Source organism: Coenobita brevimanus, chromosome 68 (assembly GCF_032717465.1).
Source record: "Coenobita brevimanus isolate Jiangsu-jjx chromosome 68, ASM3271746v2, whole genome shotgun sequence".
In the NCBI taxonomy this organism is placed as follows: domain Eukaryota; kingdom Metazoa; phylum Arthropoda; class Malacostraca; order Decapoda; family Coenobitidae; genus Coenobita; species Coenobita brevimanus.
In genome coordinates this window covers 28,658,562-28,730,650 of record NC_137021.1, presented here as the reverse complement: position 1 = coordinate 28,730,650, position 72,089 = coordinate 28,658,562, and the positions used below count along the sequence as shown (strand labels likewise).

The following is a 72,089-nucleotide window of genomic DNA, read 5'->3' as shown; positions in this document are numbered from 1 at the left end:
TTCTAATACAAGTTCCTCTTACTATCAGCACCAAACTACATGCAATTACACACTACAACTACACTTCCCATTCAAAATTAATAAAATGACATCTCAAGATCAGGCCTCTCCTAGTGACGACCAAGCGAGATGCCTGGAACCACTGACTCACTTCTTCAATTCTGCAACATTCGCAGCCTTTCCTCACATTTTCTCTGTTGAGCACAACCTCCCGAGCTATAAACCACACCCTCTCATCCTAAAAGGGACTCAGCTGTCTGAGGCGACTGATAGCAAACCATTCTCTGTATCCTCCTGCTTTCTCTATACTCGTTTCAAAGCCAAAGGTGGCTGTTATGTACATGTACGCAATGACATATCTTGCTCTCATGTTCCTGAACTTCAATTTTCCTGTCATTCTCTGACTAAATATACCTGTGCTGTTTACTTAATCCCTAATTCTATTATGAAAAATTCTTCGAATATCTTACTTCTAAGATGGAACACATTCCATCCATTTTTCCTTTCCCCGAAATCTACATTCCAGGAGATTTCAATGTTCACCACCACCTTTGGCTCTCCTCTTCTTTTACTGATCCATCTGGTGAACAAACATACATCTTTTCTATCCTTAATGAGGCACTTTGGAACTGCTGATTGGAAGGTCCTCAGGCAGCATTTTGATTTTCCCTGGAATGATTATTGCTTCCATAGCCAGGAGCCATCTGAGTGTGCCTTGCATATTAAGGAGGTTATTCTCTCTGGCATGGAATCATACATTCCTTTCTTTATTCCTTTGACTAATGCAAAAAATCCTTTGTTTAATCACGCTTGTTCTAATGCTATCCAGAACAAGAAAAAGGCCTACAAAAGGTACCAAAGCTCATTCCTGAATCTCATCTCTGGTATGTTTCTGCCCAGAATCGTGCTAAGTCTGTTCTTTACTCTGCTAAAAATAATTTCATGTGTACTAAGTGCTCTGAACTCTCCAATTAGAATTCTTCCCACTACTTCTGGCACCTTGCAAAAAACCTTTCTTATAACTTTACCTCATCATCCTTCCCCCCTGTTTTCCACTCTAATGGCTCTGTAGCTATTTCTTAAACTGTTAAAGCAGAACTTTTTGCCCAGACTTTCTCATCCAATTCCACCTTAAACAATTCCGGTGCTGTTCCTCCATCAGTTCCCCCCTCTGACTTCCTTGCTGAGATTGTCTTCAACTGATGTATTTCTGTCATCACTGGCCTCAATAGTAACAAAGCATATGGGCCTGACTGGGTCCCTCCTGTTGTCCTCAAGAACTGTGCTTCTGTGTTTACACCCTGCCAAGGTAAGCTCTTTTACCTTTGTCTCTCAACTTGTACCTTTCCTTCTTGCTGTAAGTTTCCTCTCTCTCAGACAGTCCCAGAGAAGGGTAACCGTTCCCAAACCTCTATCACCCAATTGCTTTAACATATTGTACAAGTATTTAAAAAATTTTTGACTATTTTCAACCAAAAAATTTTATAGCATTTTCCCTCTCACAACCTTCTATCCAATACTCGGTATGGCTTCTGCCATATTACCTACAGCACCTTTAAGAATTCTGGTCATCCTCCTTTCAGGATTCCATTGCACTTGACATATCAGAGGTTTTCGATTGGGTCTGGCAAAAATCTTTAATATCCGAACTGCCCTCTTACAGTTTCTATCTTTCTATCTGTGCCTTCATCTCTACCTTCCTTTCTGGTTGTTCTATAGCTGATGTTGTAGATGGCCATCGTTCTTCTCCTAGATCTGTGAACAGTGGAGTTCCTCAGGGTTCTGTCCTATCACCAACTCTCATTTGTTCATCAATGACCTTCTATGCTGTACACCTAACCTATCCACTCATACACTGATGACTCCACCCTTCACCTTTCCATTCAGGTTTCTCAGTGTCCATTTCAGCAGTTACTTCAACAAACAAAGGATGAGGTTATGACACACCTAATGTCTGAATAGGCTCGTCTCTCTAACTTGGGTAAAAGTATTTTTTTTTTTACGTGTGAAAAACCAAGTTCCTACACCTATCAATCCGACAAAATCTTCTACTGTAGTACACACTAATGTTTAATAATATCCAGCTCAATCCTGCATCATCTCTAAACATACTTGGGGTTTTGTTCTCATGGGATTTGTCTTTGAGAGATCATATAAACCCTCTGTGGGCCAGAGGTTACCAAGTTACACGGAAGGCTGATGGGGTCCCGGCGGACCCCAAACCTTAATGGTGTATTTCTGCCATATTCATAAAGTTATATATACTAAACTTTATACATATTTTGCCCAGGACATGGCACGTGGAACCAACTCACCACGTGTCCCTGTTTCTTTGTTTTTTTTATTATTTTAACAAAAAAAATTCATTTTATCACAATTATATTAAAGTTTGAGTGTGGAAGTACTGATTCTACACTTATTTGAATGTCTGATTGTCAGAATTCTTGGAATAGGTTCTCAAAATAATAACAAGTTCATGTGTAAAGTAAATTAGCATGATCATAAAATAAAACTATCCCTATAGTGTTCAAATTTGGTATAACAATTTTTTGTTTTATCCTCTTGATGAGCATCTTCTGTATTACTACCACCACTTGTCTTTTCAGAATTATCATCAGCACTCTGGAGACTCAGTACTATTCACACTAATTTCACTGTCCGATCGTTCAAGCACTTCATAATCATCAGCGTTGGATACAGATAAATCACCATCTGAGTAATTTTCTTTTTCTTGGTCACCCCCATTGAGGCATAAAACTTTGCTACTGGTATTGACATTGTCCTAATGTTTATAATATGAAATATCTGAAAAAAATATATAAAAACAAAAATTAGTCACACGAAAGGCCAGATGGGGTCAAGGCAGACCCCACTGACATTGCAATGTCACTCCTTAATCTTGTGAGATTTTTGCTCAAATTTTATGAGGTTATAAAATAACCATCTATAATAAAAGTAATGAGAGGCCAGGCCGTGAAAGTACAAAAACGGCTTTATGGCAATATTTTAAAAACATGCTGGGGTCCGCAGGGATCCCATTTGCCCACGAAGAGTTAAATCTTTTGTAAAATCTGCTTCCAAGAAATTAGGTTTGCTAAGCCGACTCAGTTCCTTCTTTACCCCTGCACAATTGTTGATTTTATGCACAGGTTAATATTCGCTCCTGTGTAGAGTACAACTCTCATGAGTGTGGAGGCTCCTCACATACAGCTGTTCTCATCAAAGTGGAGTCAAAGGCTTTTCACCTTATTAACTCTTTACATCTTACTGGCTCCCTGCGACCTTTGTTTCTTTGCAGCTCTGTTGCATTTTTATCTCTTTTCTATTGGTACTTCAATGGTCATTGCTCCTCTGAATTGTCCACCAATATGACTGGCACATAGCACCAATGTAGCAACAAACTCTCATCTCATTTCTGTCTAGCTTTCTAATGAAAACATTAATCGTTCCTCCAAGTCCTTCATGAATGCAACAAGTCAACTCTTGAGCTGTCTCCCTCTGTATTTTCTCCTTGCTCTGATCTCCAGTCTTTCGAACGCAGTGTGTCCAGGCGTACTGAAATGAACGGATCTTAAATTTGGCCTTTTTTTTTTTTTTTTCTTTCTTTCTTGGAAGGAATAGTTTGTGGACTCCAGCCCTTTGGGTCCTTCTTTCTTGAAAGGAATGGATTGTGGGCTGCAGGCCATTGGTCACTTCTCTCTTGCATTATATTGTATATATATATATATATATATATATATATATATATATATATATATATATATATATATATATATATATATAAAAGGTAACACAATTGTACAGTATGTGCTATAAGCTATTTTCTTTCTTGTCTGTGAATTTACATTCCATGCTATTACTACATTTCATGACGTATAATAAGAGTCACCTTGAAGTATAACAATTAAAGAGGGCTCTCTGAACAATGCATGTGACGATAGTACGAGTATACGGGGACGCTACACCCTTATCCCACAATAAATGCTTCATAAGCCCAGTAATTCCACAATAATATGTTATATATTCAGCATCATATGTACTGTACATTAACACTGTCAATCCTCAACATTCATCCATTAAGATCAGAAATGTTACGCCTTGTTTAACCTCACAGCAGCCGTCGGTATCAAATGACGTTGTATCGTAGCGTGGCCGCCTGCATCATTCGAGCGCCGCTTATAAAAAACGGCGAGAATATGGGGGAAGTGAACGAACGTTTTGAACTTCTTGAAAATGACCTACTCTATACATCACCATATACCTCATCAATCAGTTCAGAGCCTGGTGCAGTGATGAGTAGATGATTTTCGATTTTTTGCTCGTGGTCATGACTAAACACGTACAACTACACCCATTATATCGATCCAGAGGAAAAGTCATCTTTCTCCTCCCCCGTCGGAACACACAACCACCCTGTTTACGATTATGAATAAATACAGGCAAAACAAAAAAGACATGATAATAGGAGAAAAATACATTTTTGTTTTGGTATCTTTACCTATCTGCTCAGGTTTGTTGTACTGATTTGGATCAATCGATGCAGTGCTACTTGTAAAAAAACTGTGAAAACTTTTGGGATGTTAACAAACATCTCGGACATGAGACTGACCTTCACTTCACGCTCTCAGTGTTGCCAACCATAGGGCAATCGCTCTACGCATAGGGCAATTAAGCATCATATCATGGCTTGTAGGGCAGTAGGGTGGTTATACAGAAACCGAGCAAATCGTAGGGCGATTTTGAATTTTTGGTATGAGTTATATTTACTTTGCAGCAAAAGTATTTATATAAGCGGAAAGGAAATATGTTCATAAAAGGTAGTAGTTTTTAATATTCTATATTACCCTCTAGCAAATCTGATTCAATGATAACTAATGAGTGAATCTGGCAGCTGACAGCTAATCAGCTGCTGCACCGCTGGTGTGACTGTAAAGTGAACAGGAATAGGTTAGGATTATATACATATACATATAAACAGCTGACTTCCCCAAGACGTGGGTAGCCACAACAAGGCGCTCACACTATGCACACACTCATTACATATTAAAATTATTTTTACAGGTAGATAAGGTGTAGGTCTAGTCCTGCACTAAACAGAAACCATAATGGCTATATGCCATTATACTATATATATATATATAAACTACTAACGAGAAATATTTTCATCCTGAGCCTAGGGCGATGAAGGAAAATATAGGGAGTTTGCAGTGTCTGTGTAAGGCGAAGAATTTTTAGAGGTCAACACTTCACACCTCATTGGTCGGTTCACCACCTGCTGCCAGGAAGAGTGGCCGTATGATTTTTTCGCTCGTGGCCATGCCTAAACACACATAGTTGCATCCATTTTCTCGATCCAGACAGAAAATATCATCTTTTTCCTCCCTTGCGAAAAACACTTGTGATGTATCAGATACCAAATTTTACAGCTCCGCGGGGGCGGAGGCGGAGCCGGATGTCTATTTCCCATAAAATGCGGTTGCGGATAAAACTGCGGAGGATAAGATACTAATTTTTGTGAACGCGGACACAACTGCGGATTATTTTTACCTCCATGTCCGCGGTTGCGGATGCAGTCGCGGACATGGATTTTTTTTACACATTATGAAATAGTATTGGCTTTAGTCCAGACATGCCTATATATTAACATAACATGTGTAACTTTTGTAACAGAGAGAGAGAGAGAGAGAGAGAGAAAGAAGAGAAACAATGAGAGATGGAGGGAGGAAGGGAGCTAATAGAGAACAAAGCAGAAAAAGGAAGAGGGACTGGTAGGTGAAAGGAATGGAGAGGAGAGTTGTGGATGAAAAGGAGAGGGAAAAAGAATTATGGCAAAAAGAGAAAGGACAAATATTGGATGGGTGAAGATCAGCAACCTTTGCGGTTCTTTGACGCGGAGGTGGATTATTACGCGGAGCTTTTATTATCTGAAAACGCGGTGGCGGATCATGATGCTGGAGCTTTCCTTGTCTGAAGACGTGGACGCAGATAGTAATGCGGACATTATTTTCACTGCGGAGGCTCTGTAGAGGCGGAGGCGGGAATCCGATACATCACTAAAACACACAGCCACTCTGTTTATGATTATAAAATTATACAGGCACAGATAAAAAAGGCAAGTAAATAAAAGAAAATTACGTTTTTTCGTATCTTTACTATTGATCAGGTTTGTTGTACTATTTTGGATCATTTTACATATTCTTTGCCTTCCACACAAATAACAAGAATGTTTTCCGTGTTGACGTGATGCACTCGTGGGTGAAAAAGCCTCGCTTCCCTTCACGCTAATCAGCTAGTGTGAGGTGCATTTTAACCCTCACTGTCCAGTTTGTACACTCAAGGGATGACGTTTATCTCACTTAGGTCTGAAATAAGAAACTCTCGCCACCCTTTTCCAACAAACTTCACCACTCAGACTTCAATAATAAGTTGATACTACCATAAACAAAATAAACACCGAAAAAATTAGTTTGTATATTTTTTTTAGTCGAACCTCGCGTATTATGCACTGAAAAACTTAAAAATACACACATGTAGTTATTTCACCATTTCAGCACGATTGACTTTTTTGGTAAAAAAAAAAAAAACTGCAAAATTGCGTCACTGCAAAACCTATGTGTGACTGTTATCATCTGCCTAACTTTAGGCAACGTTCACCTGATTGCAGCCCACTGGATGGGTCTAAGAAGCTGAAATTTGCACTGTCAGTTACGTTGGAGCTTCTCTTCAATATGTCGAGAAAAAAAATCGTTTTTCATAACCTCAATGGCTGAGGGGCTGGCCTGTGTGGCCCCAAAATTCCACGTGGTCGGCCACGGAGTTTAATTCAACAATGGCAACTTTGTTCAGAATTTTGCCATATTATAATTTCCCATTCCCTGGATTGTTTTGTGTTACCACGCCATCGATATTACCACAGGACATACAAATGTTATTTCGAAATCATTAATATATTAAATTTGCATTCCATTTGTGAGAGCAATTTTAGCATCTGGTCTTGTAATAAACCGTTCTTAAGTGTCGTCTGTTTTGGTAATAATATCCATTAGATTATAATGCTATCTATCTATATACCTAGGCTGCTTCCCCCAAGGAAAGGGAGGTAGCCGAGACAGGACGACACTCTCTCCATTTACTCATCCATTCAAACACATTCATTCGCATCTTAGCCCCAAAGGGGAGAACGGACAGATCCTCACCGCACCACACCGCACAAGGATCAACTGCGCAATGCAATCAGTGACATCCACAGCAGGGCCCGACAGCAGAACTGGTTTACCCCGCCACATCATAACAGACCCATCCCCTTACCCGCACCTGACCTGACTAGCTGATCAGACCAAATGCGGGAGAATATCCCCTTAGGGCTGTGTCATCACTTATTCATTTACAATTTCTCTCCATTTATTTCTGTTACGCGCAGCCACTCTTCCTTGCTCAACAGACATCCCTCTCGCATCCAGCGCTCTCTTCACACTGTCCATCCAACCTATTCGTGGTCTTTCTCTCAGCCTTACACCTCTCATATCAGATCTAGTTATCTTTTTCACCAATCGCTCATTATCCATTCTTTTCATATGCCCAAACCATCGCAACACCCTCTGCACCTAAAGGAAATAATTTGATTTGCACATGATATGCTGGTCTAGGGCGACTGATGGATATATCCAGATGCACACGTCCCAGTGGGTTGAACAACATCTGACTCCGGCAGGCAATAACATATGAAACTGAAAATGTTATATCCATCTCTGTGGACCATGATGCTGGCGTGTGTAGCTGTCTGGCATGGTTAATGAGCCACAACCCTCCCTTAACCTGTGCAATGTGGGCCTGTCATCACTACATCTGCATCTCTTCACTGCACTGGTGTTCAGTGTTTAAACATTACCTTCAGTGCAACGAAGTAACACGAACACCTGTGGATGATTTATACCTACATTTTGAAAATGTGTATATTATAGAGATAATTGGGTGTAATTCCTCCACAGAGAAATACGCGGCACCGTGAAATCATGTTGCATAAGAACACACTTTGTCTTGTAAACATTATATGATTGATTAATCACGCATTACTGAACGGGCATAAGCCAAAATACAAACCTTACATATTACGGTTGTAATTTGGAATCAAAGTATGCTTTTTCATCCTACATTTTCCACCACGACAGATGCGTATTCCAGAGAGAGAGAGAGAGAGATTACAAAATGAGACTGTTTTGCTAAGTAGGGCAGTGCTCCTCAGCCACTGTGCAGTGACACACCGGTGTGCCACCAAAAGCTTTCTGTTGTACGGCGGTAAAACAATTGCAACAATTTTGAGAAATGATTATTATAACTTAATATAATACTCGTAGATATGTTATAATGAAATATAAATTAACGGATGTATTAGAGTTCACTTTTCATTTTCACGTAGGTTATTGTAATACGAGTAGGCTCCTTTGGAAACCATCACCAGGAACTCTCTCATTCGGAAATGGGTAAAACGTTTTGAACGGGTAGGACGTGTGATGTGCCGTGGATCTTGAAACTATGGAATGTATAGGAGCAGTAGCTGTTGATGTGTTTTAGTGCTTTTATTAAAAGAATTTGCCCTGATAATGAGTTGGTGACTTGGAAGGAATATTACAGTAGAAACTCTTGTGTTATACAGAACAATGATTCCGTTCATGATCCTTCTGCTTCATCTGCTGAAGCTCAGTCTGTTATAGTCCAGCAGATGAACCTTCAAATGCTGTCTATAGTTTTGATCTTGATGTCATTCGAGAGCTAAGAATGTGTTAATTCATAATCTGCCAGGTGCCCCGTTGTCACCCCTGACCACATTATAAGTTGCATTCACAAAGTAATACACATTTGATTTGTGTAAGTTTGCACATTTTTGTGGTAATGGTATACGAAAACCTTGTGAGAAACATTTGCAACCAAAAGTTGCACGAGAATGCAGATAATTAACCCTGCGTTAGTCCTCTGGTGTGTTGGGACACCGTTAGTACCGGGTACCCTGGGGTGTTTGAACACCCCACCCCTCAAAATTCATGTATTGCTGCGAATTGTTTTTAATATATTCATATAGCTTCTTGAATATACTCCTCCATTTACTCATGAACAGGTTAATTTCATTGTAGCTGTTATTTAAGAATAAATGTGTAAAAGAATTGGCCGAACAAAAACTAAATCTAAATTTGGTTCCAATACTGATTTATTAGATAGAGGTATACAGTATAATATATGGTTTTTATTTCCTCAAATTTATCAAACACAATATTCAAACTCCTAAATAAGTTTCATTTTCAGATTCTTTCCCAAAATCATAGCTAGAGAAATATGCCAGTGCTGTCATGTAAATCTAATTCTGTTGTTGATTAGCTATTAAAAAAAAAAAAACGTTGTTTATACTTCCAAAAACACACCAAGACGATACTAGAAAAATGTGTAAGTCACCAAAATAAGTGCAAATTGTTCCAATACATATAAAATTGCAAGAAAAACAGTGAGGTAATTGCAGAACCACAGAGAGGCTAGTACCGTGAGGTGATTACACACCTGAAAGGACAAAAATGCGTCTATACCTCACACGACGAGGGGCAGGAGTGTGAAACTCTCAGTGGTCCCTCCCCTCACGTATTCAGGAAAGTACTGGAGAGGAGAGGAATGTCAATGTTGCCAGCTCAAAATTGTTAGCATACATTTTTTTTTTTTGGGGGGGGAGGGGTTGAAACACCCCAGGGTACTAACGTAGGGTTAAGATGGGATCATGACTTTTGAAAAAGAAAAAAGTCTATCATATCAAATCTAAATTCTGATGAAGAATTGAAGCTAAATAAAGTTTCTAGCATTCCAAAACAGGAAAAAAAAAATATTGGTATGCACTACAAAATGGACATTAAGCTTCTACATATCTTAAATTGAATATTAATCAACACTTAACAAATATCGAAACACCATGGAAATACACAGCAGTGTAATTCTGCCAATATATGACTGAATTGTACATCCATAAAACTGTACCAAGCCTAAATCACCTGTCTTAATTAGGCATAGATATTGAGGGGGGGGGGGAAGTTCTCTTGGGAAATATGAAACTGACTATTTACATTATGATGAACATTCATGTTATGAGAAATATACTAAAGGATACACTTTACCTTCCAAATCATGAGTGGAACCAAAATACCGTATTAATATTTTAACCTAGATAGAATTATTCAAAGAAGTCGTTCAAGTATCCAAAATCTCAAAAATTTATTAGACTCAAAGAGCAGCTTTCAGAAACATAGAAGCAACCAAATTGGACACGTCAAGAAATGTAACGTTTATATATACAGTTTTACATGAATGAAGCAAACAGTGACATTAGTGCACCTTGGTCAACCTCATTAGTGAGCATGTGTGTTAAAACATACATGTCCCCTGCAATTCGAGAAAATTGTGCACGACAAATTGGCTGCTCTGCAACCACAGCAGACTGTCCGGCATGGTGCATCTTCACTTTTGCAGCTGCACTGTGTTAACTTTACCCTGTCTGGTGTCAGAGGGACATTTGGAGGCATTGTTAAAGGATCCAAGGACTTGTTTGCATAATGATTTATAAACCCAAAATTTTCTTTGTCCATGCTTGGGGGATGTAGGTCCTTCACTGATTTCCAAATGCATGCTGGTAGTGGGCATGCCTAACATTCTCTGCAAAGGATTCATTCGTATGTGAGAGAGAGTTAAAATTTGGTGTCGTTGTACTTCCCTTGGCAAGTTTTGGTGACCAAAGAGTCACATGAGCCTCTGACATGTTGTCACACCGTGGAATTCCGTGCAACAATGAATTTCATGGCTCGTTTCACGACATTGTGCATGAGTGACACCAAGAAGTGAATATGGCAACCGAGAATGCAATGCCTTTAGGGTAGCTCCTTTCCCAATACCATAACTAGAAGCCACAGTGTTACATCTAGATAACACATGAGTAATGAGATTTCTGAACATCTACACCTTTTATATCTGACTTGATACATTTAACTTCTTTGGACAATGCATCATCTATCTCATCTTCCTGGTCATCAACTAGTGTCATGAATTTTGATGCTTTACACTGAAAGATGAATATGCATGATAAACCCGAATATGTCAACATGAGCAGGTCTTCACCGAAGTATTCCTTGTCTTCATGAACTACAAACCATCTTGACATTATTTGTGCCACCATGTGCTCTGTATGAATTAAATAATTCAATAAAATTCCAAACACGTGTTTTGTCTTCTGTGAAGGCATGAAAAAGCGATAACAATGCGCCATCTTTATCACAGTTATCAGCACTGAACTTTCCAGCTGATCCTACTGAATTTGGCAACATGAATTTCGACCTGCAGTCTACTCATACATGATATCTTGCATTAGCTGCATGGAGGTCACTGACATCGCCCTCCAGACGAAGTCCAACATCAGCAGCCCACTCATCATTTCCTTCTGTACAGATGTTTAAGATGGATTCTTTGATTTTTTTTTTTTTTTTTTGGCCTTGTCCCAATAATTTAACGACATAAATAAACTGCCCTCCATCTTGCAGGAGTTTTCAGAATCTTTAATTAACGGACAATCGTCACCACAAAAGATCCAATGCTCACAGAATGAAAATTGCTTATCGACCAAAAGTCTTGTTCTTTTTGATGGACCTGGTTCACAAAACGGCTGCTTTTCATTTCTCTTTGGGTGTTTTTGTATCCATGTGTTTGACGTTTAAAGGAAACATCTGACTTGTGGCACATTATTTTAAAGTTCGCATCTGCGACCATATTTTCTTTAAGGTGATCTGCTATCCCATCATTGTAAATTTTACTGCACCTAATAATATTGCTAATCCTACTGGAATGACATTCAAGCAGTTGGTCTTGTTTATCACAGCAGTTATATTTCACTTTGAAATAACAGAAGTGATCAGTGATATTTCATCCCTGCGATATTAAGCATTCACCCTGCACCACATACTACATACTGTTCCAACAAAGCCACCACCATGCACTGCACAATTTTTCTACCTGAAAGTTAAATTCAATTAGTTGATAATTCATGGATTAATTAAACACGACGTTATTGGACAATCACATTCATATAATGCTTGTACCTTTTCCTTTTCGTCTGCAGAAATTAATATGACCATGAAAGCATAATTGAATACTGTCACCACCAGTCAATACCAGTCAATATACAAGATGCCTGAAAAAAAAAAAAAAAAAAACGTGTTAGGAACACTAAAGTAAGATAAATATACAGGAATAATGAGTACAGCAAAGCAAGCATGCAAAAATGGAGTGATGCAGTGTTGTGAAACCATTATTTTGCCGTGTGATTGATCAGAAAAGCATTTCTATAAACTAAACATTATCATTGTCAAGTTATTCATGGAAATCATGGAAATTGTACCATTTCTGTACATTTTGTTAGGTTTATCAATCATCACATCAGCCCACTTCTTAATTGGCAGCCATGTTGGACGCCATCTTAAAATACTCAGAATGCTCAAGGGTGACAAGAGGACACTCGGCTGATTCTTAATCTACAGATTCTTAGCTTCAGAAGGATGCCAAGAACAAAACTATAGACAACATTTCAAGATATCCCTTAAAATCTTGAGTTGACTGCCAGACTATTAGGTCTCCGTGAAGGCTGGAAATGAACTAGTTGATATCAACAGTGATTGTAACCTCAAACTAAAATTTAGTTAAGTATCATCACATATACTCGTATTTGGATAGAGCTGAAGAAAAACTACCAGTACCTGACTATCTCTTTGTGCTGCCGAAGTGCTGCGGTTGTCATTTGCGATAAATCAATTGTGTTAACTAAAGTACAGTATGTCTGTCGAAGTTAAGACTTGCATTATCAAGAACAAAAAGAGATATCACACACACACACACACACACACACACACACACACACACGCACACCGCATATATATATATATATATATATATATATACCTGTTTACCTATCTGTCTGTCTATCTATCTATATACCTATGTATCTATCTATCTATCTATCTATACACCTATTTATCTCTATCTATCTATCTTTATATATATATATATATATATATATATATATATATATAGCTAGGCCTCTTCCCCCAAGGAAAGGGAGGTAGCCGAGACAGGACGACACTCTCTCCATTTACTCATCCATTCAAACACATTCATTCGCATCTTAGCCCCAAAGGGGAGAACGGACAGATCCTCACCGCACCACGCCGCACAAGGGTCAACTGCGCAATGCAATCAGTGACATCCACAGCAGGGCCCGACAGCAGAACTGGTTTACCCCTGCCACATCATAACAGACCCATCCCCTTACCCGCACCTGACCTGACTAGCTGATTAGACCAAATGCGGGAGAATATCCCCTCAGGGCTGCGTCATCACTTATTCATTCACAATTTCTCTCCATTTATTTCTGTTACGCGCAGCCACTTTTCCTTACTCAACAGACATCCCTCTCGCATCCAGCGCTCTCTTCACATTGTCCATCCATCCTATTCGTGGTCTTCCTCTCAGCCTTACACCTCTCACATCAGATCTAGTTATCTTTTTCACCAATCGCTCATTATCCATTCTTTCCATATGCCCAAACCATCGCAACACCCTCTGCTCAACTCTACCAGCCATATCCCGAACAACGCCAGTTCTCCTTCGCACTTCATCATTTTGCACCCGATCCATACGCGTCACTCCACACATACTCCTCAGACACCTCATCTCCATTACATTCAAACTTTTCCTCTCTGCTACACCCATATTCCATGTTTCAGCCCCATATAATGCAGTCGGTACCACAACACCCTCATACAGCCTTCTCTTTACATCCATTCTAATCGAACGACATTTAAACACTTTTTTCATTCCTCCCAGCACCTTTCCTACTTCATTTATTCTAAACTTCACCTCTGCATCTATTCTTCCATCCACAGCAACATGTGACCCTAGATATTTAAAACAATCTACCTCCTCAAGCAACTCACCATTCAAAACTATATTCATCCCCCTACCATCTATCAACCTCGTACACTTCATCACTTTACTCTTATTCTCATTTACTTTCAATTTCCTCCTTTCACACACCCTTCCAAACTCCTCTACCAACTGTCTCAATCTCTCCTCTGAATCAGTCACCAGTGCAGTATCATCTGCAAACAGCAGCTGCTTCAGATTCCACTCTCCTCCATCAACATTTACCAGACTCAGACCACCTAAAACTCTGGCATTCACCTCCCTTACAACACCATCCATGTAAATATTAAACAACCAAGGCGACATCACACATCCCTGTCGCAGCCCCACTCTCACGGGAAACCAATCACTCACAGCATTTCCCACTGTTACACACGCCCTACTATTTACATAAAAACTTTTCATCCCTTTTAGTAACCTACCATCAAGTCCATACAATCTTAAAACAGTCCACAAAGCCTCCCTATCAATTTTATCATACGCTTTCTCTAAATCCATAAATGCCCAAAACACATCCTTGCCTTTCGCTAGATACTTTTCACACACTTGTCTCACAGCAAACACCTAATAAATGCATCCCCTCCCTCTCCTAAAGCCACATTGCTCATCACTAATCACTCCCTCTGTACCCTCTCTAACTCTCATAATTAACACTCTACCATACACCTTACCTACAACACTCAACAGACTTATACCCCTAAAGCTAGTACATTCATACTTATCACTCTTGCCTTTATACAACGGGACCACACAAGAACTTGCCCAGTCAACTGGCACCATACCTTTCTCGAAGCACACATTCAACAATCTTACTAACCAGTCAACAATAGTCACTCCACCACGCTTTAGGCATTCCACAGCACACCCATCCATACATGCAGCTTTCCCTGTTTTCATCTCCTTTACTACCTTCTCCACTTCCTCCTTCGTGATCAAAGAATCATTCAACTCTCCCAACACATTTATTCCTTGCACCCTTCCATCCGCCACAATCTCAGCCACCCTTTCCTCCTCTACATTTAACAATCTTTGAAAATACTCTGCCCATCTCTTCCTTACTGCATCCATCTCAGTTAACATCCTTCCATCCTCTGCTTTTACTCGTTCTTCCTTCCCAGACTCTCCCTTTCGCACCCTTTTCACCTCCTTCCAAAACATTTTCTTATTCTGTTGAAAATTCTCTGTCAGCCGCCTACCCCACCTCTCATCTGCTGCCACTTTAGCATCACGCACAGCCCTTCTCGCTCTATTCCTCTTTTCTTTATACCTTTCATATGACATCTCATCCTTCCTCTGCAGCCACACTTCATATGCACGTCTCTTCTCAGCCACAGCCATACTTACTTCCTCGCACCACCATTCACTTCCTTTTCTTACACCACCACCCACACGTCTCACACCACACACCTCTTCTGCATGCCCCACCACAGCACTCTTAAACAACTGCCATTCCTCCTCCACGCTTCCATTTTCCCGATCTTTCACTGCGTTTCACTCATCTTTCAATTTCTCCTGATACTCTATCTTTTTCTCTCTTTTATTCAACTCACTCACTTTCAAAACCTCCCTGCCACACCTAACCCTCCTAGCTCTCACCCATCTCTTACCTACTCTTAACTTTCCCTCCACCAGGTAGTGGTCAGACATACCTCCACCCTCCCCTCTCAGAACTCTCACATCCAACAATCTTCCTATTACATTCCTAGACACAACCACATAGTCCATCAAGGCTCTATCAAGAACCCTTCCACCCTCCTGTCTCACCCATGTATACTTATAAATATCTTTCTTCTCAAACAGCGTATTCCCAATCACCATCTCTCGCTCAACACACATCGCTATCATTCGTTCCCCATTTTCATTTCTTCTAGGCACACCATGCATACCAACTACGCCTTCAACTGCTACATTTCCCACTCTAGTATTCAGATCTCCCATCATTACCACATTCACATTCGCTCCAAAACTCTGCAGACACTCATCAACATCATTCCAGAAAGACTCCCTCTCTTGTTCATCCCTTTCACTACCAGGCCCATATGCACTTACAAACACCCACAACTCATGTTCAAATTTCGCTTTCACCCACATCAGTCTCGATGACACCTCCTTCCATTCAATCACACATTGCTATACTTCCGACAAGGTCACACCTTCTCTTGCCCTTCCTCTATCAACACCTGACAATCTTCCATTCACACTTCCAAACATAGATTCCCCCTTCCCTTTCATCTTCGTTTCACTCAAAGCTAACACATCCAACTTTCTTCTCACAAACATTCTCCCAATCTCCTCCCTTTTAGCCTCAATCGTACTACATCCACGCACATTCATAGACCCAATCTTCAGGGTACGGGGATAACTCCATCCCCCATCCCTTTCTCTGGCCTGTCTCTTTTTAGGAACTAAAAAACAGAGGAGGGGGTCCCTAGTCCCCTCACCCCGCCCCTTTTAGTCTCCTTTTACGACACGCAGGGAATACGGTGGCAGTATTCTTTCTAACACAACCTGGCCGCAGAGTAGTAGTACCACCCCATAGTGCGGCCAGGTTATTAGGGTGTGGTGTAATACGGATATTTTGACAATTTATAGCAATATGTTTTGAGCACAGGATTTTCCTGTGTAAAGTTGAATTCTAAAAATATTTTGTGTCTCATTTATATAATAAAATTGGCTTTGGTCATGCATTTTTTACCTTTGTTTGTTCACTGTATGTGTAATGACGTGTTTGTTGTATTTAGCGGAATGTTGCCCGTCATGTGTTGAGTGTGGCATATCGGTGACATGACTTGTGTATTTTGGTTGGCATTCGTGGATACATAATGTTTGGAAGAATACATCCTTATTGATTTGCAAGTACATAAATTTGCACAGAATGTTCTCTATATGCAAATTGCAATATACTTAGCTCAGCGAGCTACACTTGGCATATTATTTGTAATAGTTAATCACTGTTGCTCATTTACTTCCTTTTGTTTCAGATGGCTAGTAGCTCAGTGTCTAAGACAAGAAAATGTTTTTGGATGGCTATTTCACAGTATGTAGGAGGACCAAACCAGTTCCTCTGTAGCGAGGTTCCTATTTTCCAAGCAGTGGTGAGAGGTTTGCTCTTACAGGAAGAAAAGAGCAGAGAAGTCATTGACATACAGCATCACCTGGTGAAGGTTTTGACCAGCGATTTACCTGAGCTGGTGCTGGCACGATGGCATAAATCGAATGCAAAATTCACTCTGCCAGTAATCATCAGTCTGAGGTCTGTGGAGAGAAAAATCAAACAGTTTTGGCTGAGTGAAGTAGTTAGAGGTTGCGTAACTAAATCAATGCAAGAGTTTGTGGATAAAGTTCTGGACAGGCTTTTCGATATTACTTCCTGCAGCCACACCATTTTTCTGTACACCTAAGAAGGTTTCTATTGTAATGCTGCAAAGCATTGCGTGGTCAGAGCCCATGTGCAGTGCAACTGCTCCATGGCTAGGAAAGTTCCAGTCCTAGAACTAAAATGGCTCTATTACCGGAGAATTAATACAGGCGAAAAGTCGGCTATGATTATGATGGGAGGGGTAGACGGAAAAGAACACAGGAAGCAAGTGAAGGCAATTAAAAGGAAGCAAGCTGCATTACAGAAGATGCCAGAGAGAGAAAGCAAAAGAAAAATGAAGAACAAGAGACGATATTGCAACAGAGGCCGGAACAGGAGAGGAACGAACATACATTGACAGAAAATGTAGAAACAGAACAGGAGGACGAGTTGCCGCTGGATCAGGGTTCTGTGTGAAAGATGCAGCAAGAGGCGGCACAACTGGTGGAATGGCTGTTGCAAGACAAGCTAGGAGAGTTTGCCCACTTCGTCCAACGCTGCCTCGATAAACCCAGAAGAAACACGATGAAGATGACACATGTAGTCACTGCTAGCATGAGGTTCGATGTGTCTACTACCGCTACCTCTGCAATCTGCTCTGGATTTCTGCAGGACTTGATTGCTGCACCTCACATAACTCCAGCAAAGCCTACTTGGCATGTGACCGCAGTAAGTGGCGAGGGCAAGGAAGGAAGGCATGAAAGCAACACAGACATTAGCTCAGCCACGACACAGAGGTGCGAATTATCGGTCTGGGATACGATGGGAGAAAAGATAGGACAAGGATCATAGTTTTAGACAATGATGGAAAGTAGTACCCGCTGTTCACAAAGGCAGAGCATGTGATGGTAACGGAAGAGCCATCAGGGTGCTACCTGGCATTTTGTACCTGAGCTGCTTTATATGAAATGCTGGTGGTTCACCAGTCCACACATAGCCTGCTAGTGCTGCAGGGGGATTCAACAAACATGAACGCTGGATGGTGAGGTAGTACTCGCGCCCACTTGAAAAGAATGCTTGGTCGCAAGGTGTTCTGGAGCATTTGCATGCTGCATACGAGCGAGCTTCCTCTCCGCCACCTTATCGCCAAGATAGACAGCCTTACCTCCTCCGACAAAGGTTTTAGTGGTCCAGTGTAGTTTGCTACACAAAGTAAGCCAGATGGAATTTGACCTGGAGTTTAAGGCCCTCCCTAACTACGAGGGGTTGATTAACCCGTCGTTAGTCAGGTGGGCTGTTTTGGCACCCGAGTTTTTTTTTTAAAGCTCATATTTCCTAGCTGGTAATTTGAATATTTCTCTCAGTTCCAGTAATCTTCTGATTCAGTGAGGGGAAGGAGCATGTGGATTGGTTTAGTCCCGCCTCTGCTGTAGAGAAAGAGAGGGGAACTGCCCCCCCCCCCACTGGGATGTCCAGTCACCCCATCAAACTAACCATTTAGATCATAAGTGATATAGATTTTTTTTTTATCTTATTTTTGCATATTGTTTATCATTATATGGATTTTAAAAATCACAAAATGTATTTTCCTGTCCATGTTTACCTGCCAAATGAGATATGAGTCCATTTGTTATTTTTTTATTTATATAATTTATTGTATCTTTATTATTATAAATTAATAAACACAACCTACAAGTCATTCAATTATTTCGTTAGTGATTGCAGAGATATGCTAAAGTGGGAGTATAAATATATTTTACATGTTAGTAACACTACATGTATTTTTCTATTGCGATGTTGTAACACCCCACTAGACTAACCACGTTTGAATACCCCACAGGACTAACGAAGGGTTAAGATACCAGACAAGATATTGGAAAACCATGTCTGGAGACCAGAAACCGTCATACAGGCTGGTCATGGCAGTCAAATCTGGCAGTCTTCCCACAGATTTGCAAAACATTCAATGTGGAAAAATATCTCATGCTAGGTGAGTCACGACAGGTCAGTCTCTGGTATACATATGGACAGGAAGCATGGGCTGACTGGAGAGAACCTGAGGACACTCGAAATCCTGGTCAATTCTGCCTTGAGATGTATTTCTAACTGTTCTTCGACATCAAAGTGAAACACAAGTTGCAGGAAGGACCCTATCTTATTCTCAGTCAGCTGGCGATTCTGAGGGAACAACCCTAGATTGTGCAAGATGCTGTGACATTCTACATAAACCCTGGGACCTGGTTCGCCCATTCTGAGTGCCTCCTTGTCTCTCTCCTGGCCAGCAGCCGTGCAGACAGAGTGCTCATCAGATACTCAACCTACTGGGGAATAATGATTTTGGCGACACCAGTGTCAAGCAGCGAGTCATGCCCAAGTTGCTCCTGGATGCTATGACTCTGCGTGAGTTGATACACTGGCATCCTGATCAAGTGCTTGAGCCAGTTTTCACTTGATCTTTATCTAAGCACGAACTCTTGGAGTTGCAAGAGAAACCTCTTCATGTTCTGAACTTCTCAATCCAGTCATAATCCACAGAGCGAGCAGAGAAAATGGTCACTAAGGCGGCAGTTGCAGTTTGCTGCCAGCAGGCTAAGGATGGCTTCATTCGTGCGAGGACACACCACAGGGAAGCCATGCCCAATGCAATGAAGAAAGACCTTCTTACTTCATTCCACTGATACTGACTTGTATTCAGTGTCGATTGTGAAGTGCTTGGCACAGCTGATTTGGGACATATTTGCATTGTCTTTTGTAGAGTTTTTGAATACTTGTTGTCTTTCAAGTTTAAATTTGTTTTTTCTGCTAAAAGAATAGATGACTGTTACATACGGTATGCTACAACAAAAGTGGTTTTGGTAAAATCATAATGGAAATACATAATTCCACAGAAAATCGATGGGAAGGTGGAGTACGACAGACCACTTAACACAAAAAAAGAGTCTGGAAATAACATTTATTGAATTTGCAGGGTTTCCAAGGGTTGTGGTAATGCTTTAGGGTGTTATATTTAAAGTGAACACCCTGGTAACGGTTCTTAAAAGAAATGACTGAAACACGAGATTTTACAAAATCAATGTTTTTATTGTACCAAAAACAAAATCACGGGATAAGATGGACTCCAGGATCCTTCTTACCCCTCAACCTCACCATGAAGAAACACATCCTTACTGACGGAACTCGCACACAAAAACCTCTTCCTCATTGTCCTCTATCTTTGCACATTCCTCATGTGCCCATCCCTAGCACATGGCACAATAAACCCAACTTTTCCCTTGCATAGAGTTACCAAACGTGTCATCTCAGTACAAGCACATGGTTGAATCTTCATCCTCACTCGCTGTCATGAGTCCAGGATGGCCCAGCTTTCGCTTGCTTTGCTTTTTTTCTTTTGTGTCATTTTTTTGTTAGGTCTTTTTTTTTTCTGTTGTAGTTGCTAGTTTGTCTTTCTTGTTACATTCTCTCTCTTGGCACTTCTGTGCTAGAGCCAGTTTTTTTTCTTTTTCTTGTGAATTTCTTACTCTAACCCGTGTCTTGTATGGGGATCCTGTCAAAACAAGAGCTCGCCAATGGGGCCTGAGTGCCTTCTTTCGTGCAATGTTTCCCACCTTTGGCGAGGGATTTATGTTCCAGAGTGAACTACCTGGCTTGAACAGGCTCCGAGCCACTTTCGGTGTTACAGGCCCAGGCACCACAGTTGGATTTTCCAGCTCAGCGTCTCCTTGCAGGTCAAGATTGGTTGGGCAACTGGTTCATCTGGATCTTCCTCTTCCTCTTCACCATTTAATGGAATATCCGTCGGGTGGGCAGGTAAAATATCAGCTTCACCAAAAACCTGGCTATTCAATGGACAATTTCCGGTTATTCTAAAGCCATTGATGGCTGTGTTTGGAACAGGAGCCTATAGATAGGCCTCTCCGAACAATGGACTTAGTTTGTAGATGGTCACCTGCCCGCCGGGATTGTTTCTGAGGAATGTTTCAACAACATTCACATTGTAGGCATTCAGTGGTTTCATGAAGGAAGCATCCAATGGCTGTTTTCGATGACTAGTGTGGTGGCAAATGACAATCGTGACATGACTGTCCCTGGCAAGTTTTATAACAAGATTTTTCACGTGGGTCATACGTCCATCCATGATCATCAACACTGGATCGTCTTTCAATGGCTTGGTGTGGGCTAGAAAGAGCCAAAACCATTCAGTAAGAAGGGAAAGCATGGCATGCAATTCCAATTCCTGGGGGAGCACCATCTTTCGGTTCTTGCTTCATTTGAACTCTTGGAAAGATGGGGAAGGGCGGAACAAACTGGCCTCCAGCAGACATACAGCAAACTGCTGTGGCTAAAATTCCTCTTTCTACAAAACTAGTGTGCCAATCTGTCCCCCCCCCCCCCACAGACTGAGGATTCTTGCGGGCTTTGCCTGCAACGTTGTAACACCAGTCACAACGACATTAAATATCCTATGTGGAGGAAAGTACTGAAAGTACTGGTCTGCTTGCACCGAAAATAAAATGTCAAAGAATTTGCCAACGTTCTTCTGATTGAAGCATCTTGCACTTGCAGCAGAAGTTGGTTCTAGGGTTCAAAATTGCAAGTTGTGGGTGGCGGTTTTGGAAGCCCTATAGCCAGTCTTTACCCGCAAGTCCAACCTGGTGAAAAGAACTATGGAATTAAGTGCTATAGGCTGTTGAAATGCAAACTCCATTTGTAACCTATTAGACTGTAAACTGAACATGAAATGATGAAGCTTAATTTGTAGCTAGTCCTAACCGTTTGGTTAAATTTGTGGTCCACACTATTTCTTTCCGCTGCATGGAAGGCAATGTAACGAACGTCCTGTGTAGTCAGTCCGAATAATCGAGCCTCCATCAACAAAATGTGAGTTACTACCTCTAGTTCCTGTGTAGCACTGTATACAGTTCTGATAGGACCAGGTATCTGGAAAATAATTAATGAATAATTATTTCTTCACCACAATGTAGGCCGATTATAATAAAAGGCATAACATGAAAATAAGGCAGACACTTTGTTAGATGTAAAAAAAAAATAATAATAATAACCATAAAGGTAAAAACAGAACAGAACAATAATTTGCAAGCTTTTAATACTTAAAAAGGTTTACTAGAAAACAATGCATAAATCATTACAGGGAGTGCTATAAAAGAAACTAAACTATGTTTGGCATGTGCTAGGCAGTATCTCACCTTTGTAGAACCAGTTGCCACCTTATTCCTGTCTCTGACACAGCGACCAAGTGTAGTCTTGAGCATGTTGAATTCCTTCGAGGCTTTTTTCAAAACCATCTTGTTTGCCTTAACTGCAGCTATTGCACTTTCCATAGCTGCCTCATTCCATTCTCCTCTACGACTGATTTGCACATATTTCCGGGTCATCTATAGAGAAAGAGAGAAGAAAATGTTAAGAGTTTGTGAAATATCAGTGTGAAGGGTAAGATGGAACCCCATAGGTTCCGTCTTACCCCCAAAACTACAATTCAGTTGCTAAACAAATACAAAAACATCCAAATTCTGTGTACCAATTTATGGCACATATTTATCATTTACACACACATGGACATATCCAGCATAAACAGTAGGTCATTACAACTAATATTTCAGTATCAAAAATCCAATTTCTTACCTTGTGCAAATAACATCAGCACCATAAAAAAAAAAAAAAAAAATGACAACATACACACAGTGGCAACTGGGCATGGATACCACGAACAATGGCGCATCTGTTTAGTGACGTGAATGACATCTAGCGACCAATAACTGATCCTCGCCCTTCCTGCTTGGTTTTAGAGGAGGGTTTCCATCTAACCCCATGGTCTGTCTTACTCCCCCTTCCCCTGTATGTGAAGAAGATTCATTGAGATCGATAATTCGCATATTCTAAAGCTTTATGACAGAGATCACAAGTCAGCAAAAATGCATGAAAATTTGAAAAAATGCAGAGATCAAATGTGTTTTAGAATTCAGTTTTACACAAGGAAACATATTACCGAGCACAATATTTCAAGTTTTACTCTGATGCTATACCCTCATATATATATATATATATATATATATATATATATATATATATATATATATATATATATATATATATATATATATATATATTTGGGGGAAGTTTTTTTTTATTACAAATATTTCAATGAAAATTTTTACCATACTTAGCTCTGTAAACACAAATGGTGTTATATATATCCAGGTAATATTAAGTCTTGGTAATATTGTCAGGGTTTATTTTTTGATGAAAAATATTTTATTCTGTGCAATTACCTCATATGGAGTAAGCAACTGCATAGTGTTGGATCCACTCAAATAATGTTTGAAAATTTTGCAAATTCCTTGAACTCTAAAATGATCAGTATTTTGCTTTAAACACACCCAAACAATGTTGTTTCCATTAAAAACTTTTTTACGTTTTTTTTTTTTTTTTTTTTTTTTTAGATCTGAAACTTATCATTGCAATTTTTTTGTGTGCTGCAAGAGGTCAACAAAATGAATAATGTACTGTGAAGTAAAAACGGATGTGGAGCACTGATGTAAAATAGACATGCTCGGGGACAACAGCCTTAGGAGCTTTGGTACGAAAGATAGTGATTTTTAATAATCAGTGAGTTGTGTCACACCATTTTTATCCACTGATAATTATCTAGCCATGAGCACGACAAGCCTCTGACTGCACTTTGTCCTGCCATCCAATTTTATAATTTTTCCCCAAATCATACAGAATATTTTTCCTTATCACAGAATGTTTTTTGCTTCTTTTATCTGTTACGGAAAAATACTTCATATACCACTTTCCTTTGCCAAATACTTTATGTACTACTTTCCTTTGCTACACCCAGAGACGAAGTGTCAGTAAACATCTTATGGCTGTACCAGCCAGTCTGTACATATTTTTGCCTTGAGTAAAAGAACACTTTGGGATAGTATAGGAGCAATAGTTACCTTCTTTCATGCTGGTTGATATAAGAATAGAATTACATATGAAAGCCTAAGTAATGTGTATACTTATGTGTTGCAATGAAGTGCATATGAAAATCGTAGTACTGGATTTTTTTTTTTTTTTTTTTTGATAATGAATGGAAGAAGGAAAAACAAAGGAAAAAAAAAAAAGTCCGTGTGCCTAAAGGCATCCTCCATTCATAAAATACTTATAACAGTTGGATTTCAAATCGAGAGGATTAAATGTATATATGTGAGAAGCAACTCCCAGGAAGTGAATTCCAGAGAGTAGTAGTTCTGGGGATAAATGAATTTTGATAAGCAGAGGTTCTGCATTGCGGGGGAGAGTGTGTGAGTTCATGGGTGCTCCCAGCTGCCCGAGTATTTCGGGAGAAAATGTGAAGGGCAGGCATAATTGAAGCCAGTTCGTAAGAGCACTTACGGTAAAAGTATCTATAAAATAGTGCTAAAGAAGCAACATCTCGACGAACTGATAACAAAGGAAGGTCCTGCGTTATGGCAGGATTATTGATTAATCTAATGGCTTTATTTTGAATTTTGTCCAACTGCCTCGATGCAACTGCTCCACATCCACTCCACAGTGGTGAACAGTATTCAATCTGAGAACGCACGTGACTTTTGTATATTGTGGCCATCTGCTCGTCAGTGAAGAACTCACGAACTCTGTATATAAGTCCCAGATATTTAGAAGCATTTTTAGCAAGGGATTTAACATAAGCTGTCCAGCTTAGGTTGGGGTTTAGAGTAACACCTAGGATATCAATTGTAGTGGATATGGGAATACTGACATCATTTAAAATTATGTGAGAGTCTGAGGGGTTCTTTCTATTGGAGAAAATAATATATTTAGTTTTCTTAGCATTAAATGAGACCAGATTTTTTTGTCCCCATTGATTAATTTTTGAAAGGTCATGGTTCAGAGAAATTGCTGTGTTTAATTGGGAATTTAATATATCAAATTGTGTAAAGGAGGTACTAAATGTGGAAGAACTATGAACGGTCGAGTCATCAGCATAAGAATGTATTGGGTTGTGAGTGACAGATAGGCCATTTATATGAATGAGAAAGAGGGTTGGCGCCAAAACTGATCCCTGAGGTACGCCAGCATTTATGGAATGAAACTGAGAATAATTTCCATCTACCATGACCTGTATTTTTCAACTATGAAGGTAAGAAGAAATTAGATGAACCAGTGATGCAAGGCCATAGTGTGACATCTTAGACAATAAGGCCTGGTGCCATATTCTGTCAGATGCTTTTGAAATATCAAGTGCTACTGTGTGTGTTTCAACATGTTGGTCTATTGTTCTGTTATTCTGATGGGTAAGAAGGCAAAGAATATCTACAGTCTAAATCCATACTGCCGATCATTGATCAATTTATTGATTTCTAGATGCTTGACTGTGTTTGTTAATTAGTGTCTCAAAAACTTTACCGAGAACGGAAGTTATTGCAATTGGTCTATAGTTTGATGGATCAGAAGTCCCCTTTTTAGGAACAGGATGAATAATTGCTGCTTTCCAAGGGGCTGAAAAAATTGAGGTACAGATGCATGAGTGGAAAAATTTTGCTAATACAGGAGCCAACACTGGGGAGCAATTTTTAAGTATTATTGATGGAATTGCATCTGGACCAGTGGCTTTGTCTGCTGATAGATTCTGTAATACGGCTTGTACGTGTCTGGTGTGAATCATGAAAGGAGATATTTGAGGGGAATCAAAATCAAGTACAGGAATATTATGATTTTCTGAATTGAGGGTTGAGTTTGTAGAAAAAATGTCAACAAGAAGGTTGGCTTTTCCACGTGGGTCACTTACTAGATTTCCACTGGGGGACTGTAACGGTGGAATGGAAGAGGTGGTAGTGAAGTTAGTTTTAAATGAAATAAGGGTTGACCAGAATATTTTGTTAGCATTTGGATTGTTTAGTAGTTTGTTAGCTGGTTTATGTAGAAAGTTTGATTTAGAAAGATTGAAAATAGTTTTGGCATGGTTTCTGATATTTCTATAATAGTTAAAGGCTTCTTTGGTTTTGGTCCTTGTATAAGTGTTATAGGCTATTGTTTTATGTTCTGTTACTCTAGCACAATTGTGGTCAAACCATTTAGGAGAATTACATCTTTTTCTGTAAGTATGATGGGGAATGAATGTTTCCATGCCGACTTTAATGAAATCCTGTATGTGGCCCAATGTGGAATTTGCATCATGGAGAAAAAGGAGGTTTGTGTGTACCAGCGAAGTGCCTGTGGAATTCTGAGAGTTTTATCAGGCAGTTTGTGTGTGTGTGTGTGTGTGTGTGTGTGTGTGTGTGTGTGTGTGTGTGTGTGTGTGTGTGTGTGTGTGTGTGTGTGTGTGTGTGCTATTGGTATGAACAAACTGTGTGTATTATATAGTCCTATATACATGGATACAAATGGATGTACTAACAGCAACCAATTCAAATGCTCCCCAAGACTTTTATCACCAACCCAGGCTCAAGACACACGCACACACATTACAAGGCAATAGTCTGACCACTGAGTCACCAAGGATATTGTAATACATTGTACTATTGTGGCTGTAGATTTAATGGTGAACGAATGAATAAATGAATGATTGAAAGTCAAATACATGGTAGCACAACAACGAGGTCATATGCCACTGGAGGAATATATAATTATGAAAAGACATAAGAACATAAAAACAACACAAAAAATCACAGAGAGTGAAGGAATCCTGCCTTCACCACAAAGGAGAGGGTACCCCCCTCCACACCACACACACCCCCTCCCTGAGCACTGAGGGGAGATGGTAAGACCCAACACCACCCCGATGGTCAGAGAGATACCCGTGCCACAGGTCCCCCAGACAGGGGCACTCCACAAATAAGTGCTGCACAGTCAAGGGGATCAAACGATCATTGCAGTAGGGAGGGGGTGCCCCGTCCATTAAAAATGAGTGTACCCTATCCGGAGATGTACTGAAGTTACCGTCAAGTAAGGCCACTGTAGATCGCAGAGGAAGTGGTGGTGGAGTGGTTAGAGAATATAATATGCTATAATCCTGTGTGTGTGTGTGTGTGTGTGTGTGTGTGTGTGTGTGTGTGTGTGTGTGTGTGTGTGTGTTGTGCAGCCAAAACAGCCAAAACTACGAAAGGATTTCGATGAAGCTTTGCAGGGTGGTTGAATTGGGTTCCAGATGGGCCAGTTTCTAAATCATGTAGAACGATATTCTGTGGTGGTGTTTTAGTCCCTTATAATTGTCCCCATAGGTGTTATAGTACACACACGTGGAAGAAGCGGCGAGGCATTTACCTGGAGTTTTTCATACATCTTAGCAAAGACAGAGAGGGTGGAGGGGGGGAAGGGCTTGTACATCTAGACTCCGATGTCTATTACTTCACTGATGCTGCGAACAGATGACTTTATTCAGCAAAAGATGGTAGCAGGTGTGGTGGTTTTAGTGGTAGCTGTGATGATGGTGGTGATACCTGTGGTGGTGGCAGTGGCACCTGTGATGATGATCGTGATCGTTGTGGCAGCTGTGATAATGAAGATATTGGTGGTGGTGTTAACTGTGATGATAATGGTGGTGGTATCTGTGGTGGTTGTATTGGTGTTGGTGGTAGTGTTGTTGTTGTTGGTGGTGGTGGTAGTATTAATGATGGTGGAGGTAGCTGTGATGGTGATAGGAGCGGTGATAACTGTGGTGGTTTGTTGTTGGTAGTATTAATGATGGTGGAGGTAGCTGTGATGGTGATAGGAGCGGTGATAACTGTGGTGGTTTGTTGTTGCGATGGTGGTGTTCACTTTGGTTGTGGTGGTAGCTTTGGTATGAGCCGTGTTAGTGGTGGTAGTTGTGGTAGTGCTGATAGTAGTTGTGTTAATGATGGTGACAGCTGTTCAGAAACAGCTCTCATTTGGGCAAGTGCTTTGCGTCTTGCTCCAAAGAGAAGTGTGGTTCAGTGACGACTCTAATTTCGGCAAGTACTAAGCGGCCCTATATGACCACGAGGTTTGACGACTGTAGTAAGAAGCAAATACGGAGATATTCAACCTAACACAAACTTGGATGGAAACAGGGATGATAAAGGCTACCTCACACCTAAGTAAGTGATCATGATGAGAATATCAAGGAAATGGGAAACATAATTGAATAATTAATTAATACTTTGTTAATTTACCCCAGTGTGAACGTGAATCGGGGTCAGTTAAAAATATACCTTCACCATATTTTCCTATTGCTACACTATTTCTTTCCATGACTCCAAATGAATTATAGATGCAGGATCCAGAATCACACATGTAAGCACCATAGACAGACGACCACCTGATGGGAAGTTTTATTGAAAGCGCTTTAGTAAGACTAAGACAAGCGAGGAACAACTATGAAAAATGAACTATAAAATAATTATACCTTTCTTGACAACAAAATTATATTACAAACTTTTATTTTACCAGCTTCCTTCATGCATAAGTGATTTCCTCCCACTCAACGACTTTCCTCTTTCTGTAGGAAGGATGGACAGCTTAGGTTACCACAAGCTTGTTATCAGTATGTGGTCAGTGAATAAGAGATGTCCGTAATGAACTTGAAGCCTTCCTGTCTGTGTCGTGCTTATCATTAGGTGTCCACGCCATTGTCGAAAGCTATTGCGTTTCCTCCGTTTTTTCCCTTCTTTCTTCCAAACGTTTTTTCAGCGTTGCCATTTCTTCTATTTTTTTTTCATCACGATGCTTGAAACCTAGCCCAATTATCCCTTAGGCCAACAGCCCTAGACACTTTTTAATTTGTTTCATTGAGCCATAGTAAAGGGGTTTCCTTAGTAAATCATGAAATTGCCTAACACGCAAATTTGGAGATCTTGTTTTTCTGTACGTTCTTTAAATATCATGACAATTAACAAAGAACCATGCCAATATATCGTAACTGTTTCGAGACCAGCTTTAGGTTCCGTGAAAATGCTGGCAGTTTGGTTAACATTCCTTTCCCGATGAACATGTGAATAAATGAAGGCGATCGAGATATTTCTTTCTACTTTTCTCTGGAGATATTAGATACCTATGAATCACGTGTATTTAAGATTTTTTTTTTGCACACACACACACACACACACACACATTTTGCTATGTGCATCATGCATACACGTGTGTGCTGGGAGTAGGGCCTGCCTCCTCATGGGCTAACATCTCAATATGGCTTGGCAATAAGGAAATCATCTGGGCACTTCAAAGTAAGATAACTGTCAATTTCTCTGATGCAGATTAAAAAAAAAAAAAACACAATAGCTAAATCATAGGGGGACTTGTGAGTAAGGTAGCAGACTTTTATCTTTTTAGACTAAGTAAAGCATGACAAGCTGTGGGTAAGGGAACTTGTAAGTTTCCTGGAGCAGATTTCTTTTAGAGAGTGAATAAATTATTTGGACACCTCTAAGACTGTGAATAAGGTGACTCGTAACTTCCCTGAGGCAGTATTTTTACACATTAAGTAACTTAAATAATGTAAAACCTGTGAGTATAGTAATCTTAACCTCTTTGCAGCATATATATTTTTTTACAATGAATAAATCATATGAGAAAGTGTGAGTGAGGTAACTATGAACTTTTTCTTTGGGGCAGATTTTTGTTGACAATAAGTATATCATGTGAGAACCTGTAAGGAAGATAACTATTAAAATCCCTGGGGCAGATTTTAGCAACTCGTGTGAGAACCTATAAATAAGGTATTAACTTATTATTATCATTATTATTATTATTATTATTATTATTATTAAGACACCGGTCAGTATGGTACCTATTAACTTCCCCCACAGAGATACAGAGTGTTATGCAGAAGGAAATAATAACAAAAATTTCTCTGACATATTATCCATAAAATAATGGGGTGAAGTAGGGCCATGGAGGAATTAAAAGCTGGATAAAAGGAAAACTAAAATAATACCTTTCCTTGTCAGTAAGCCAAACTCATTCTATCACCAGCATACCTTTATAGACAGATATGAATTTGATTATATATTGTATCTGAATGACTGGTAGTCAAACTGGTGAAGTAGATTGTGATAGTAACAGTGCTGAAGAAGTAGTATAAATCATTTGTAAACTGTGTAGCAATACGAGTATATTTTAATTTATGGCGTACTTCAGAGGAAGAACTGAATGTTGACAGGGTAACAGAACTAATAAAGTGGGGCATCATAATAACAGTAGATTAGAATAATGGCAGGACGGGTAAATCAGAGAGGAGGCACGACCTCCATTCAATTTGCACTTCTTTCAAAGTCCATAGAGGAATACTCGAGTCCGTATAAGCAATCCTTTTCATTCTGCCTTCATAACTATGATCTCATTGATAGAGAAATGTGTGTGTGTGTGTGTGTGTGTGTGTGTGTGTGTGTGTGTGTGTGTGTGTGTGTGTGTGTGTGTGTGTGTGTGTGTGTGTGTGTGTGTGTACAAAAGGCGCTTAATTCTTTATCGTTTTGTCATACTAAAAAATTATGAAGGTGTCTTTAAGTGGAAACATAGGCAACGCTACACTGTTGCAACCCTTCAGCTACCACTCAAATACCCCTCCACTTTCCTGCACACCGAACCAAGTACATAACGGCCCTCCCCCGTCCCCCATTTATAACACAGAAACATTATTATTTTTTTTCAATCAGCAGTTTTTCAATGATAAGCGTAACCTGGGCCCTTCAGATTCATTGAGCAGGTCACATTGAAATCTCTTTAATTTCTTAAATTTTTTCATTATTTAAATAAGTACTTAACACACAGCACTCTACCTATCGAAAGGCACCAGTTCACTATAAGACAGATAACTATGTGAAATTTATGATTCTGTAGTGAATATTTTCTCACTTCTGCTGGGAAATGTAATCTCTGTGGAAGCCAGCCACCCTGCAACCCAACTCTATGGACGGACACTATTGGTCCCCGTGATGTCAATACCCTCCTCTGACTTTGTCAGTTGGAGGGGAAAAATGGTTCCCAAACCTGAGAAAGTAGTCTTGCAGAATACTCACCATCTGACCTATCATTATAGGCGCTCTCTCTCTCTCTCTCTCTCTCTCTCTCTCTCTCTCTCTCTCTCTCTCTCTCCAGAAAAACTACTTAAGACACAGCATTCTACCTGTCAAAAGGCACCAGATTACTATAAGACATAAGTATGTGAAATTTCATGACACTATAGCTAATAGTTTCTGAGATTTTCTCCAGAAATCAAATCTCATGGCCCAGCCACCCAATTCTACGGACGGACGCCGGTGATAACGATACCCTACTGTCAGGTGGAGGGTGAAAACCACCACATCCATTACTACCACAGCATCACCACCACAACCACCACCATCATCATCATCATCACCATAACCATCATAATCATCACCACTACCACCACCACCACCACCACCATCATCACTACCACCATCACCACCACCATCATCACCACCACATCATCATCACTACCACCATCAATCCTACGCTGCTGCAACCATCCACCTGACCAAGCACATACCCCCACCACCATCATTATCACCACCACCAACATCACTACCACCACCATGATCATCACCAATGCTATGGTGTTGCAACTTTCCACCTCACTAAGCATATACCCCCCCCCCCCAACTTTCCTGTACACCTGATCAAGGGCATAACGACCTTCACCCCTCACCCCCCGTCTGTACAACACAGACACATCAGGTCACACTGAAATCTGAGAAAAATTATAATTTTTACTTTCCCATTATTTTCAAAAAACTTCTTAAGACACTGCATTCTACCTACAGTATGTAAAGACACCAGTTCACTTTGAGGCACATAACTATGTGAGATTTGATGACTTGTGAATACGTTTTGATTTCTAGCTTCAGATTACTTACTAAGGTTGCATTGAAATCTGATTTTTTTTCAGTTTCAAGAAAACTACTTAAGACACAGCATTCTACTTATTAAAAGGCACCAGTTCATTACGAGACACAAAACTATGTGAAATTTCATGACTCTATATTTAATACTTTCTGAAATTTGCTTAAGAAACGAAAATCTCTATGTCCAGCCGTCCAACTCTACGAACAAACACTAGTGATAACAATACCCTCCGCTGAATTTGTCAGGTGGAGGGTAAAAAGACTGTACCCCAGGATCATTAACACACTAGTCACCCCCCCCCCCCTCTCTCTCTCTCTTTGTTACCTGGATCCAATGTCAGTCAGGGAAGAGAAGCAGAGGCGGCACACTGGTTCTCGGTTTTTGGTGGAATTCTGTACACAAGGAAACCATGATTGGAAGCAGCCTTTCGTGAAACTAAGAGAGAGAGAGAGAGAGAGAGAGAGAGAGAGACGATGGAAAGCCAGAAAGAGAGATGAGGATTTTGATAGACAAGGTACAAAATATATGATTTTATCACATAAACATGGCACACGAATATAAAACATATAAATGGATGAATGACCTTCTTCAATATTTACGATGGAAATTCAAAAGTCTGATTGGCCTGGGTCACGCACCAGCTTCTATATCATGACTGGATCGCTTTTATTTGTTTTTTCCGATTCACTGCACAGGATTACTACAGTATTACAATATTCCTTTGTTTATTCGTGTGTAGTCAAGGCAATCGAAGTTAAAGCAAATTTATAGCAACGTTTTCAAAATGATGTCCGCCTTAATCTTCGCAACAGTTTACTTTAACCGAATACCAAAAAATATCTTCCCATTTAGCTGGTTATGCAAGTTAGTGATGTGAGGTAATGTCTGTTGTATATAAGTAAAAAAAAAAATACTTTACGCACAAGACTACCACAACAAGAAATATAGGTCTCCTAGGAAGAATGGGCAGCAATTTCTCATATGATAGATGAGTAACTTCTAAGCAAAAAAAAAAAAAAAAAAAGCTCTATTGATGTGGGTCGTAATCCGAATCAATGTATAATTACATTTACAGATAACATAACCGTTGAATACAGTGGGAGACCATTTTCACCCATAACATCATCGATAATTTTACTTTCGCAGACGTTGAGATTTGTATACATGTATATACAGTGCTTGGAGTTCCCTGGACAATCATTTCCCAGAGTTAATATGTCTTCCCTTCTGGGACACACACACACACACACACACACACACACACACATATATATATATATATATATATATATATATATATATATTCATTTTTTTCATTCATTGCCAGACGCCATGTATCCCAAACGGGGTGGCCAAGGGCTTAGAGTTAATTGTTTTACAGGGAGGGGCACTAATCCTCCACCAACCCCACTTGACACGTAGGGAGAACGTTATGCCAACAGCATCTGGTGTTCCCAGGCGGTCACCCATCCAAGTACTAACCAGACCCAACGTTGCTTATATATATATATATATATATATATATATATATATATATATTTGGGGGAGGCGGTGGCTCAATCGGTAGAGAGGTAGCCTGTAGTCCTAACGGACCGGGGTTCAAATCCCGCTGGGGCAGGGAACAGTTTAAGCTACTGATCTACCAGAAGACCCGCCGACGTGTCGTGAAAATACCCCCGCTACTACCAATACACCAGTCCTGTATGAGATAGCCCTAGCATGTATTCAATATGAACGGTGGGTGTTAGCGCCGAAGTGGAGACATGTAGAGGTATGCGGTACGTAGGAGGGCTACTGGGCCTTGAAAGCAGGCTGTGAAGCCTATGCCCAGAGTCGGACACATAAAATATATATATATATACACGCAAGATTTCTGAGAAACCTGACGGCAGCTGCTAAGTCTGAAGTTTTAATTCTTGTTGACAGATGTGTCGTGTCTTAGTGGTATTGTTTGTATTTCAAACAGAATTTTTACAACCTTTTTCTAAAGGCTAGTTAAACGGGAGTTTCATCTCTCCCCTTCTCTAGGTTCACATCCATCGTGGGTGTAATACATTATTCAACTCGTGGTGCAGCCTAATCCATCCCAGTCATCTACCTGTGCAAGAACATTTATTATGTAATTGGCACTGTGAAGAACGACGTCAAAGGGTTACAGAAGAGATATTTGCTTTTTTTGCGAAAGCAGACCACTCCTAATTTACTGGAAATCGTCTGGTGGAAACTCATTCGCACTCTTATGATCTTTCCCTATCTGGCTCCCTTTGTCAGGCTCGTATTTTCTAAACTGCTCACCATTTTTCTTGTTTTATTGTTTTCTTATTCATATTTCGTACACCTGATGACTGAGCGCCTTCGAGTGGTGCAGTTGGAAGGATGGAGGGAGAAATATTGACAAGGAAAAACGATGTGGGGATTTGTGAGATAGAATGTTGTGTCATATCGTTACTGAGAAGAGACGAAAATACCTGGATGTCCACTTGCCAGTGCCATTCCTCATAGTTGTCCCGTAACATTTATCAGTCTGCCTACTCCCACACGCCTTAATCCCGTTAGGGGTGGTCACAAATAAATCGCCCCCACGTCGCTATGTCCTTCGCCAGACGTCCTTCCTTCCGACTCACACGGCCATCCCTCATAAATCTCTCCATTCCATTGCTCTATTTCACCCCTGGTCTCACGCTCCTCCTTTCCCCCATCACGTCAGTCACATACACTCATCTAGTAAGTCTGTAATCTCCATGATATCAAGATAAAAAAATTTGTCTCAGTTAATTGATCCCGTCTGAGGGTGACTTGTTTACTTTGGCTATACCAGGAGAGTATTCCCAAACCTTGACATCAAATTTAATTGTCATCACGTGAGATTTTTTATTCTAGAAATTTATCAGTCATTTGGCAGACATAATTGTTTTATCAAAAATTCCCCATGAATTGCGGCTGCTATGGAAGGTTCCCTTTTATTCGAATGACTAATAAACTGGTTATTGTTATAGGCTGAAGAATCCCAGATGTATATTTACAGATAAGGATAAGAAAGCCGTTGACTGAGAATGTGTGGTATTGTGAGGATGCTGTGGTGGTGTGAGGATGAGGTGTGAAGATTTGGTGGTTTCATGGTGTGATGGTGGTGGTGCTAGGGTATGGTGGTGGTGTGTGGGTGGTGGAGTGAGCGTGCGGTGGTGTGAGGGTGTTGTGGCGGTGTGAAGCTGTGGTGGTGGTGATGGTGTGAGTGGGTGGTGGTGTGATTGCAGGGAATAATACAGTCTCTAATAAGCCCATCTCTGTTATTACGATTGTTAAATATAATTCTACCAATCAAGAAAGAAATCATATTTAAAGTTTTGAAGATTCACATAGTCATGTATAGCTGTCGAAAATGACAAATTTATATTTCATAATTATGTGCCCTTTTTATTAATTAATTGTTCACGTGGAGCACGTTGTCTGATATGGTTGTTGTTCACTGTAATTTATATGTGATACGTTTAAGTATGGTGAATTTTTTTTCTAATTCTGGCTGCTGAGCGGAATATTTATTGCAACTCACCAGAGAGAGTTCTGAAGGGGTTAATGAAGACATTGTTCAGTACATAAAATCACTACTGGGCGACAGAATTATGATATCCACACAGACAGAACAGATGGTCATGAAGTAGGCCTCACTACCTGCGTTAAGAAATCTGTCCTCTACAAAGACACCATCAACCTTCCAGAAAGACACAGCACTAGAAATACAGTCACTAAGTTTCAAATCATCTCACAAACAAAAATTGTAATAATACAACCTTCAGCTCCTCCTTCCAACACAGACATGTAAATTTATCATTGCCGGGGACTTCCACACAAAAAATATTGATTGGTTTGATCATAACTTAAACAACAAAAAATATAATTATTTATAAAACACCTCAAAAGCATGTACATTACATTCTCAATAACACATCACAACAGAGTTACATTCCATACCCTTGCCCCGAAACCTTACATTCTGTCTACCTATACTTTCACCTACTATCAGCTGGCGAGTGGTAACCCAACTCACTTCAGCGAAGATGTTTATCATTATCACCACAGGAATGCTTTTTATACCAAAGCAAGCACACATCACTCACACTATTGATAGGAACAATACTGGACTAATTTCACTGAAAAAATAGAGCATTTCAGAAATGAAACACTTCAAAATACTAAAAGACACACCCGTCACTTACATGACACACTTAAAAATATTTAGCATGAATATACTTGACACAAAACACCACAGTACACGAAGGAACAGAAAATACTAAACCTAAACTATTCACAAGAGACTGCGTGCCTCATGAAACAATGTGACACACCTAAACATAACTCAGCTCACACACGCTTAACGTTATCTCGAGGCTTCTTCAATTAAACAACGAAAATGACGACAAAACACAGAAAAAGAACACAGAAAACTGAAAGGTATTTTTAACAACACTCATCATGTGCATAGATACCTATCGTCACTATTAAACAACTAATAGTCACTAAATCAGAAACAAATACCCCCAAGACCAGCGCCACTGTCACCTCCAATACTTATCACATCTGCATCCTAGTGAACCATTTTGTTCCCATAAGCCACCCTGTTAGAAGGTGCACCGAGTCCTTAAAAAAAAAAAAAAAAATCTGTACTTGCAGCCCTTTCCAAGAGACCACATCATACTTACATTTACTAATACATTATATTTCTGAATTTCTGAATTATATATATATATATATATATATATATATATATATATATATATATATATATATATATATATATATATATATATATATATATATCCAGAAAGCACACAGAGTGCATACCTCTGCCAATAACATTGTCATTAATAAGGATCCGGATGCCGATTCGTGGATATGGGATCCAGATCCGGATCCGGATCCGACCCAAAATTTAATCAATTCTTTCTTGGTGCATGGCCCACCTCTCTACAAAATTTCAGTCAAATTAATCGAGAACTTCTGGAGATATTGCGCGGGATACTCCGGATCCGGATCCCGATCCGCCCCCAAGTTTAATAATTTCTTCCTTAGCCCGTGGCCCATCCTTACACAAAATTTCATCAAAATCTGTCAATAACTTATTGAATAATTCCGGATCCGGAACCGTGGATATAGGAGCCATATTCGGATCCGCCCCCAAATTTAATAGTTTCTTCCTTGGCCCATGGCTCACCCTCACACAAAATTTCATCAAAATCCTTCTCTATCTTTTTCAATATTCCTGGTAACATGAGGGCCGTCACACACATTAACAACTAGTCATATGCGCACTGTTTCACTCCAAACATTTGGAAACATGGAACAATTATCAGTATACTCAAACTATACAAAACTACACCACACCCTCCTTTATCTATCTATCTATCTATATACCTAGGCTGCTTCCCCCAAGGAAAGGGAGGTAGCCGAGACAGGACGACTCACTCTCCATTTACTCATCCATTCAAACACATTCATTCGCATCTTAGCCCCAAAGGGGAGAACGGACAGATCCTCACCGCACCACACCGCACAAGGGTCAACTGGGCAATGCAATCAGTGACATCCGCAGCAGGGCCCGACAGCAGAACTGGTTTACCCCTGCCACATCATAACAGACCCATCCCCTTACCCGCACCTGACCTGACTAGCTGATCAGACCTTTATACAGACCCATAACACTACTGAGCAATCCATCCTGTGCAACCGAATTGGATGATTCATACGCAGTCACATCTGATAATCCCTTTGCTGCCTAACAACTCGGCTTTATAGCCCTACACTCCACTAACACCTTACCAACAAAACTCACGTAACATTCATCTGACGACATCAAATCCGCAAGGCTTGATTTACAAACACTTCATACAACAAAACACATTAGTTTTCGAAGCCATGTCTCAACGTAATCACCAATATCTGTAACACAGCCACAGAAAATAACAGGAATTGCTAGTTGTCTATGTCAGGCAGAAAAACCCTAGTTATATACCAGACAAAATCATCACGTACAGTGCATGCATCTTTCCCAAGGGGGTTCTCCATGGCTCCATTCTTCCATACAACCTTCAATAGCATGACATTCCCACACAACAACCCCCCAGTAACATTGCCTCATAAGGAGATGACATTACTATAACAACCACTCACAATATCGCAATCATACTCTGCTCACTGCAACAAAATTACCTCAGTACTGTTCATGAATGGCTTGAGGATAGAAGGCTGGCAATTATTCGAGCCAAAGCCACCAACACCCTCATCATCAACGAAAATCATGAGCACAGATACACCCTTAACATCTAACTTAATGATGTACCTGTTGCTCATACCTCTTCAAATAAGATCCTGGGAGTAACATATGATTCTGGACACACCCTCTAGGGCCACATACAGGAGTAAAGAGATGATGCATTCCCAGACTAAACACATTTAGGGCACTTGCAAGGACAAGCTTTGGGCAGTAACAAGAAACACAATCCCTTCTCTTCAAATAATTTATCACATCAGTTATGTCTTAGGTTTCGGCGGCATGGTCTGCCACCCAATCAAACTCCAACTGCAGCACTTTGCAGACCATGCAGAAGGACTTCCTATGTTTCGTTGCCCAAAGCTATCTCCAGGACTAATTTCTGCAAGTAAAGGCCACCCTGTTAGAGAATATCTCGATATGAGAGGCACACATCTCTACTGTACGCTACAGCCTGTGGTTACACGCAACACCCATGCCTTTATACGACTGAGCCACAGAACTCAACCTGGCACAAAGCCATCACGACACAAACATTCCAAGACCCTCTTCTGCAACATCCCACTTCCTGGTACTCCTACATTAATTAAGAAGATACATATTTATACTCATTTCACACACAGGCTAATCAGAACCCCACTGAGGGGGGGCACCTTCATGTGGTGGCAGGGCTAGAAGTTTGGCTGGCAGTGCCACCCATCCCGAAGGCGTGCCTACCTTTGTAGGGTTCGGCATCTGTCTGTTGGTGATGTTCCTTATCCCTGCCCATCTTCCATCTTAGGCGAGGTTTTTGCCTCCCCACGTGTTTGCCATGCAAGGTGTCCTGTAATGCTGGGAAATGGAAGTCCTGGGGGCTAAGTGATGACGATCCATCTGCAGCTAGCAACACACCTCTTTGGTCCCGTATTATGGCTAGACAGGCTGCCTGGCTGGGCACGGCTAGGCCAATCGGCTGGTCACTTGTTTCCTAGGTTCAAATGGCCACTAGGGGGTCTGGTGGCTCCTGTCATCCTGAAGTCGCCCTTGTCTAGGTCCCCCAGTGGTTACCATATATATAACCTCACTAACTTTGGTCACCAGCGGTGATATCCCTGGCACATAACCTCCTTTCCTGGCCTTCGTGGTGGGTGGAAGTGTGTAGGAATGAAGTACTTAATGCTGCATCCAGTCTTACTAAATAACAAATGTGCTGAGTACCATGCATCTGTCCCTGTCTGTTCTGATATTCAACCTTTTATTGTCACTGTGGAGCCTTAACGGGCCCTGGGGACTATCCAACTTTGCCTCAGCATCGAGCTGGGACTGGAAGGCGTTTAGGTCGGTTGAGTTAACCCTTAAGGTAGGCCCAGAAGAAACGGTACCAGAGTCACATGCAAAATATCTATAATGAAGTTATCTGTCAGCAGGTCAATACTAGATACTGAAATTTTTTATTAGAACAGTGCCATTGTCTAAGTTTGCGACAGAGAAAATAAAATCTCCTCCCAAGGGGATGGATGCATTGATGTGTACTCCCCAGAAGAGAGCTCCCGATTGCTGGCTCTGATTTCTGTTTCCGGTGCAGAAGTTATCTGTCTTCATCATGGTACCTTCAATTGATGTAACGGTGTCAATTATTCCCGTAATCTCCTCTGTTAAGCAGGGGCATGGTTGTTGAAGAAGCTGCGATCTTCTGGTGTGGTGACTGTGCACTGCCTGTAGAAGAAAATAGATGAACCCTGATTATGACCTTATTCCTGACGTTTGACAATTTATCCCATCCCATCCAGCACATATTTTGGTGAATCCTTCCCACAGCAGGGCATTTTTGAGAAAATCGTGAAAATTGAGCATTTTCTAACCTTCATATCTTGGTTAATACTTAACCAGAAATAAAAACAGTGTCATAATACTCATCAATCCTTCAACTTCAAGCTGATTCCATCAGATGCTCCGTGAAGTGAGTGTAGGAAGAGTGAGTGTGGAAAGGGGGAATTTTTTTTTTTTTTTTTTTTGGGGGGGGGAGTGTCTGCATGTGTGACAGAAGTTCGGTGACAAAACTATGGCTTAGATTAGCCCTCCACAATAATAACACTTCGATAACACTTCCAGAAAACCAAAATTCACCACAAACATTATTGTCAAGAAGCGACATTTGCCAGTTAGGTAGCCGAGATGTTTCTCGACGTTTCCCGTACCGTAGGTTTCGGTACGAGTCAGAGTTGCCAGTTTGCCTGCTGTTTGTGAACGTATTTGTTTTGTAGTATATGCATTACTTTATATGCTCCTTTTCTCAATAATGTGTCATTTATGTGATTGTTTGTTAAATTATGTAATTGAAATTAAGTTTGTATGATAAAAAATTTACAGTGTTATGTAATGCAATCTAACTCTTGCATGTTTTGGTTGTCTCCGAGTTGGTAACTGTGCTCTCTCTCTCTCAGGAATACACCAGAACTGTGGAAAAATGTAGATAATTCTAGAACAATGCAAGCTTATATAAGGATAGGGAGGAGACTAGAGCAAGTTTAGTCGGTCTTCAGTTCAGTCTGAGTGTAGGGTAGTGTCAGTGTAATGTCAGTGTAGTTTGTATATTATTGGTACTTGTGAAAATAGTGAAGTGTTGCCAAGCATTAAGCGTAATTGCAGGTAGTAACGTTTGTACTGTATAGCTCCAGTGCTTGTGAGAACAGTGAAGTAAAGTTGGAAAACATAAGTATAATTATTTGAAAAATAGACAGTGAACTTAAGAAGCCAGTGTTTATTTACAATGCCTCATCTGATACCGTGTACCATACACCTAAAAGCTGACCTTAGGAACAACTCACTGGGCAATGTCCTTTCTATACTGGACTACTGCTCTTGGAGCCAGTGGCAGTGTGGGGTTGAGGACATAACACTGGTGTAAGGAGTGAGATTTTTAGGAAGTGCTGCAGTGAGTCTAATATTTCGACATGGTAGCACAAGCTGTGCAGACAAGGTCTCGAGCTGGACAGGAGGAGGAAATGTCGCTGGTGGCAATTGTGAAGCTATTACAGGCACAAAAGAGAGAACTTAAAGATCAATTACAGGCCCAAAGTGAAAAACAGAAAGGGCTCAGGAATTAAATCAAAGAACAACTAGAGGCACAATGTGAAGAGCAAAAAGAACAATTACAGGCACAAAATAATGAACTCAAAGGACAAGTACAGGTATAAAGTGTCCAATTACAAGCACAGAATGAAGGACAGAAAGAACTTAACGAACAATTACAGGCACAGAATGAAGAACAGAAACTATGAACAGCTTCAGGAAGCATTATGGGAGCAACAGAGGGAATTACAGCTGAGGATACAAGTACAGGTAGATGCTTTCATGGGGAGAATGAGGGAAGAACAGGAACAACTGAAGGAGGAGGTATATGCTGAGCTACGGCAGCAGAAGAATGAGGTAAGCTATAATGTGACCAAATGCAAACAGCGTGTAGAAAACCAGTTCAAGTCAGTTAGTGAGGAAATAGTGACAGAGCGCAAACAGCATGTGGACAACCAGCTGAAGATTAGTGAGGGAATAGTGATGGAATGCAGACAGCATGTAGATAACAAGTTGAAGCATGTAGTTGACCATGTGAAGATAATTAGTGAGAATACTGAGGCTGTAGAAAAGTATTGCACTGCATAGCCTCATGTTAGTGTACAGGGAGCATATGAAAGGAATGGACGGTGTATGGTGAATCTTGACGGGTCCCAGGCATCTAAGGGTAGCATTACAAGGTTGAATAATCGGAATGCAGAAGTTTTAAGTCCTGGCCTTGATGACAATGCCCCAGTTTTTAGGACCCAAACCAGTGAAGTGCATGGCTATAATGGGGGCCCAATTTTAAAGAAACCTCAGGAATTTGATGGTAGAGTATGCTGGGAAGAAGTTTCCAGGTTAAGCCCTGCGACCATGAGCTACTGGAGTCAGTGGGACCTTCTTCATTTGAACAACGGACTACTGGAGCATCAGTGGGAGACACTCAATTGCCTCAGCAAGTATCGGCAACTGGTGATTCCGAAGATAATGAGGTCTAAGATCTTGGATGAGTCTCGTGACCAGATCACTAGTGGGCACCTAGAAGAGAAGAAAACCCTAAGCTGGCTGCAATAGAGATTCTACTGGATTGGCATGCATCAGGATGGTAAAGAGTGGTGTCGGGCCTGTGGTGTATGCTGTGCCATGAAGGGACCCAAGAAACGTGGTTGCACCCCTCTTCAACTGAACCAAGTGGATGCACTGATGGAAAGCGTTGCGGTGGACATTGCTGGATCTCTGCCACTGACTGAAAGAGGAAATTGGTATATATATGTCGCCATGGACTACTTCACAAAGTGGCCAGAAGCCTATGCTATTCCCAATCCAGAGGCTGCGACTGTTGCTCAGGTGTTGGTCAACCAGTTTTTCTGTCGTTTTGGGAAGCCACAAGAGCTACATTCAGACCAGAGTAGAAACTTCGAGTCTGCTGTGTTCCGTGAGTGCTGCAAGTTATTGGGGATCAAGAAGACCAGGACGACCCCATTAAGGCCACAGTCAGATGGGATGGTGGAGAAATTCAACTGGACAATGGGACAAGACTGGCCAAGTACTGCATACAGGGACAAGCAGAATGGGACCGGAAATTACCTGCATTGCTGACGGCATATCGGTCTGCATCCCATGAGTCTACCGGCTACATCCCAGCAAAACTGATGTTGGGCCACTAGTTATGCTTACCTGTTGACTTGTTAATGGGAAGAACACTTGGTGAAGAGCTGCCTACAGACACCTCCGGCTATGTGAATCACCTTCAGGATAGGCTGGCTGAGGTACATCATTAAGTGCGAGGGGCCTCAAGTTTTCAGGAGTGGTGATCAAGTGCAAATATGATGCCATGGCAAGTGCAGAGAGCTTCAAGGATGGTGACCAAGTTTAGTTTACAATCCTTATCGAAAGAAGGGACAGTCACTGGAGCTGCAGAGCCCATGGGACGGGCCATACGTTGTGTTGGACCACCTATCAGATATAACGTATCGGATTCAGGGAGGCAGGAAGTGTTGCCCAAGAGTGGTACATGTGAACCGTCTGTGGCAGTACCATGGGCCAGGACAGTACAGCTGGGATGTCTCCGAGGAATCGTGCTCTCCCGAAGCCGAGGATGTTGAGAAGGACCAAGGAGCTGAAGTGCACGAGCATGGTGACAGTTTCCCAAGAGAAGATGTGAATCAGGAAAAGGACCAAGACTTTCCTGGAGGAATGAACTGTGTGGAGGATCAAGGATGTCATTGGAAGCGGCATTGGAAAAAACCTGATAAGTTGTAGGATTATTTTGTGTATAGTTAGATGTTTCATTAGGATTAATCATGTTTCTATATACTGTGTAGTTTTGTCGGGATGACAAAGAAATAGGGAGGGGGTAATGTTAAGAAGCGAGATTTGCCAGTTAGGTAGCCGAGATGTTTCTCGACATTTCCCATACTGTAGGTTTTGGTACGAGTCAGAGTTGCCAGTTTGCCTGCTGTATGTGAACATAGTTGTTTTGTAGGTTATGCATTACTTTATATGCTCCTTTTCACAATAATATGTTATTTATGTGATATTCGTTAAATTATGTAATTGAAACTAAGTTTGTATGGTAAAAAATTTACAGTTTTATGCAAGAAAACTCTCGTATGTTTTGGTTGTTTCCGAGTTGGCAACCGTGCTCTCTCTCCGTAATACACCAGAACTGTGGAAAAATGTAGATAATTCTAGAACAATGGAAGCTTATACAAGGATGGGTAGGAGACTAGAGCAGGTTTAGTCGGTTATCACTTCAGTTTGAGTGTAGTGTAGTATCAGTGCAGTATCAGTGTAGTTTGTATATTTTTGGTACCTGTGAAAACAGTGAAGTGCTGTCAGGCATTAAGTGTAATTCCAGTTAGTTAAATCTGTATAGCTCCAGTGCTTGTGAAAACAGTGAAGTGAAGTTGGAAAGCATAAGTGTAATTATTTGGAAAATAAAGACAGTGAACTTAAGCAGCCACTGTTAACTTACGACCCCTCAGCTGATCCTGTGTACTTTACACCTAAAGGCTGACCTTAGGAAGAACAACTCACTGGGCAACGGTCTTCCTATACTAGACTACTGCTGTTGGAGCCTGTGGCAGCGTGGGGTTGAGGACGAAACACTATTTACGTGAAAATTTTTCCATAATCAGCCTTACTTGCTGTTGGGAGGCCAGTAACCATAGCAACGACCTTGAGGCAGGCTACCTGCTTGCCTCACCACCACACCTCCTTACAGACAGACAGACAGACTCTCTCTCTCTCTCTCTCTCTCTCTCTCTCTCTCTCACACACACACACACACACACACACACACACACACACACACACACACACACACAGGAGATGTATGCTTGGCTTGCATTGTCACTTGACTCTGGCACTGCTGTGCAGTTAAAAGTTTGGGTAGCACAACTACTACCCGGTACAAATAATACTATTAGTACTCTTACGAATACAACTGCCACTACTACAACTACTACTAATACTACAACTACTACAAATACTACTAATACTACAACTACTACAAATACTACTAATACTACAACTACTACTAATACTACAACTACTACTAATACTACAACTGCTACTACATCAACTACTACCACTACTACAACTACTACTATTACTACCACACCTACTACACATACTAACACTACTACACCTATTACACATACTACCACTACTACTATAGCTACAATTACTATAACTACTACTACAAAAACTTAAAATTATACTGTATATTGTGATCAAAGTAGTTATTCACGTACTGTCCATTATTGGAAATACTTACCAGTATGACTTTTTTCTTTCCTATGATTTGTACTTTTTCATCATAACAAATATGTATAAACACGAAATTTTTCAATAAAAAAAATAAGGCAATGACTTTATCATGAAACAATTTTTCTGCTTCCATTATTCATATAAATATACACAGAGCAGTATAATCATATTTTCTAAATACACGAAAACCAACATACTGGTGTGTGCTAAACTAACACTGACTTATGCATAAGACCCATACTTCTACCACTCGTTCTTTGAGAGAAAGTCGAAGAAACAGTCAGCACACAGTGCCACCTCACATTCAGCACACCACCACCTCATCATATGGCGTTGCTATCGTCAGTGCGATGAATTGGCGCAGACAGCAATGGCGGAAGGTTTCTTTGCCTGCAGGTGTTGGAGGCTGCACTTCCATGTAATGCCTACAGAGGTAGTCCCCGCACTGCAGCCTGTCAGGCAGTTTCTGTACACTGTGCCTCCATATCACAGAAGGCATTACTTGGCCATATCTCTCCAGAAGGCCAAAAATTAAATCATTCTCAAACTGTCTGAGGGATGTGCTGGTCTGTGTAACATCCTTGTACAAAATTATGGCATTCAGTACACAAATGTCAAGTACATGGAAGAACGCCTTCTTGTACCACTTACAGCATCGCCTCAGACAGTCAGTGGTGCCGATCTGCATATCAGATTTATTGACGAGTCGCATGTTGATGTTATAGTCGATAACAGCATCAGGCCTGAAGACTGGCTGCCTCATTCTCCTATCCACCTTGTCAACCAACTTACTTTCATGGAAAATGGAGAGGAACTTCACCTTTCTCTTATCATGCCAGTGAAATGGCAAGGAGTTTACCTGATTTCAAGGTCCTGCACTCCCCCTTCACGGTGCCCTTGGGGAAGGATGGGCAATGTTTCCTCTTTGCACACACAGTGCCACACGATCCAATTTTGTGTTCTCGCAGGTACTTTGCAAGACTTGGTGCCGTGTAGTAATTAACGGTGGACGGGATATGGTTGCCATAGAAGTACCTGTCCATCAGCTTCTTCACAACTGGCCCAGGGAAGCCATGGGGGTTGTCCTTCGATAACACCGCATCACTCGCTGTATACACAATAAAATCTAACACGTAACCAGTCTTGCAATCACACAATACAAAAAACTTAATTCCAAAACGATGTCTCTTTGAGAGAATGAGCTGAATGAAGGCAAGACGTCCCCTGAACAAAACAAGTGACTCATCGATAACAACCTTCTGGAATGGCCTGAAATACGATCAAAATTTCTCCTTCATCACTTCCAGAATTGAGTGAATTTTCCACAGCCTATCATTCAGGTATAGGCCCATGTTCGTGGAGAAACATAGGTACTTGAGAATGTCAAGGTAGTTGTCCTGTGGCATATACCTACTGAACACTGTAGAAGCTGCAATATCATCCACGAGCCAATAATCATGAATATTGTGCTTTTTTATGTGAGGCATTAACATAGTCAGCACTAGCCATACATACATCTCGCTAACATTTGTCACTGTCTATTCTTTCATTTTTGCACTCCCACTCATTTGTGAGGTTTCACCCCAATTGCAGCAGAATTCCCTGAATGCATTTATTTCATTCACAATGAAATCCATGGCTGCTGTCGTGAAAAAAGCAAGGAAAAATTCCACAGCAGTAGATGATGGATTACAAGGGAATTCTGGCTGCACACCTGCATATCTGTCATCAAACACAGGTACTTCTGGCTGAAACCCCATCCCTTCCTCCCAGGCAAATGTCTCAGACTTACCCAACCTTGGTTCCTGCCTTGTCTGCCATGCACATGGCCTGCCCCATGCCCTGCCACAGCCCCTAGCATGGCAGAATGAGGGCGAGTCCACAGAATTATCACTAGATGAGGCAGGTGATGGTGGGGGAGTTGGTGATGATGCTGGTGACAGTGATCGTGGTGGTGATGGCGATGGTGATAATCAGGGATGGGCACGTGCCTGCCGGCCATAAGCAGTTATTTAACCCGCCGCATCCAGGAGACGTGAATTCACCTCCTCATATGATGTGCACTCATATCCCGGAGACGTGAATTAACGTGGCAATATTGCAAGATCCCTATTTTGCACAATTTTCAATTTTCGCGAGTGATTTTTGGCATGTATACACGGGACACCTTCCTCTATTGCTCTACAAGATGCCAAGCAGGGACACTGCCTTACACCGCATAACCTCTCCACCCCTCCTGCACGCCATTGTCTCGGCAATTCACCTGTTACCAGTGACCTGGCCAATAAAGACATTCAGGGCCAGAGTGATTCCCCAATCGATGACAATGTGGAGGACGAAGTTTACATAGCATTAGAGGAGGAAACAGTCAGAAATGATGATCAGGTAATGTGGAAAAAAAGGTCATGAATGGCGATGAGTTAGTGAGTGAAACAATGCTTATAATGCCTATATGACTGTTTGAAAACCAATATACTCTTGTACTACATATAAATTCGTACCAAGTAAATAAATGAATACTATTTATGAGTGGATAAAATAGTTACCCTCCCATAGAACTCGTTTTCTTTGGTGCCAGCCTGTTAGAAAACCCAGTCAGGTAAGGAGGTACTCGTACCTAGATCGAGTATTTTAAACCTCAGGTGAGCGATTTCTCTATGAATTTTCGATGTTTCTCACTAAAAGCGGATGTTTGAGCCCAAAAAAAAAAAAGGTCCAAAAATGTCGGGACTGGGGCGTACCACTGCCCAGAAAACGTCGGAATGGGGCGGGTTAATGTGCACCTGCACCAACTTAACCCAACATGCTTGGCTGTGGTGATGAGGCACATGGTGAGGAAGGCTGGCATGGCAAGGCACGTGGTGAGGCAGGCCAGCAAGGTGAGGCACATGATGAGGCAGGCCAATGTGGCAATGCATGTAGTGAGGCAGGCCAGCTTGACAAGGCATGTGGTGCAGCAAGTACAGATGCAGAACGTGTGGGAGAAGCTAGTGTTGAGGGAGGATGTGTGGAAATTTCCACGGTATGCCGTGAGTCACGTTCTGGTGTGTGGCTCAGCCTTCAGGGTTTCCTCCTCCCACCATCCTCCACCTCTTTCCTTTCTTCACCCCCTACCTCCTCTTCCATCTTCACTGTGCAATTATCACCCTCTGCAGGATCATCTTTATCATCTGACCCATTTTCATCATCAGAAAAGGGTGATGATCGTGCAGAGGGAATAGATTGCTGCACAGTGAAGAACTCATGGTCACCCTCCTCATCTGATGCATACATTTCCATACTCAGCATGGCGAGGTCACTTTCGTCAGAGGAGCCACTATCCCCACTCACTATTGACAATAATGGCAGGTCCAGTTCCCTCCCAACTGCACTATCACTAAGGCCTTTCCTTTTCGGGCCTTTATCTTCACTGGTGTTGAAGTTGGCAGCCATGGGCACTCACCCAAGGGTCCAAACACATGAAAATTTTTTGCTTAGGTGTATTCATAACGGAGGTATGCAGGCAACTGAAGCATGACTGGGATGCATGCCGGAGGGTTGCCAGTGGCTGCGTGTGGTGGAAATAACCAGCTGAACATTCAGACAAGGACATGAATAACTAGATCATGTATACATGTCACCCAGTTGGCCCTGGGACAATATGTATACATGGCACCCAGACGGGATGGGTTAACGTTGTCTACTATACATCTGCGAATCTGGTCTGGTTATCAGTTTCTGCCAACCCCAAAGTAATGTTTCCACTGTCAGGGATATGGAAATGTTGGTTGACTTTGCTGCTGTGCACAGGCTGTCCTTCCTGGAATATCTGTCTCCTGTGGACCAAGTCATACCAGTGACTCACAAGAACCCCTTAAATGCTATCACTGTGGAAGTCCCTATGCTGCATCTTCTAGAAACTGTCCTCAATACTGCCTGGGGGAGATTTTATGCATTTGTACATATGAGAAGGTTTTGTATCTTGAAGCAAAGAGGAGGGCCCAGACTCACTTCTTCCAGCCCGGGGTTACTTATGCTGTTGTCCTTCCTGGAGTGCCTGTCACTGCGCTGTATCTCAGAGGCTGCCTTGGTCCATTCCATTGCCCACTTCTCATCTGATGATTTGCCAGATGCTGTCCCAGGTGTGAGACTGGTGTTCGCCTACCCTCTACTCTGACTGTTTCTGTCCCCACTTTGGTTATTCAGGGTTTGCTCACTTCCATGGTGGTGTCCATGTTGACATATCTCCTTGTCCTGTCTTGTCCAGCATGCCTGAAGTTCTATCTGTACCCGGCAAATGTCACCATGGTTCTTCAGAGTCCTCTAAGCCGTAAGACCGTCCACCTACAGTAAGGCGTCTGTTGTGGAACCCTGTGCCCACCTCTCTCCTGTTTCCTCTGCCCTGGAGGCTATGGAGTCTAGCCAGGTGGAGACTGAAATTGATGGTCCACCTGTGGTGTGGTCCCCACCTGGAGATAGTGTTGTACAGACCATTGGTGCTTCAGTTCTGCTGCATAGCATATCATCCTCACAGGGCTCTGGTCCTGTTGAATCTACTTCTAATTCTGGGGCTTCTGGTGGTGGCACTGGCTGTCCTGTATCATCCAGGGCTGCCTCCAAGGAACCTTCCAAGCAAACTGTTGTTCCAACTCAGAGGAGGAATGTTAAAAAACTTTCTTCTTTGGAATAGGGTGCAGGTTCCTAGTGCTGGGCAGTCTTTTCCTAAGGGCCTTCCCAAGCATCAGTACAAACCTGTTCTCTTGTCAGTTGTACAATCCCACACCTTATTCCGATTCACCCTCCCCTATAGGTTCTATCACAAGTGCTCGTGTGCCCTTCGGGCCCCTCGCACTTGCTCCTGTGGAGGGCTCTTGCGTTTATGTGCTGCTCTAGGGTAATGTTGTCACTTGGATTTTTTGCAGCTAGCCAATTGATCGTGTTGTTTGCAGCTTCGGGAATGGAACTCAAGTTGTCTGAAGGCAAGTCCAAAATACCTTAGTTGTACCTGTGGGCAAAAAATTCTATGGAGATCCTATGCTGGGTGCCAGGAGCAGCCTTTTTGGGTCAAACTGTGATCACTCATTATATATAGTAAAAGTTTTTCAATCGTGATGGGACCAAGTTTTTTTTCATATCAGCGAATTTTTTGCGATTTCTGTGCCAGTTCTGGTGCAATTTGAATGTGTAGTTTTGGCTGCCCAAAATACACACACACACACACACACACACACACACACACACACACACACACACACACACCGCTCGCTGGTGCAGTGGTAACGTTCTCGCTTGCCATCTGGTAGACGGGAGTTCGCGCCTCGCTCAGGTTGCGAAAAGTTTCACTGACGAAGTGGGTGGTTACTGTCCCCCTTGAGCAAGGGGACGGGTGTGTGGGTGTGTGAAGGTCACAGCCTTGCCCTTAGATCGGACTATATGAGCTCTCAGCTCCCTTCCGGGAGGGTAAAATGCTGATGATCACGACCTAGGTCAAGAGAATTAATTGACCTAGATCACGACCATCAAGTGATCCTGACCGACCCGGTGAATTACACACAACGCAGACACACACCTAGTGCTATAATATATTAGATTCAGTGGAATTGTCAGGGTTTACCTGCTGGCTATGACGAACTGTGCCATCTTGTTGCACAATTATTTCCTATATTCATTTACATCAAGACCATGGTTGATGATGCTGTTCCTTCCTTTGCCTCTGGCTACCATGGCTTTTATTCTGATCTTGTGGCAAACCAAGATTGTCATGGAGGTGCTGCTCTCTTCCATCGCCAGGATATTCCATACACTTGTCTGGACCCTTGCACTCCCCTGCAGGCTGTTCCTCTCCATTTTTTTTTTTTTTTAAGTCACTGCATACAGTTTGTAGTCTTTATTGTCCTCCTAGTGCTACAGTACTGTTGAAGGGGTGGATCTCTCCAACACCTCATTAATGGCGTTCCTTCTCCCTTTCTCTTGCTAGTAGACATGAATGATCACCATACACTGTGGGGTGACAGTGAGGTCAACCCTCGAAATGTTACTGTTATGCTGGTTTCCTTAGTGGAAGATGAAGGGTTGGGTGTTTTAATTTCCAATGAGATGACCTTTTTCCATCGCCAGACTGGAACTTTTACTGCTGTTGATTTGTCCTTGTGCTCAACTGATGCTGTTGTAGATTTTAACTTAGTTGTGTTGCCAGACCTGTATGCCAGCAACCATTTCCGATTACTTTTGACTGCTGTTGAAGGTGAATCTCAGTTTCATCTTCCTCGCTAGGATCTGGATAAGGCTGACTGGCCACTTTTCAGGGAATTAAGTTCCATTGCCCTTTCTGTGAATACTGTATTACTAAGGTGATTTCTTATTTCACTGACGTTTTACACTCAGCAGCCCTGTTATCTGTTCCAAGTATGAGGGATCACTGTTCTAAACATCTGGTTCCTTGGTGGAACCCTGATTGTAGTTCTGCAGTGACAGCCAAACGAGCAGCCTTCTCTCGACTTTGTCATTACTCTGGGGACCTCAGTATTTGGTGGCGTATCAGAGGGCATGAGCTCATAGTAGTCGGGCTTTGAAGGAGGCCAGGCATTCGTCCTGGAGGGGTTATGTTTCCTCCATCAGTTTGAGGACTTTCGTCACTCACATGTGCAACTGGGTAAAGAGAATTTCAGGAAATTTTACCATTCCCTCCCTTCCAGCTTTGTCTGCAGCAGGTGGAACTGTGGCTGATCCTTTTGCTCTTGCTGAGTTCGCTGTTGATCATTTTACCAGTGTATCATAGAAGGATACAGATTCACCTTCGTCTTTGCCTCCGTCGGCGCCTAGAGTATTGTGGTCTCAGTTTTGCCTCTTCTGTGGGGTCTTATTTTTGCCTCTTTTGGGAGGAGAGTCTTATAATGTCTCCTTTTCTATTTCTGAACTCCAGGAGGCTCTGTCACAGTGCCATGATTCCTCTCCTTGCTGTGATGATATTCCTTATGCTTTTTTTATGTCACCTGTCTGATGAGTCTCCTTCATTTTTGCTGTCACTGTTTAATATGATCTGATGTACTGGTGAGTTCCCAGCTTCTTATGGTGTTTCTGTAGTTATCACCAAGCCAGATAAAGCCCACCTACAGGCAATGAATTATCATCCAATTTCCCTTAATTCTTTCATGTTACTTCCCATCACCTGTCCAAAATTATTTTCATAAAATACGATCCACCTCTCATGCCATACTGTCCTTGAAATCTTCTTTCGGTGACACTTTCTCCACTAACCAACATAAGGTCACGGTCTTATTCGAGCTAGAGAGAGCATACGTCACTGCCTGTCATAGTCTGGAATCTGGGGCATTCAAATCATCCCCAATTTCGAGTTTATTGGTGAGTGCTGATGCCTTACCTTTGGATTTACGTCGCCTGTCGTTGACGATGAGGCATTGGTATAGTCTTCATTGTCTTCCACACACAGTTCCTTTTCCCATGTTCTCCAAGGAGTCCCGATTTTCCGCTTATGACACTCGTCCTAGTTTCCCGAAGTCCTTAGGTTACAGGGTCCGGTCTGTTATGCCTGTCTTTTTTGTTCCAAGACTGGCAGTTTGAGCACATCTGATTCTGAGTGTGAGTCTTTGGCTACTTCCTTGTGACATTTTGTAGGTCGGTTGTTGGTAAAAGAAGCGCACTTCCCTCTCACTTGTCCCTCTCTCTCTATTTAGAAAATTTCGCAACTCATGAGGGCTCTGTCCCTCTCTACAATGACGGATATAAGACCGTTACAGGAGTAGACTTTGGTTTCATCATTCTCTTCCATTAGTCGGGGCAGTAGCCTTCATGATAATGTTTCAATATATACAGCAGAACCGATTATGATGTTACACACTCTCCAAATCATTTTAATCTTCATATCATTTTACTCTTCCCCATTCTGTTTTTGTGATTTTTACTGAATCCCACAGTGCTCTGTCTGGAATGGAGTCTTAATTCATCCAATCACTGGTTTAATCAATTTTTAAAAGTTTTTCTCCTTGGCCATCATGACCGTCGAGTGGATTTTTGTCAGAGTGATTCTCATGTGTGCTAAGGCAGCATCGGCTAGCCCTTCCACGTTTATGGAATGCCATCCTCCTCTGCTTCGGCTGCCTACATGTGATTTTTACTCCTCTGCTGCTAAATAGGTCTGGCATTTTTGGCAAGACCTCTGGGATGCGGTGGTACCTAACAAGATGCATATTTTTTGGGGCAAGGTGGGCTCCTTAACTCCCCGAGGCTTGTCTCGCTGATGGGAGATAGCTTTATGCAGGCTGGGAATTGGCCACTCCCGGATCTCTCATGGATTTTTAATGGAGGGCGTTCTCCCTCCATTCTGTGATGATTGCTTGGTCCCCCTGACTGTTCGGCACTTGCTGGTGGAGTGCCCTATTCTTAGAGAATTACGACAATGATACCTCTCTGAGCACTAGGCGGGTGATGGGTTGTACCATCTCTCATAAGTGCTTGGGGAGGTGGCCTGCTGTATGAGAGGGGGGACCCTCAATTTTGTGGTGACAGCTGGACTGCTGCACAAAGATTTTTAAATATTTTTTTGTAGTGCTTGTTGCTGGTGTTTTAGGGATTATTGTGTGTTTTTCTTTGTATAGTATTCATATTTTTTCTTGGCCTTTAGATTAGTCAGTGGTTTTCATCTTGACGTCTGGCGGCATATAACCCTGGCAATTGTGCTACCAGTTTTTTTATTATATATAATCAATCAATCCAGCAATCGGCGATCAGAACACTGGAAAAGTTTCACTTCCTGATAGTCAACCAACTGAGGTATCCTTAATGAACAGTACAGAGCCCTTAAGAACAATCTCTTGAGAGTTACTGATGTAATATGCGGTTGGACAAGAGGACCACCAAGACAAAAAGTTGATGGTGGGATGAGGGTGTAGAAGCTGCAGTTAAGGAAAAAAGATGGTTTTTCCGGGAATGGAAGAAGGGTGGTAGAAAGGAGGAATACTTGGCTGCCAAGCATAGGGCTAGAAGAGAGGTATACAGGGCGAAGTCTGAGTCACAGAGACTTTTACTTGATAACCAAATCATGAGGAAAGGAAAAATATGATATTGAAGGTGCCAAATCAGATGCAGAGGGATAATCGGGATATTATAGGTGAGCTGTGTGAAGAATGATGAAGGAAGGGTAGTGGTGAACGGTGAGGATATTAAAGATGCATGGAGAGAACATTATAGCCGGTTGTTGAATGAGGAGTTTGACTGGGACAGGGAAGGTTTGGAGCCAGCAGATCCAGTGTTCAGCCCTTGGCCTTTGATTGATGCTGCCACTGTGAGTGAGGCAATAGGCAGGTTGCAGGTGGGAAAGGCAGCAGGTGTGTCTAGGTTGACTGCCGAAATGTTGAAGGCCTCAGGAGATATAGGGGTGAGGTTAGTCACTGACCTGATTAACATGATTATTTATGAGTGTGTTGTCCCAGATGATTGGCTGAAGAGTATAATTGTAAATGTGTATAAAGGGAAAGGTGATGCCCTGGAAAGAGGAAATTATAGAGGTATAAAGTTTTTAGATCAGATAATGAAGGTAATGGAGAGAATTTTAGAAGGTATGATTAGAGAAAAAGTGAATATTGATGAGATGCTGTTTTGGTTTAAGCCAGTTAGGGGGACCACTGATGCCATATTCATTGTTTGACAGCTTCAGGAAAATATATTGGGAAGGAAAGGGATCTGTATTTTGTTTTTGTTGATTTGGAAAAGGCCTTTGACAGAGTCCCTACAGAGGTCGTGAAGTGGGCAATGAGAAAGCTTGGCTTGGAGGAGTGGCTGGTTAGGGTGGTTGTGGCTATGTATGTGGTGCTCACACCCAGGTAAGAGTGAATGGAGATTTGAGTTATGAGTTTTCCATGAAGGTTGGTGTGCATCAGGGGCCAGTTTTGAGTCCCATGTTGTTTATCATGGTACTTGAACCCCTTTCACGTGACTTAAGAAATGAATCCCTTGGGAGATGTATGCTGATGATTTGGTGTTGATTGCAGAGAACGAAAGGGAGGCGGAGGAAAGGTTTAGGATGTGGAGAGATGGGGCACAAGGGCTTAAGGGTAAATGCAGATAAAACAAAAGTGATGATATCTACTGTAGGGTTGGTGGCGGTACTGTCGAAGACGAGGGAGAGTGGCCATGTGCAGTTTGCCACAAGGGTGTGGGAAGTAATTCCATCTTGTTCGGTGTTTGTGATATATGGGTGCACAAGAGATGTAGTGGTATCAGAGGTAGACTGCGAGATAATGCTGATTTTATGTGAACGGCGTGTCGGGGAGAGCAGGTGGAGATTGTCAGGCGTGAAAGGATTGAACCTGCTGGTAAATCTCTTGAGTGTGTGGAAGAGTTCTGTTATTTGGGAGACATGTGTGCTGAAGGTGGGGCTAGAGCTAGCTCTGTGGCTAGGGTGAGAAGTGGTTGGAAGAAGTTCAGCGAGCTCTTGACTCTCCTGACATTGAGAGGACTCTCCCTATGTGCTAAGGGGTCTTTGTATGCAGCATGTGTTAGGAGTGTTATGCTGTATGGTAGTGAGCCCTGGGCAGTAAAAGAGGAGGATAGTCGCAGGCTCAGATGTACAGAAATGACAATGATTAGGTGGGTGTGTAGTACATCCCTGCATGCAAGGTCTGGGGGGGGGGGCTGGGTTTACGATGGAAGAGTTGAGAGGTAGGATAGGACTGTAGTGTATTGGTGTTGTGATGAGGAGAGGCAGATTGAGATGGTTTGGGCATGTGAAGAGGATGGGGCACGATAACTGGGTTAGGAAGGTGAGAAGTGTTAATATTTGGGGTGGGGATATGAGGGGTAGACCGAGAAAGACATGGGACGAGGTCATTAAGTGTGATCTCAGGGTTATGGGACTGAACAGGGAGGCTGCAATAGAACGTGCAGCATGGAAAGCCGCCATTAGGTGACCAAGGCCGATGCATGCAAGCATGTTGGAGCCTTCAAAAGTGAAACTAAACAATTTAATGGAAAATTATTCTGTTCACCCAAATCATATCCCATCAGTCTAGATGGTATTTGCCATTCCATCTTAATAAATATTTAACCTGCGTGCCAGGTGTTTTTAGCCCTATGGGTCGCCCCATTGCCAGCCATTTTTTGACCTTGTTTTTGGCTAAAATGATAGATAATTATGTGGAAACAATGAATTTCACCATTAAAATGCTCACCGAGGCTCGGAAATGAGTTTTACAGTATTGAGTCCTGCATACTCGTATACAGGTATAGCCACTCTCTCACACTCACCACGTGAGAGAAAACCATTTTCTATATAAGGTATACTCAGGTATTTATGCTGGGAAGGAATAGCAATGTTCAGTACACTTTTCTGATTACTTATTACTTGAACATCTATCACAATTTGCATGTCTTTCTCACTGTGAATTCATTACCTTACACTTACTTGAAGATAGGTACAACCTGACTTCATTACATACAGTCCTGGCACTTACAAGAAGGTATTTACAACTTGCCTTCACTATACAGTCCTTTCACTTACAAGACAGTATTTACAACTTACACTTACATGAAAATAGTTGCAAAATGCCTTCACTATGTACAGCACTGGGTGAGGCACACAGGCAGAGTGAGGCAGAGAGAGCCTGAGGGGGGAAGCAAGTGAGTGTATGGCACCGACAGCCTGGGGGATGGTAGAGGAACAGTTACCATAGCTGCCTGCCAAATTTTACCTGCGAATCTTGAAAAATGTGGTCACAGTTATTTTTTTTTTTTTTTTTAAACCATTTCAAAATGGCACTGGCACTGGCAGCGGAATTTTGTCAGACCGTTTTAAAATGGCACTGGCACGCGGCGGGTTAAGTATTAAAGCACAATGAATTCTTTTGTGACACTACCTGATATAATATGATTACCTACTTGTGGAAGATAATGTGGTATCAAATTACGACAATGACAAAGGGCAACAGCCTGAAGCACCTAAACTTCTATATTGTTTTGGATAAACCTTTGGCTGCGGTGCCTTCTCTTCAGCTGGTTGAAATTATATGATGTTATCTGGAGTCAAATACAAAGCTCAAAATTCTCGGCCATAACACTCGTCAATATACATTGTAATCGTTTTGCTACATCATGTTTATATGCAGCAAATTCAATGATTGAGTGTTACTGGAAAAAAAAAAAAAAAAAAAACATGATTTCCATTGTACCCCCAAAGAGGTCCTTCATTCACAAGGCCAGCTGTCATTCACAAGGCCAGCTGTCAGTATATCATGCTGTAACTGAATATGGCTGTTCTTTTCTCTTTATCACAAGAGGCTAGTTTAGTTTCAGTAACGTTAACTTTTTGGTTCGGTTTCTAGTGAATAAAGAAAGCACTATCATCACGGAAAACAATATATATATAGGCTGTGGGAGTCATGACGGAATTAATTTTGCTGGTGCAACTGACAGTACTTCAAACTCTCAGTAATTCCCCATTCGTAATTCATGCAGTATACTCTTAACAAACGCACGGACAGGGTATTACTTATTTATTGTGCAGCAAACAAATGTAATCTGCTTTGTTCTAGAAAGCCTACATCGAAAGGCTGTGTACACTGACAAGTGAGGGATTTACACCTTCACTGTGGAGGTTTTCATTTAAACAGTATCCTTTGTCCTATGCGAAAACCTAATACTGTACGGCATTCAGTCTGTAACGAATTGGCGCAATTCTGTATCTAAATATACTCGTGACATTGAACTTTGGTAGAAAACCACTAATTCTAGTGGAATTTCCACTGCTTCTCACTGGGTTTAACCGTCCCCGTATTCACCCGATCGGGAGTGTTTTCAGAACATTTTTCACTACTTCATATGTGATCGTCCTTGTGAGCAACATTAGCACCTCCGCTGAGTGATTTATTGTGGGTGTGAATCGCTCAAACTAATTCCGGTGGCCATTAGGAAGCGCGGCCAGCACTTGCCCCTCTCTCAGAATTTGAAGTCAGTCAGACTTTGTGCGCCGTGAAAGCAGGTCGTTCTTCAGCAAGTTCCTGAAATCTCCATTCAGTGTGATCCGACATAGAGGTTCAGCGTGGTAGCAGTGCCCTTCCTACGTAACGACGCCCAGTTCATCCCGCCTAGTCCCCCTTTTCTGACCAGTATTTCTTTTCGTTTTTCCTAGGCTTAAGAGTTTAGTTTAGCTTGTGAGTGACCGAGTGAGTGTATTCTCTTTGTTGTTTTGAATTCATTTTGAAACATGTACCGTAAATTTTTCTCATTGTAAATAATAAAATTTCAGTTCTTTTCTCTTGAGCTTAATGTAATGCAAACTCGTGTTTTATTTTTCCATATTAAATTTATTTTACTTACCACTCCTAGTTTGCATAACGCTTTGCATTATTCATAACTGGTACTTAGGCCAGTCCTTTTGCATCAAACTTAAATCTGTTGTGCCAACTTGGAGTTAATGCATCAGCAAGAACCTGTTTATCATTCATAGCATTAGTTATTGATTGTCAGGGGTGGAGTCACTTTCTCGTGAGGCTAGCAGTACTAACAAACAGCATTTGTGAGTAATAAGTCTCTGCTGTGTACTGTTGAGAAAGTTTATAAATTCACATCCTTAGAGAATCGGTGAAGTAAGCCGAAATAAAGTATCACTGCTTGATTTTCACAAATCAATTCACTGTCTTTATTTTCAAGCAAAACACATAACCTTTATCCAATTTACACATTCTTAAAAACCCTGTGACATCTGGCGACCTCATTTCAGGATATTAACTCCTAGCTCTAAAGTTATTCACTAGATAATACTCACTCACTCATACTTAGGTATTTATTATTAAAGTCTACAGGCATTATTTTACTGGTGATTATTGATTCATTTCTATTAATCTTACGTCATATTTTTTAGTCAGTTTTTTTTTTTTCTTTCTTTACCAGTTTAATTAGATAAAACTGGTCACCACTAACCTGTCCCTATATTCTTTACTCATGATTATTGGCATTTCTTTGCAAAATAGCAGTCAGAACTTAGTCCTTAGTTCACTCAGACTGAGTTAGCATCATGGCTGCCAATGTCTATGTAGATGAAGCTAGAGATATGGGGCTTAGCGAACCTGAAAAATCCAAAACTGCGTCCTCTCACGGTTTAGTTAGGAGCAACAACATGAGAAAGATGCTCGTAAAGAACGTGAAAGAGAACGTGAACACGAGCGAAAACAATGCGAGGACCGTGAGAGAGAAAGTAATACGAGCAAAACAGCGCGAACTCGAGTTAATACAAGAACGAGAACAACGTGAATATGAGCGAGAACAACGTGAGAAAGAACGTCAACTCGAGTTAGAACAACAAGAGAGAGAACGTGAATATGAGTGAGAACAGCGCGAGGAATGCGAGAGAGAGAGAGAGAACAAGAACGTGCCGAGCGTGAGGCACGTGAAAAACATGAACTTAAGATGTTGAAGCTCAAGCGAGATTCCTTGGCTTCAAACACATCTGGTGCAGCTGGCCCAAGCTCCACGAGCGCTCTCCCTGCACATATTATGGCGACCCCACACATCAAGCATCCTCCATACAAGGAAGGCGAGTGAATCGAGCCATTCATAGCTTGTTTTGAAGACATGGCTCAACTGTACCAGCTGGATGTTGCAGCTAAGCGGCTTCAGTTTCTTAGCCTGTTTGAGGGCCCTGCCCTCGATATTCTCCACAGAATTCGTGGAAACAATTTCACGTATGAGACGATGAAGGCCACACTCGTCAAAGAGTACAGTCTCACAGTTGACGATGCCAAGAGTCAGTTTATGAGGGTGCGTTTACAAGAAAAAGAGACTGCCGTTCAGTTTCTTGATCAGCTTACTGCTTACTTAGATGAGTGGATGGAGAAAGATGAAACTCCTTCCATGCATGAAAGGATAATTGACCTTATGCTGCGCATGCAGCTAGAAAAGTCGTGGCCTGCCGAACTTATGGCTCAGCTTAAAATCTGCCAGGTAAAGGATGCCAGGCAAATGGTGAACAAGGCTGATGCATTCTTCACTGCATACGGGTATCAAACTCGTAAGCAGCACACCTGAAAAAGGAAAGCTGACAAATCTGGGAAACCTTCTCAGACTGAACCCCAACAACAAGACCTTTCCCAGAATAATGACCAAGGTCCAAAACTGCAGAAGAAGGACCAGGGGCAAAATACCCAGAAACCTGAGTGGAAGCGTTACGACAAGCAGAACCCTAACCAGCAGCAGTACCGGTATTTCAAGCAGCAGCAGGGCAAGGACAAACCTCGTAACCCTCAGTCAGGACAATCGACTCTAGTGTATCAGAGGCAGGATGCAAATGCAGCTTTCATTCCACAACAAGCGCACGGTGGTGCCAACCCCACCAATACGGGTACTTCGCAGTTCACTAGTCCCCCAGCGACAGTGAACCCTCCTCCACAGGTGGTCAATGCTTCAGCTCCTCAGATGGTGAGCACGACCCCTCAGGCATCTAGTTCTCAGGCCCCCACATTTGCTGCATCATTTGTTCCGCAGTCTCACCAATGACTGGCTGCTACCTCCTCAGACCCTTCCACCAGTAACACTGCCTTTCTTGTTCAGCCAGGGTTTGTGGGAGGTGTTTCTGTAAGTGTCCTGAGAGATAATGGTTCCTCAGGTTGCCCTGTCAAGCAAAGTTTAGTTTGACCCGATGAGTACACAGGCAAGCAGATCCAAGTTAGACTTATTGATGGATCAGTGAGATTGTTCCCTGAGGCACGTATCCAGGTGGCATCTCCTTTCTACACTGGCTTGATAGCTGCTGTTGTCATGCCAGAACCCTTGTTTGACCTCGTTATCGGCAACATACCGGGGGTCAAAAACAGTTACGCCATAGATGTTGCTACTCAGACTTCAGCTGTTGCAGTAACACGAGACATGGCCAAGGCTCCGAATCGTGTCACCCCGTTGACCATCACAACGCTGCAAGATCTGATCCGTAGTCAAGATGTTGTCCAAGAACAACAGTCTGACCCAACACTTACCTCAGTAAGAAGCTGGAGGGTAAAGTGATTAAGTATTCATGGGGAGGTCAAGCCAGATTCCTTCGCAAGCGAGGACAGCTATATCGTGAGTCACAAATACCCAGGGCGAGGTGCGACTGCCGTTCGTCGTTCCCGCGAAGTATCACAGGGCAGTGTTCGAATTAGGTCATTGTTCAGTAATGGGAGGTCACATGGGCCAAAAGAAAACCTCTGACCACATCCATGCTGACTTTTTCTGGCCAGGAATGGGAAAGGAAATAAAAAGGCTTGTGCGTTCCTGTGATGTGTGTCAGAGTACCACTGACCGGAGATGTGTCCGTCCTGCGCCATTGAAACCAATCCCTATAATCTCTGAACCGTTGGAGAGAGTAGCAGTTGACACTGTTGGGCCAATCTCTCCTTGGGCAAGTGATGGATCAAGGTATATCCTCACCATTGTTGACTTCAGCACACTGTGGCCTGAAGCTGTGGCCCTTAAGAATATAGAGGCCGTCACTGTTGCTGAGGCATTGATTGAAGTGTTCTGTCGCGTAGGTATCCCCAAAGAGGTCTTAAGTGACCGGGGTTTGCAGTTCACCTCTGCAATGATGAATGAAGCATTCAGGTTGTTGTCCATCCGAGGCCTACGAACTACGCCTTATCATCCCATGTGTAACGGGTTGTGTGAGAGGTTCAATGGGACTCCCAAGATGTTAAAGCACATGGCCGCCGAACAGCCAAAGGAATGGCCGTGGTTCATTGCTCCTCTTCTATTTGCTTATCAAGAAGCCTCACAGCATTCCTTGAAGTTCTCACCCTTTGAACTGGTGTATGGAAGGTCGGTCCGTGGACCACTTCAAGTCCTTCGCAAGTTATGGGATGATGAAGAACCCGACCCTGAAGTCAAGACCACCTTCACCTACATCCTTGATCTAGCTGATCGCCTCCAGTCAATGTGCGAGTTAGCTAAGGAAGAATTGATCAAGGCGTGCGAAGTTCGGAAAGCCTAATATGATAAGAAGGCAAAACTCTGGAAGTTTAGTCCAGGTGATAAGCGCTTGGTGTTACTCCTCACTGCCCAGAACAAGTTGTTGGCACAGTGGAAGGGTCCATTTGATGTAGCTGAGCCCATTTCAGACCTCAACTACATAATTCAGATGGGGAATCTTCGCAAAAGGTTTCATGTTAACATGTTGAAAGCTTATCATGAGTCAAACCTTGAGGAGACTGGCCTATGAGTAGCTGATGATAGTGACCAGCCACTGGAAGAAACCGGGGCAGCCGCGGTGATCCCAGCTGATGACCATGATGACGAACCCTTAACAGTTCAGTCCCATCAGGAGAAGACTGTTGGAGATATTTTACTTAACACTGACTTAGCATTAGGTGACCAGAATGCCATAAAGTTACTGGTCCGTCAGCATGCTGATGTCTTCTCTGACCAACCAAGACTTGCATAGGTTGATTGTCACACAATTGAGTTGACCAGCAATACTCCCGTAAAGGTTAAGCCATATCCAATTCCTATGCGACCACTGGAGATAAAGTTACTGGTCCGTCAGCATGCTGATGTCTTCTCTGACCAACCAAGACTTGCATAGGTTGATTGTCACACAATTGAGTTGACCAGCAATACTCCTGTAAAGGTTAAGCCATATCCAATTCCTATGCGACTACTGGACGCAGTAGACAACGAAATTGTTGACATGGAGACTGCAGGTATTACTGAAAAGTCCTCATCTCCTTACTGTAGTCCAATGGTAGTAGTCCGCAAGAAGCATGGTGGAGTCAGGATTTGTGGCGACTATAGGAGGCTAAATGCAATCACCAAAGTGGATGCTGAGCTGATGGGTGACCACATTGCCATCTTCTCCAAGCTGGCAGGGTCATGATATTTCACAAAGCTCGATTTGGCGAAGGGGTTCTTTCAGATTCCCCTTCACCCCGAGAACTGTCAGTTCACTGCCTTTGCTACTCCTAGGGGGTTGTATCAGTATAAAGCCCTCCCATTTGGACTTACCAATTCCCCAGCAGTATTCAATCGTGCCATGAGACAAGTGCTCCATGGTATCGTAGGAGTAGAGATGTTCGTTAAGGATGTCCTCGTTCATTCTGCCACGTTGGAGGAACACCTCAGACTCTTGGAAATTGTTTTCAGTAGACTCCATTGTATCAACATGACTGTGAAGAATAGCAAGTGTAAAGTTGCTCACAGTGAGGTGGAGTTCCTCAGACAGATTGTTGGGAACAATCGCTGCAGGTGTCAGGGTGACAATATTAGGAAAGTTAGAGAAGCCCCGAGAACCGTGACCAAGAAACAGGTTAGGGCATTCCTTGTCCTAGTGGGGTTTTATAGGAGTTTTATCCCCAAGTTTCCTCTCATTGCCCAACCGTTGTACGAGGTGCTTTGAAAACATGTTCCAAACACCATTGAATGGGGAGAAGCGCAAGAGAGATCTTTTGCCGCCCTTAAGAATATGCTGTGTAAGGAGCCTATCTTAAAGTTGCCTGATTCCAACAAACCTTTCATACTGCGCACTGATGCTTCACAAGATGGAGTAGGTGCTGTATTAACGAAAGAATCGGAAGGTGGATTCTTTCCAGTGGCATACCACAGCCGTAAGCTAAAACCCACTGAGAGGAATTACAGTACTGTTGAGAAGGAACTCTTGGCCGTGGTTGATGGCGTTAAGAAATATTACTATTATTTATATGGAGCACCATTCACCCTGGAAACTAATCATATGCCACTCACTAGTCTCAGCACGACTAAGACAGCTAATGCAAATTAACACACTGGACACTGTATTTGCAGCATTTTAACTTTGTTGTAAGATACATCAAAGGAAGTGACAACGTAGGCGAAGACCTGATGTCTAGCCTGCTAACTGCAGACTAACACGGGCAACTGTTGTATGCTGGGTTCTATAAGACAGGCGTCCTCAGAGATATGAGTAATCCAAGGACCAGCCTGGTTCCCAGATAAAAGTGTACCAGTAATACCTGACGTCTTGGCCGTTGGTCCCACAGGACACGTTATGTCCAGGACCTGTATATACATGTATACCATAGGTTAAGGGAAAGTTTGAGACCCCCGTAAGGACAATCCGAGGCTGTGTATGAATTACCTTGTGGAACGTCTTGAGTTGTGGGCCTTCTCGATAGGATTCCCAGAGAATGCACATTATCCACATGAGTGTTCACACCCACGGTGGGTGTTAAAATGTGACCTGCCTGAGATTGCATAGGGATTCTCAGCTTTCTGTCATTAATTGTAAGTATAGAGTTAGGTTAACCAGTAAACTGCCTGTTCTGAGAAATTTGAGCAATTCAAGAACTGGCACGTTTCCTGGTTAATAATGCTAGGTTAACTTGTAAACTACAAGGGTTCTGAGAGATTTGTAAATCCAAAGACTACATTTCCTGGTTAATAATAAACATAAGTACTGATTGCTAGGCAGAGAGAGAAATGATACTTTTGATGCTCCACCTTGATTCCTTTCGCAGGTGCAGCTGGCGGGTGCAGCATTGTCGTGCAGATCAGCTGATCGTCCCTGCCGCATGCTGCTGCCTCTTCTCTTCTGCCTCGTTGTCTCTTTACTATTAACTTGTATTATATCATTTTACAAGTAGGCACAGTTACACCACAACTGTCACACCTACACAGTGTATTTCATACATCATGCTACATAACAATTAGTTGTTAATGTAAATGTAGTGAACTTTTCGCTCAGTTTGACCTGAGTACAGGATTTTTCACCATCGTCACAGAGTTTTTTCCTCAAGCTTGCTTCTATTAACGTAAATACGAGGTTTTTTCGCTCACTGGCGATTGTGACTTTCTCCTGTAGCAGGATAGCACACACACAACAGTGTGAATCTTGTGTGACTGATTTAGGATTTATACGTAAATTGAAATTTGTTTTTTCCTGAAGGAAAAAAAATTGATTTTGATGGGGAGTAATGTCACGAATTGGCGCGATTCTGTATCTAAATAAACTCGTGACATTGAACTTTGGTGGAAAGACACTCATTCTAGTGGAATTTCCACTGTTTAATGCTCAGTTTACCTGTCCCCATATTCACCAAATCGAGAGTGTTTTCAGAACATTTTTCACTATTTCATAAGTGATCGTCCTTGTGCGCGACATTAGTGCCTCTGCTGAGTGATTTATTGTGGGTGTGAATCGCTCACACTAATTCCGTTGGCCGTTAGCAAGCACGGCCGGCACTCGCCCCTCTCTCAGAATTTGATGTCAGTCAGACTTTGTGCGCTGTGAGAGCAGGTCGTTCTTCGGCGAGTTCCTGAAAACTCCACTCAGTGTGATCCGGCATAGAGGTTCACCGTGGTGGCAGCGCCCTTCCTACATAACAACGCCCAGCTCATCCCGTGTAGTCCCCCTTTTCTGACCGGTATTTCTTTTCGTTTTTCCTAGGCTTAAGAGTTTAGTTTAGCTTGTGAGTGAGTGAGTGAGTGTATTCTCTTTGTTATTTTGAATTCATTTTGAAACATGTAACGTAAATTTATCTCATTGTAAATAATAAAATTTCAGTTCTTTTCTCTTGAGCTTAATGTAATGTAAACTCGTGTTTTATTTTTCCATATTAAGTTTATTTTACATACCACTCCTAGTTTGCATAACGCTTTGCATTATTCATAACTGATACTTAGGCCAGTCCTTTTGCATCAAACTTAAATCCGTTGTGCCAACTTGGAGTTAATGCATCAGCAAGAACCTGTTTATCATTCATAGCATTAGTTATTGATTGTCAGGGGTGGTGTCACTTTCTCGTGAGGCTGGCAGTACTAACAAACAGCATTTGTGAGTAATTAGTCTCTGCTGTGTACTGTTGAGAAAGTTTATAAATTCTCGTCCTTAGAGAATCGGCGAAGTAAGCCAAATAAAGTATCACTTACTGCTTGATTCACAAGTCAATTCATTGTCTTTATTTTCAAGCAAAACACATAACCTTTATCCAATTTACACATTCTTAAAAACCCCGTGACACAGTCTGATAGTTTTAAAAATGTAGAATGCCGCATGTTACCTAAGAAGGCAAAAATATTTGGACATTACTGTAACTTAGATGGAATTTATGTATTCACAGCCAAATAAGTAAAATGAACTTTGTGTAGCAATCCCTGCATACATATTGTTACAAGTATCAGTGATGTGAAAATACACGATTACAAAATGTAGACATGACCATCTGCATGACAGGCACATCACAGTACATGAAAGCAACAACAACATGATTTCTCCATTTTATGATATTTATGACTGCAATGGCCAAAGTGATGTTTTAAATGCCTATATTTAGCTACAATTATGGGTCAAAAGTATAGACATGACTTTTAGAATTATGCCGATAATGCCTTGGTTGTCGACTAATAAAATCTCCAAGTGTGAGTACGATAGTAACATGGTAATCAAAGCTGGGAATAGCGTCACTATTAGTAACGGTGCTATATAGCGTCACTATTAGTAGCGGCGCTATATAGCGCCGCTACTATTTTAATAGCGATGGTGGTAACGATACTTTTTTTTAGCCAGTAGCGGAACTGGGCGCGCCACTACTTTTTGGCCGTACTCACGTGTTACCGCGCTCCTCGCTACTCACACGACGAATACAGGTCCGGAGTCAGTGAGTACATACAGATATGCCGACGGTTTGGTTGTATTTGACGAAAAATAATACTTTCGTCAGTTCTGTCAATTAATGATGTTTGTTGTGCTATACATCAGTAGTTTATTAATTATTATTAGTATTGTGCATTAATTAGACAGGAATATGCTAGTAAATTATCGATCATTTAAATTAAGTAAAGATAAATAAGGATGTCAGCTAGATGTTGGCAACACACACACACACACACACACCTCTAACTATCCCCGTCTCTAACTCCTGCTCTCTCCCCCACTCTCTCTTTCAAACTAATTCTTACTACGTTATTATTTCGTAACTATGTTACTTTTGGTTTAAAGTAATGGAAAAAAAAAAAACATTGTTATTGTATAGATAGCCTTTAAAAGGAATTCCCAGTTCATTTTTACTTTCGTTTTCGTACATATCTTAAATAGGTATAATTAAAAATTTAATAAAAATATATATGTATCAATGGTAGGCCACATTTTTTTGTCTTTTATTTACGTATGTTACTGTCAGTAGGTATACTAGGTAACAATGTAAAAGAACATTTGTTACATTATACAGTAAATAGCTTTTTCCTGTGCCTTCGGCTCTAAGCTTCATTAAAGTGACACCGATATGTATATGATTTTTTTTTTCAATATAAGTATTTATATACTGACATTACTGGTACACAACATAACCACTCAGACTAACTAACATTATCGAAAACAGTATATAGTGTAATGCTATATCACAGATTTTTTAAAATCTTTCCTTCGTCTACCTTTTTCTTATCCAAAGTAGCGGCAGGTGCAGCACCGCTACATTTCGTATCAAGTAGCGAAACCAGTAACGCCACTACTTTTTCGAGCTAGTAACGGGAATGGGAGCGCCGCTACTTTATATTAGTATCGTTCCCAGCATTGATGGTAATCAAGATTAAATCATGGGTTATCTAAAGGAATCTTGACTTCAAGGTAAATTTGACTAAGACCTAGTTTACAAAGATATACGGTCTTACCTGCACCTGATGCTGAATTGTGTTATAATTATGTATGTATGGATATGTGTATGTATCAATCTAATGGACAGCTCACTGCTGTCGTTATTGTTATCTCTCTCTCTCTCTCTCTCTCTCTCTCTCTCTCTCTCTCTCGACAGTAGACCTTAGTTACCCACGGGGGTTAGGTTCCAGAGACCCCCGCGGGAGGCAGATTCCACGGATACTCAAGTCTTCATCACAAAATGGCGCATTATTTCCATATAAGCTAAGCACATTCCTAAAAAGAAGAAAACATACTTTAAAATATTACAAATACATATTAACACTCACCAAAAGACTGTGTGTTCTCTTCATAACCTTCGTACAGTGATGACGATTGCTGTATGACAATGATGACTGCTGTATAGATGACGATGATTGTTGTATGATAACGACGATGATTGTAGTGCAGTTCTTACAGTGCCAATGTGGTGAGGCGACGAGATGTGTGGCAGACTGTAGGTAAGCCGGAGTCTAGTCTGACCATTCCAACAGGACGCTAGATAACACCTTACGCTCTCTCTTTGGCTTGGAAGGATTGCTTTTATGCTTTACTTGTTTCTTGGGGGCCATTTTTTATTTACACAATGAAGTACAGTAGAGTTGTAAACACGAGAAGGGCGATGACGACGTAAGTAACGAACTGATTGGTGTTTACAATAATACTGGCGGAGTGGCGGGAATGCCCGTGGGTGTGGGTGTGCTGACTGTAGCTACAAAAGAAGTGTGAATTGCGCACCAATTTCAAATTAAGTTACAATGTATAGTACACTTAAAATAAATTTGATCTGTGGAAACTTAAATCCGTGGATGCAATTTCCACTGATAAGAAGGGTCTACTGTGTGTGTATATATATATATATATATATATATATATATATATATATATATATAATTATCATGATCATCAGCCGTTTGAGTGTCCACTCCAGGACCGGCCTATCCCCACCAAAGTGAGGACGATACAGCTTATGTATCTCTCCTAAGTGGCTTAGGCCGTCTGGCAGAGATTGTGTGTAGGGTGAGAATTGCATATAAGTGTGACTGTAGTGTTGGAGTGGCTTTGGATGTGTGTAGTTTGTGAACCAAGTGTAATCGGGCCCGCGAAAGGTCCAGAGAATACCAGTTCAGACTGCGCGCATGTGGCCGGGACCGTGATGACGCCAATAGACTTGATGACAGCTAGCCTGCTCCTTCTCCCTCCCTCTCCTTTTTTCTTTCAAATCTTTTTCTTTTATTACTTTTCTTAGTCTGTCCTGTCCACCTTCGTTATTTTCTTTCCTCATACCATTGGTCCCTTCCGTACCTCATTTTCCAACAATTCCCCCCTCCCTTTCCTTATCCACTCTTCTTTCATTTTCTTCTCTCCTTTCTTAATGTATTTCTTTCCCTTACTCTGTTCTTTCCTTCCTTCTCTTCCCTTTTCCTCTCACTCTACAGTAGTTTCATTGTCATTAATCCATACACTTTTCTGTACTGCACATTTACGTACAGTATATCTGTACTTTTTTTTCTGTACATGCTGGTTTACAGAACTGAAAGTTTTGTGTGTGTGTGTGTGTGTGTGTGTGTGTGTGTGTGTGTGTGTGTGTGTGGTCTCCATTTCTCATTCCTTCATTCCTCATTTTCTCTCCGCTCCACCATTCCCTTTTCTCCTTTCCCATCCTTCTTCCTTTACCCTCCATCCTATTCCTTTCGTTTTACACCACTCCATCTTACTTTTCACCTACATGTGGTAATTCCTTTACGAACGCCGCACGCCTTTCCTTCCTTACTATTGAGTTTGCCTCACCTTCCGTCATAAATCCCTTCCTTCCCCTGCTCTCTTTCTCACGGAATCAGCTCACACTCACTCAGTGTTCAAAAGTAAACCACAACCTTGTTCTTTACTATATACAGTATATGATTGTATATCCGTATATGTATATATATGTATATATACAATATATCATTAGATTTATTAATAAATATGCTCTCCTGCATTTATCACCATACATATGCTTTCCTGCATTTATCCCCATAGCTTAGGCATGCTATTTTTTTTTAAATAAATATTCTTAAGCTATAGTAGGCTCGGTAATATAGAAGCTTTCCTGTATTTATCGCCATTCCTTAGGCATACTATTTTTTTTTTAATCAACATTCTTAAGCTATTGTTAAGATCATATTTTTTTAAAATCTTACTTTTAAATATTACTGAAACAAATTTCACGTAAAGCTGTACTCTATCAAGGCCGTCTGGATTTGAACAGGCCCGGGTCTCCCGCCAATATCTGACTGTGACGTCACAATCGGTGGCCATTGTATTATTCCCTCAGCCCACCCGCCACGTTACAAACAGTGAGCCACGCCTGCAATTCACCCATTTATTTCAAAATTTTCCTCTCTCCCATCTGGATTTCGTTCACGGTAAGCCATACACGTATTATTAAATATATATAGCCATACTAGAATGCATGGAAAGCATCATTGCTGTTACTAAAAACATTTTAAATGAGAAATTAGAGGTATCAGACTGTCAACAATGGATATCCTCTAGGTTACAGTAAAGTAGTTTTCGTAAATACGTTAGGCAAATATATTACAACACAGTCTAAGTTTCTTTGTTCTTTATTAACTGTGCATAATATATTTTGGTGGATCACAGTCGTCTATCTATCTATCTATCTATTGCCAGACGTCTCAATCCCGTTTGGGGTGGCCACAAACAAATCGCCTCCAAGTCGCCCTGTCCCCCGCCATTTCACTGCCCTGCTCCCAACTCACACCCCCCTCTCTCATATACCTCTCCACCCCATCCCTCCATCTCATCCTCGGCCTCCCCCTCCCTCTTCCCCCCTCCACCTCACTCACATACACTCTCTTCGTCAGTCTTTCACCCTCCATCCTCTCCACATGGCCAAACCACCTCAGAGTGTTCCTCATAACGCTTCCTATCACATCCACATCAACACCACAACGCTCTTTTATATCCTCATTCGTCAGCCTGTCTCTCCACGTGACTCCACAGGATCCTCTTAAATAACTCATTTCCACTGCTCTCACTCTTGACTTGTGTCCTTCCAACAATGTCCAAGCTTCACTTCCGTACGTTAGAGTTGGTATCACAATACTGTCATGTAGTAACTTTTTCACTTCCATGCTCACTTCCCTGTTTCTTATCACTGCTTTCAAAGAACCAGCAGCCTTTCTTCCCTGCTGTACCCTTTCAAGCACTTCACCCTCCAAACCTCCATTCTTACTCATCACACTACCCAAGTACTTAAACGTACTCACATTTTCCAGTTCCTCACCATCCAACCTCGCTGTACATTCACTGACTTCACCTCTCTCAAAAACCATCACTTTACTCTTCCCTACATTCACCTTTAGATTCCGTTTCTTACACACTCTCTCAAACTCATCCACCAAGCCTTGCAGCTCCCCTTCGTCTTCATTCAACAACACAGTATCATCTGCAAACAACAGTACAAGGAGTTTCCGAACACTATCCTCTCTCATCAGGGCCACTCCAACATCCACTACCCTACCTTGTACCTCTTTTATTACCCCATCCATGTACTGATTGAACAACCATGGAGACATGACACATCCCTGTTTCAAACCAGCTTTCAAAGAGAAAAATTCACTTAGTTCACCATCCACACGCACTGCAGCCTTCGCACCATCGTACATACTCTTCACAGCATTCAACAACTTCCCATCTACTCCATATATTCTTAACACTTTCCACAATCCTTGTCTATCCACCCTGTCATATGCTTTCTCCAAATCCATGAAAGCCGCATACAACTTCTTTCCCTTCTCTAGAAACTTTTCCACTAAACATCTACTGAGATGTTAATTTGGTTACTGATGCCTTACTTCATTCCATGCGAAATAACCTAGGCTACTCAATGGTAGTTTGATTTATTCTTTTAATTCTATGTATTCAGTGAAATATCTAGGTAACAAGGATATCAGTCGACAAGTATAGGCCTAGCCTAGGATAAGAATAAACATTTATAAGCCCAGCCCAGGCCAAGGAAAAACATTTATGAGCCTTGTCTAGGCAAGAAGAAACGTATAGGGCTAGCCTATGCCAAGAAAAACGTGCATAGGCCAAGCACAGGCCAGGAAAAATGTGCATACGGTAGGCCTGGCCTAGGCTAAGAAGAAATGTGTATGGGTCTGCCCAAAGCCAAATGTTATGCCTAAATCTTATGCCTAAATGATGACAAGAATTGTTAGCTAAATATGAATTTTAGCCAGTCCGGGGTCTATTTTATTGATACTCATGTT

At 41.6% G+C, this 72,089-nt stretch overlaps 1 pseudogene; it reads right to left on the bottom strand.

Annotated features, from left to right (window-relative positions):
- Positions 1-20,518: 20,518 nt before the first annotated feature.
- Positions 20,519-48,626, bottom strand: LOC145405873 (uncharacterized; annotated as a pseudogene).
- Positions 48,627-72,089: the final 23,463 nt, after the last annotated feature.